General features: G+C 38.8%; 2 protein-coding genes across 5 annotated transcripts in view; one reads left to right on the top strand and one right to left on the bottom strand.

The window, feature by feature from the left end:
• Nucleotides 1–4,044, bottom strand: part of TASL (TLR adaptor interacting with endolysosomal SLC15A4) — a 9,236-nt gene extending 5,192 nt beyond the window's left edge. Inside the window, exon 1 of the mRNA XM_074860924.1 lies at nucleotides 3,863–4,044. The gene's annotated coding sequence lies outside the window, so the exon portion shown is untranslated. The remainder of the gene's footprint in view (nucleotides 1–3,862) is intronic.
• Nucleotides 4,045–26,749: 22,705 nt separating this feature from the next.
• Nucleotides 26,750–65,312, top strand: GK (glycerol kinase). 4 transcript variants are annotated; one of them, XM_074858585.1, is made up of 21 exons: nucleotides 26,750–26,943; nucleotides 34,728–34,801; nucleotides 35,467–35,573; nucleotides 36,147–36,224; nucleotides 37,190–37,269; nucleotides 38,259–38,396; nucleotides 38,878–38,987; nucleotides 39,594–39,660; nucleotides 40,953–40,970; nucleotides 41,951–41,986; nucleotides 42,596–42,663; nucleotides 44,226–44,268; nucleotides 44,980–45,060; nucleotides 46,986–47,064; nucleotides 48,933–49,029; nucleotides 50,726–50,810; nucleotides 53,999–54,119; nucleotides 55,903–56,046; nucleotides 57,028–57,108; nucleotides 58,657–58,743; nucleotides 62,871–65,312. In XM_074858585.1, exons 1-21 carry the CDS (start codon nucleotides 26,866–26,868, stop codon nucleotides 62,882–62,884), a joined length of 1,686 nt encoding a protein of 561 aa, XP_074714686.1. In that variant the 5' UTR covers nucleotides 26,750–26,865; the 3' UTR covers nucleotides 62,885–65,312. The 4 variants fall into 4 exon arrangements, with proteins under 4 accessions (XP_074714686.1, XP_074714687.1, XP_074714689.1 ...); XM_074858586.1 differs by lacking the exon at nucleotides 40,953–40,970; XM_074858588.1 differs by lacking the exon at nucleotides 58,657–58,743.
• The last annotated feature ends 6,777 nt before the right edge of the window (nucleotides 65,313–72,089 follow it).

Genomic DNA, 72,089 nt, shown 5'->3' with positions numbered 1-72,089 from the left:
TGTCTGACGTAGTCTTTATTACTGTCAGATGATCTTAAAAACTCATATATCTTGCCTGAGGTTTTTGTTCAGTTCATCATCAGCAGAAAGGCCTAAAGGCAGGATGAATGTTTAAAGCCATATGGAGAATCCAGTGGTATTCCAAATATTTTCTGAGTGCCAGCAAATTTGCTGGGTTATAATGCTTGGAGACAGTGCCAATGTTTGCATAAAGACCTCAGATTAGAGTCTGGGAGCAGGCAAACGGAATGGAAGTTCTTGGCTCAGGATAAGGAAAACGCTTAAGAAAAGCCTGAGAAGTGTACACAAAGAGATATGATAAATTGTGTCCTATATAAAAACCTGAGCAAGATGAAAAGTTGCTAGGGAGAACGAAAAGAATGTGGTGCCAGCTGGGATCACAGCTCAGTGGGGAGAGGGACATTCTTTTGCACTGCAAAAGGAGGAGATGGAAACTCATAGAAGAGACAAGCTTTTTTGACTATGTCTGGCTTTCAAATCCCTGAGCAAGTCTCTGAAAGGCACTAAAGTTGTGCTGCTGGTTGTTGGAGTTCAAGTTTTATCACAGCATATACCTTAAATTCTAGCTGACTTAGTAGATGGGACCCCAGATGACAGTCTCCCTGTTTCAAGGGAACTCAAATCCTGTGAATCCATCTGTAGTAATTTTTTCCCATTTTAAGAGACACTTTTCCAGGCTGTGGAGTTACAGACAGATCCCTTCAGTGAGGTCTGGGATCTACCTCAGATTGCAGGACATGCATGCAAGAGTTCACCTGGCAAGCAGGATAGGCTGGAGAGCAAGCCTGCATATGTTGCAGGACTTATATCTCACCTTCCACTGGGGCTAGTGTGAAACAGCTCCCAGGAAGCCTAAGTGCAGCCAGTGTAGGGCAATCAGGAGAGTGAAGAATATAATGAGATGTGCATATGGATGAGTATAGCCTTTCCTGAATGCCTGAAACCCACAGGTCATTGGTATCTGAACCCCAACTGATAAGGCCTATCTCCAGTGCTCAGGGCTGGCTTGGGTACTGCTGATGACACTAAACTGTGTGGTGAGGTGGACGCGTCAGAAGGGCGAGCCATCTTACAGAGAGACCTGGGCAGGCTGGAAGAGTGGGCTAGCAATAACAGTATGAAGTTTAACAAAGACAAGTGCAAGGCCCTGTACCTAGGATGACATAACCAAAGGCCCCAGTACAGGCTAGGATCTGTGTGGCTGGGTAGCAGTTTTGCTGAAAGGGACCTGGGGGTCCTGGTGGACAACAAACTGAATGTGCATCAGGGCTGCACCTGCAGGGGCACTACTAGCAGAAACAGAGATGTGATCATCCCATTCTACTTAGCACTTGTCAGGCCACACCTGGAGCATCCAGTTCTGGTCCTCACAATTCAAGAATGATGTGGACAGACAAGAGAGGGTACAGTGGAGCTCCACAAAGATGACCAAAGGGCTGGAGAACCCGCCCTGTGAGGAAAGACTGAAGGAGTTAGGACTCTTCTCCCTGGAAAAAGAAGGTTGCGGGGGGAACTCATCACAGTATTCCAACACTTAAAAGGCAGCTACAAAGAGGAGATAGGCTGTCTCTTCACAAGGAGCCACATGGAGAAGACAAGGGACAATGGGTACAAGCTGCATCAGGAGAGGTTTCATCTCAATATAAAAAAGAAATTTTTTACAGTGAGAACAAACAATGACTAGAACAGCCTCCCCAGGGACGTGGTGGAGTCCCCATCACTGGAGGTTTTCAAGATGCAACTGGACAGGGTGCTAGATAATTTCACCTAGGCTCCCTTTCCCATGAAAGGTTGAACCAGATGATCTTTCGAGGTCCCTTCCAACCTGGGCTGTTCTATGACTGTGATTCTATGATAACAGTGGCTGCTAGTTGAGGTAGGAGTTGGCCCACTTTGCCCACGGCAGAAGAGAAGAGGAATAGTAAGAGGTGTTTTTGCACAAGCATCTGAATGTTACCCACTGCATGTGTAACTTCCTCTCCCTGTTACTGCTGCTGCTCTGGAAGATCTGGGACCTGTGGGACTGCTCTGTGAGGCTGTTTCAGCAGCGCTCATGAGCAAACCCCTCTTGTCCCCTCCCTGCAGCTCTCTCCACTCTGATATTTTGGTCTTCCCACATGAAGGGAAGCTCAGCTCATCTTCTTTAGTCCATGTCAACATTTCAAGAGATGCAGGAAAGCTAGGAGTACCTCTCCCATGGGGGAATATGGGCTATCTTGAGGGGGAACAATTAGAGTAGGTTTGAGAGGATAATAATCCTGTATTTCAAGAGTATGAGGGAATCTCCTTGAAGGACAGGCTGAAGAAAGCAAGTGAGGAGAGACATCTTCCCCAAGAACACATTTTATTTTATATGTCTATTGTACTGTTGAATGTTCTTGTCATACAAGTGTCTACCCATTTTTAATCATGCTAAATGGATGGCAGTGAGCTTCAGGAGAAGCTGGTTTCTTTCATTTAGAAAAAAATACATTCTTACTGTATGTTCGAGTGCTGTTATATCTTTAAGTGGAGTTTGAGGGAACAGGCTTCCATAAAAAATACAATTAAAACTGTATGTGGGTAAATATAGCTTCTTGAGCTCTCAAATAATTTCCCATCCAAGTCTCTTTTATCAGTTCAAGTTCCTTGAAACTTTGTACAGAGCAAGTCTGGTTCACCATTTTCCACACTTTTCTTAATCATCTATACCCATACAAAGTTTTTTTTAGGACACCATCAATCTGGTTTGATAGCATTTTACATCTCATGTCCACAACTGTAAGCCACGACATGAAATGTGAGGCAGGAAAGGGTCGGACTCCACATTCATAAGGATGACTTGACTACACTCTGTTTCTACACTGTTCTTTTATGTCTTTCTGGGGTGGAAATCATTTCATGTTTCTGGATTTCTGTGCTTATTTTAATGAGTTGTTAGTTGTTGTCATGGCTGAACTATATGGACTGCAATATTTTGTATCTAATCAGTTGAAATAAAGGGAAAATAAATTCATGTGCACTCCTATAGAAGAAAATACACTTTCTAGAAGTGAAAAGAATAAATGGTAAAGCAAGAAAGACAGAAAAGGCTGAAGGGGTTTCCCAGAAAGAGTGAGGGAAATGGTGCACTAACAAGCATTGAAACATAAGTCACATCTGCTGTAGGGTATAAAAAAGAGGGAGGAAGTTGCATGTTGTGTGTGTATACCCATGTCAAACTGTGAATTTGCAGCAAACCAGGAAATTCACTGTGAATCAGGAAAATAAAATGATAAAGCTTCTTTGTTTATACTTTTTAACATCATCTTGTTTTCAGAGAAGTCTCAGCTTTTTTTCTACAAACTTTTTTTTAAAATATAATGCCTATGTTTATCTATTATGGTGTCTATTTTTATTTCTAATCTATAAATAGAGTACTTCAAAGACATTATTTAGTCAGTACACTAACATGCACAGAAAGATTAATAAAAATACCATAATTATGATTAAAGCAACATACCTCTTAAGGCTCCCTTTAAAAGTATTCTTAAAAACATTTTTAGTATGATTTTATGAAAGACTTTAGAAATATAAGAGGAATGATTTTTTTGCATTTTGAAGTTGCATTGCAATCATGGTCAGTCATGGTTGTGAAGATGGCCTTTTGAAATGTTTTCATCACTTCTTAAGGCAGCAGGAACTGCATGTGGACAGCAGCTGAGACTCTGCAAACACGCACATGCATTCAAAATAGAAAAAGTACATCTTCATTTTACCAGCTACCAGCTGTGATCCCACACAAACAGAACCACGACACTTTGATAAGCAAGAACAACATTTTCATACATTTATATAATGCATAGTATATTTTAGTTCTTACCTCCAAAGATACAGCAGCTGACCAGGTACAGAAAATTTGTTGTCTTCTAAGCAGTTTAAAGCTTCCCGTGTGTCTGTCCTACCCCAAAATGCAAAGTTCTGGTTTTCTTTCCTTTTTACATACAATTCTAAGATGACATGTATTTTATTTCTAATCCTCTATAGCACAGAAGTATAGAAAGGAAGTCCCTTAGGAGATGAGGGGGTTTTATAACTGACTGAACTGCAGCATGCTGAACTTGCTTCCTCTTTTATGTCTAAATGAAACTTCGTTGTGAAACTGCGTAGTGTTAAAATAGCGGATTGCAACACACTCAGTCCAGGCAGATGGACTTCTCTTTATTAACTGTTATACAAAAAAACCCTGGTGAACTGAACAGCTAGAACAATCTTAGAGAAACTGCTCATTTGTTGGCAACTTAGAGTGTATCCCTTTTCAACCACTATCATTCTCCTTTTAAATGAGACAGCAAGATGTCTAGACATGTCAAGATTGTCATGCCAAGTAGGTAGGAAGAGTGAGATGCCAAAGCAGAAATGCATTTCACAGCAGGCCTACTTTGCTGTCTACAGACCCTCATACATCTCAGCTTCCACCAAACAGCACAGCTCAGCTGGATTATCAGGTTTTGCTTGGTATCTATCTGCAAAACCTGTCACAAGGAAAGTTAGGCTCGAGGTACACTCAGTACCTTAGTGCCTGCCATACCCAGGCAGGCAGCTTGTCTTAGCAGGGGCAGTGTATGAAAATACCTTGGGCAAGTGGAAGTTCAGCCTCCAAGCTTGAGGTGTATGGACAATGAATATGTCTTTGAGATGGAGTATTCCTTAAAGAACAGAGGACAAGTACTGCTTGAAGGATGTAACTTGACTGTTTGAATTGCTCCCAGTAGGATGTACAGAATTTGCTTAAAAAGGCATCATCAGGCATCCATACACTGCAATAACAAGATAAATTTATTTTCATTCTGAGTGTATTTTAACTTCCTTATTGAGGACCTATTTTTTAGTTTTTTCTTTTCAGAAGCCTCCAACTCTGCCAGCCAGAAAATATGTTGTGGCACAATGCTTCTATTAACATAATTTTGCTAAATATTTGCTGTGATATGATACATGATCGGGACTAGTAGCCAAAGTCTTCTTAGCCATAGTCATGGAAAAAGTACATATGTCAGTCTCGCCCTACCTACACATCCCTAGCTAATTCATACAACAGTTTAATCAAATAATATTGTACCAAATCATATGCTATACTAGGATCAACGACATCTAAAAAGCACAAAAACTGGACAAAATTGGCAGTTTAATGTAAATCTCAACAGATATCTTTGCTGTAAAAGTGCTCCCTGTGGAAACAAAGCTACTGTAGTGACAACTCTTTTATGCTTAACATAACATTAATATTAAATTTATTGTATTTTTTTTCTTTGATCTTTCGTCGGTACTGTGGACCAATCTCAGGCCTTGTCCAATTTATACTGGTCCAACACTTTTTTTGGTATTTCCGTATCTGGTTGAAATAGTATTGAGGGGAACAAGAGATAAATCACTAGGAGGTTTTGCCTCTTCTGTAGATCCAGAGAGCTCTATATACACAGGAGCTCAATATTTCTAGTTAGACTATTGGGATATTATTACTTTGGTACTATAAAAAAGCATTTTGGTAAAGGTCCTCAGAGAGTTTTCAAAATATATTTTAAATCATCTAAATCCATGTAAGAACAGCAAGATATAAATGGACAGATTTTTGAAAGTAAAAAGTGCTTCCACAGCCAGAAAAGCACAGCTATCCAGAACCACTGAAAAATCAATCTACTTTCATAGAGATATCTGAATAAGTATTTCAGACTTACCTTCAGGCACCTACATTTGAAAAAAATAAGTGGCCTTTTTTTTCCCAGTCATGCACATGTAGTGTTTTTAGTGCTCTAGAGGAAGGCAAACACTGTCTGTATTTCTGCACAGTAGCTATAGGTCCCTATGGAAGGGAGATGTAGAACTGTCTTTTTGTATCATATAAATTTCACATTAACATCCTGACAGTGTAGGCTTTGGGGACACTCATTTATTCTAATGACCTTCTCCATGTTCACTCATGACCTTGGAAGGGTCATCCTCAGCTAAGAGGCATTGTCCTATATGAAATTCTATGTTGTGACTTATCAACTGCTCTGAGTGTAGCACTCTGAGGGCCAGATTCAGAGCTGAATGAATTGGGAGACTATACAACATAGTGGCACCTGACCCCTTTCGCAAAGATGCCCGCATGTGTTGCATCCTCCCACGCCCAGTGGAATAAGTGTGAGAGGAGAGGGAAAGCCTCAGCACCTCAGGGAGTCATTCATGCAGTCTCTTCATCTGTAAATGTAGCTCAGCTTGTCTGAGGCCACAACAACTTATTTTTGTCAGTGTGCCTCTCTACAGCAAGTCCAATGCATCAAGAATGTGTTACCCTCACCCTCAAAAAAGAAAAACATTTCAGGTAAGTTGCATAGCTCCCTGTTTCCTTCTCTACCACATTTCTTCTACTCCCAGGGAGTTTCATCTAGGAAACTGGTTTAATTTTGATCCTAAGTACATCTATCTTAGCTTTTTATTTCAGTTTATTTTCAAAACAAATCTGTCAGTTGCATGCCCTCACTGTGCTTTGGTTTGCCTCTTGAAGCATGTGAAGCAGATTCCTTTTGGATGAAACTCAGCAGGAGGACACACACCAGGACCATACTTGAAATTTGCCATGGGCAAGTTTCATCATGGGCTTTCAAGGGACCACAGCGGAGTTAGTCCAAAATAACCTCCCCAGACCACACATCCCATGGAGATAAGGTTTCAGCACCAGATGTTTCGCTGTTCACATCTGCTCCAAAAGTGATGCACTGTTGGCTGATGTAAACAGAACAGAAGAATGCTGCCAAGCATTCTCATCCTCATCTATAGGATAGTACTAGACAGTTTCTCATTTCTTCAACGAGTAACCTTGCCCACAGATGCCATTCAGCTAGCGTGTCTCAATATGTTGTAACTGATTACACTACACTGCCACGAACACAAGAGAAGGCTGAAGTTCCTTCTGTATAGCTACAGGCTCTACCACAGAGGTTCAGTATAAATAAATCTCTGCTTAGCCTGGGCCTGTTTTGTCAAAGAGTGCAAAGGCAGCTGACTGTCACTTGCAGGTGAAATGTTTGTATTCTAGAAATTATAAATTGGGAGCCTTTGAGAGGACCAATATTCCATAGCTATTTGTTAAAATTAATAGTAGAAATAAGTGCAGAAAATAAATCTATTTTCCTGTACATATATTCAAGCAGATATGTACACAGTAAGCTCTATCAGGTTATCAAATAATTTTAGCTCTATCCCCATTTAGTATGTCTATACCATTAACTAGAAATTTTGAAATTAAGAAGGTTAAAGATAACACCTTAAAATTATCACCTGGTTTATAATTACTTTGTGCAATATGACAAAGGGTATATTTTGAATCCTTTTGGTCTTTGGAAGGGAAGAGGTTATGGGAAGGAGATAAGCACATTATCCAATACTTCATCATAAAGAACAATCATGAATGATTTATGTTCCTTATGCAGCAAAAGCAGTTATATTTCAAGCTTCCCAGTATGCCACACTTGATTAGAGCTTGAAATTCAGTTTCCAATGTATTAATTACACCAGTATAATCAATTATTTGTGTAAAGCATCAGTCTTTAAACAGGGAAGAAGCCTCCATTCTACACAGTTTTTTCCTCTTTCTTCATTGTTGGTAGCGGAAAATAGATGAATATAATTTTCTAGGTAAAATGTAAGGATTCCTATCTTCCAAATGAGTGCCATGCAAATCTGGTTTTGAGATATCTCAGGCTTAAGGGAACATCCTGGATTAATTACTCCAGCCCTCTGCCTGTTACATGGAAGAAAGGTGGTTGTGGCATCATTATCATCTTGGCCACGCACTTCCAAGGAGAAAAAAAAAAACCTTGCTGCTCTGGAAAAGGTGGGGGAGTTTTGGTACCCACCTGTATTTACTGTTTCCAGCTGCCCATGGCCAGCCACTGCCCACACAGAACTGAGAAGTCTGGCTGGGCTTGGGGCCCACAGCTTTACCTACAGGAACCCGCGTGAGGGAGCACAGCACCTTCCACATGGCTAAATCAATCAAGTTTTGCACCCGGAGTCTGATACTTCAAAATAAAATAGTAATTTCATCATACAAATGACCACTAAAACTTTTAGTTATCTACAGAGGCAAGGGCCATGAATTTCCTGATTCCTTGTTGCATTATAATATGCTTTTTGTACTTCAAGTGACAATGTAATGGGGAATATTTGCTGCCTTAAATGCTCCTTCCAATCAATAAAATATACAATTTATTCTTTATGTGGCTCACATAAATATTTTAGTTATATCCAGTCATCTCTACAGGTTCAATCTGTGTGAAAATCAAGAAAAAAAAAGCAAGGCTTTTTGAGAAATATGATAAAATTATACACAAAATGATAAAATCTCCAAGGCCAAAGGGAGTTTTCTATGAGAAAAGACAGCAGTATTGGACAAAGCATGTTGAAGCTGTTCTACATTACATTCCCAGCATTAGTCTTTTCTAGTATTGAATAGCCAGTTAATGAAGTCTTTTCAGTTCATGTTTTTTTCTCCTTTCACTAATTTACGTGAACTAGGAGACTGGTCTTGTCACAGTTCAGAAATCTTTCTCTTCAATCTCAACCTCTCTTCATTCATAATCCTTTATTTACCTTTAGTGGTCACTGTTCAACCCATATTTTTTTAATGAAGGTCATAAATAATGCTGCACCAATATATTCTGAATAAAGTATCTTACTGTACAAGTGATCCCATTGATTGCACAGAATATATTGTGGTTTCTGTGCATAACCACATATGGGCACATAAGCATATAAGCATTGTTATTTAGTCTGCAGTGCATGAATCACAAGTGGCCTGTAAAGCATCAGAAGGTAGTGTGCTGGGCGGGATGCCCTCTTTCCATTGTCAATATCTAGCCAAAAGCCAAGAAACTTTTTTTTTTTCCTTTTTTTTCCTTTTTTTTTTTTTACTTATATCGATAACTTAGAAATGGATTGTTTTAAACAAACAAACAAAAACCCTAAATGCCACCTACTTTTTAACACCCCTCTAGCCTCAAATAATAATGAGGATAAAAGGTGTTCCACAATGTGTAGATACATAAATATATATATTATACTGATGTACACCATAAATACTGTGTACAGCTTGCTCTCTGCTGCTGACTGAAATACCTCAGGGTATGATGCATTTCAGTCAGCAGCAGAGAGGAGCTTGAAACTGCAGTATGCTGGGTAGAGTGCAAACCACAACTACTCTTTAAGCAACGAAGCATATTCTTCCCCATCTCACCAGCCAGCTCGGCTAAAGGGTTTAACAGCAGCTATAACCCTGCTTATGTTTGCACCTTCCAGATCTTTTTAGGGAGTCTTCTGGGGTAATTTTTTAAGCTTTCAAGGATACAAAGATATCAGTTCTGCTCCTTTCATAGAATTTGTGTTGTGGTAGGCCTTGCCCATGTCTTTAAAAGCCCATTTTCAAAGAGAAAATTTAGCAGTGACTTTTTCTCTGGATTTTTCCCCAAGATGCATCATTCCTTTGTAAGTATCCAAACATTTAAAATATGTATATATAATCTGAAAGATTAGTGGTTTCTCACAGTTTTAGTTTTATTTAATGCTTTTCATATATTGAAAACTTCTTTAAATGCTTGAAATTCATATAAATCATTTCAGCAATGTGAAAAAAATTCTTATTATTTGTAAGCCTGAGTGTGTGTAGCAAAAAAGAGTGATCAAAATCAGTATTCCAGGTGGCAAACAAATAAAGCAGCCACCCCAGATCCCTGCATTTCAAAGCATCTCCTGCAGAATAAAAAAGTGCTTGAGCTCCTATCTCAGATCACTTCCTACTGCAGGAATCCCACAGGGATGTTATACTGCATCCTTTGCTTCACAAGTCTGAAATGATTATTCACATATTCTCACTTAATTAAGTAGCAGCTAATTACATCCTATGTACCAGATAGAAAGGCACATCATTGGATTAGTGATAAGACTAACTAGTAGGTCTGGGAGGAAGTATTTTTGCTGCTTGGCATGTAGTTCTACCTTTTATTAAAGGAGTCTTTTTAAAGATGCGGTGTCTAGAGCAGAGACTCCAGCAGCCCACCACACCGTCCTAGGAAGGGAGCAGCAGAGCCTGAGTTGGTTTATCAATGTTGCCAGAGCAGGGTGTAGCCTACCTTTCTCTCCTCCCCTTGGCTTTCTTCCCCCAAGAGCCTTTTTCTGCTTTTTTGCCTCTGGGTGAGCTCTGGAATCCCTTCTCAGCAGGTCTCCAGATTTAATAACCTCTAAGCCTCAGCAAATCCCAGCTGATAAGAGGAGGAGCTGCTTGTTTCACCTGTCTGCATCTTGAGGACGAGGAAGAATATTCATCTCTGCAGGACTAGTTCAGTACAATATTGGCAGTTTTCTTCCCGGCTTTCCCACAGAGACAGACTCTCTGGGATAAACCAGGATTTTCTGTGTAATTCCAAAGGAGGGACTAGTTAATTGTATTATAAAAGTTTCAAATGATATTTCCAAAGGCAATACAGGTTGGCTGGAACACTGCCTACCTGTTTGAAATCCTGCCATATGATACATATACTCTAATTCCAATGCTTGCATTGAGTCTTTGTTAAAAATAAATCATGCGTCACGCTGCTAATGTACTTCTTGGTTCAGTGGCAGCTAGCCACTAGTGGTGAGGCTTTAGGATCAGGCAAAGAGCTTTTAACTGGAAAACAGGATTGAGCAATAGATGGGGGGTTTCTTCTTTTTCAGTTTCTTACTATACCTCAGTGTAACATAATAAAATCAAAGCCAGTCAAGCTGCTAAGAAGGGATTTTTTTTTATAGTGTATCAAAATACCACAAAAATTGCAGCAACCCAAGAGGTATTGCAGAGGTCTGGTTACGTCAGGTGTATTGGCACATGTCTGTAATTTCTAGGTAGAGCCATCCAGTGATAACTGGCTGAATTTCGTGTGTCGTTTTCTCAAGTACTGGTTCTTACTTTGACTCTGATTTCCACATCCCTTGCTTCTTAATCCTTCATCTTTCCAGCAACCAACTTTTTCAGCTTTCCTAAATTCTCTGCCAGTAACATTCAATTGAAAATTGTGTTTGAATTCAGGCACTGTCTTCAGGAGGTTTAAAATGGAGATGATTGGAGAAATCTGGAAGCAGCAACAGAAAAAGCAGTCGATCCACTGAGTTCTTTTAACAAGATAATAATAGAAAACCCTTCTGCACTTTGGTCCATACAAACCAGGTGCCAGCAAACCACTGCCTGTGATTTTGTTTGAGTTAGGTATTTCTGGGCAAACATGCCATGAACAAACAATAAAAAGAGAAGCAGCAAATCTGACAGGCTGGAACAACTGCAGACAAATCGTTGGTTCTGTCTGCTAACAAACAAACGATGCTCATTACAGTTTGCTGCTGAAGCAATATTCAGGGGCATGAGACCTGGCAGAGGGGGTGGGGGGGACGAATGGGACCAGGGGTAAGTTTCTGAAAAGCAGATTGAAAGCTAAGGGTTGCTGAATTGATTTTTTGAAAAAGATGGTTGTAAGGGGCAGAAAAACATTAAATCAAGCAATTATACAGGCATAGAGAGCCAAGGAAGCTTTTTCAGATGGAGGTTGAAACTGAGATTTTGCAAGGAAAACTGACAGCAAAAGGTTATTTAGTTACACAAATGAGAAGAAAACAGTTTGAGAAAAATGGATCCAGTGTGGTTTCTTTAAAAAACAAATACGTTTTCTTTAAGGTGGAACTTAGTTAATGAAAAGTGTATGTTTGATGTGGTGCTTGGAGGATTTACTGAAGATACATACACATATTCAGGAAGACTGGGACAGAAAGAATACAACTGTTTAGGAATAAGGTAGAACATTTTAAATTAAAAAATTGAAATTCTGAGCCACCAGTGTGTCCCTGTTGAAAGAAGGCCAACATTATCTTGTGCTGCATTAGGGAGAGCATTGCCAGCAGATTGGGAGAGCTGATCCTTCCCCTCTGCTCACCCCTGGTGAGACACATCTGAAGTGCTGGGTTCAGTGCTGGGCTCCCCACTATGAGCCACGGACATACTGGAGCAAGTCCAGTGTAGGGCCACAGAGGTGATTAGGGGACTGGAGTACCTGACATATCAGGAAAGGTGGAGAGAACTGGGACTGCTCAGCCTGGAGAAGAGAAGGTTCAGGGGGATTTATCCATCTGCATAAATATCTGATGAGGGGAGTAAAGACAACAGAGACAGGCTCTTTCCAGTGACAGGACGAGAGGTAATGGACACAAACTGAAATACAAGAAATTTCATGTAAACATAAGACACTTTTTTACTGTGCAGATGGTCCAACAACACGGGAACAGATTGCTCAGAGAGGCTGTGGAGTCTCCATCCTTGATGACACTCAAAACCCAACTGGACACAGCTCTGAGCAACCTGCTCTCACTGACTCTGCTCTGAGCCTGTGTTTGGACCAGATGATCTTCACAGGTGCCTTCCTGCTTCAGTTGGTCTGTGATTCTAAATAGGAAGGAGGTAGAAAATACAGTATTCAGTACAAAAGACAACAAATATTTCTCTGCAAATATTTGTTGCTACTTCAACATAAAATAACAGTGATGTGTGAAAACAGATCGCTACAATACACAAATATGTGTGACTGTTATTACAATGACACAACAGATAAAAGCTGAATATGAAACTAGACACAGAGGTAACACAATAACCACAATGGAGAAAAATGGAGATCAAAGGTAAAGAAATATTTCTGTGCTCAAAGCAACTTTTGATAGTTGATAATTTGGGCTATATTGCCAACACTGCTGACATCGTCTATGTTTCTGAAATGACATCTGTAAATATTACATGACTCATTTTCTCAACTTGCAAAATCACTTAATAGCAAGTTTACATAACACTTTCAGGAAAACAAGACAATCTTTTGGATTGGGTTACACAAAAGGGAAACAAATTCAAGTGATTTCAGTAACCGCTAAGAAAAATTGCAGAGAGAAAGCTAACCAAGGAAGGCAGCCACAGGTCAAGTAATAATATTTCCCTAGTAAAAGATATTACTGGAACAAGTTTGAATGCTGGCATCAAGAATCCCAAAAGAGCAGAGAGATTTCTGAAAATCAACAAGAGGTAGGAGGTTCAGGACAATGTGGATGACACAGGTTTTTGTTTCTTTCTTTTTTTGTTTTAAAAAGCAGTTATGAAACCAGGAAAAGTAGCAATAACACCTACCAAACCAAAAAGTTTAACTCCTAAGTCAATACTAAGGAATGTTTGTATCTTTCTAGGCATTCTAGAAATGTTGAAAAATGTAGGCCTGTGCTGTCAGGCAAAGTTGGTTATTTCCTTTATTTTTTTCCCTTTAAATTGTTTACCTTTTGTTTTGTGTTAGGTAGTTTGCATCTTGCCTGACTTGGTAAAGATACTTATTAGGAAAGAACTAGATAAATCATCAGAAATTAGAGCTGTCTAGTATTTGCACCATTTCTAACTTTTTTTGTCTCATATCACACCAAGCTACACAAACATCATTACTTATAACACAGAAATTGTAACATAAAAATTACAGTGACCCTACAGACATCTGTATCATCATCAAACTGAGGAGCCACTCATGCTAAATCAGCCAAGGCAAAATGAAATAATAGAAGTTTGTAAAATAATTATACACACACAGATGCCATAAGATAAGGAGCACTTAGCATCAGAGCATATTTCACATTCTGCTATGGATTTACTGTTACAAGAAAGGAGGAAATATTTCACAACATCCCTGACTCACCCATGTGTGATACATAATGGGATCAATGGTCACAGAAATTTGTATCTAGCCTTGTACAAGAACACAGTACTGTGAACACTGTATTATTATACCTAGGCAAAACTCAGGATTAAGGCTGCTTGCTGCCCTTAAAGCAGGTTGGTTGCTTATTGCTCACAGACTCTGGACTGCAGAGAAAAGTGGTCATATTATAGAGAATGACCTCTCATAGCACTGAGGAGCTCTAGAGATGTCTGCTAAGGTCAACTATGTAAACAGAAGATCTGGGTTCTGATGGCTACCCTGCAGGGCTGGACTTTTTTTGTTTAACTGAAGTGTCTGAATCAGCGACATCACTCTAAAGAAAAGACTAGGAGTGGACCATATCTCCATATCTCTCATTACATGCCACAATTTCTCCACAGACCCAGCTGTATCTCCAGCATGAAGCACGAGCTCTCCTGAAGAGCAGAAGCTGCTTGGTCACTGCCTTCCTGCCTTTCAGCTGTGGCTAAGGAGAGCACAGAGAAGAGATAACTTCAGCCATCCTGTTGCTTGCTCTCCTGCCAAAGCAATGTGACCTCTGGAATGAACTGAGCAGGTCTGACCAGCTCTGCGTAGCTACTGAAGGGTACTTCCCATCCAAGATGCAGCTCTTAGAGCAGCTCACAAAAGAGGAAACACTACCAGCACTCTGATTCACAACACTGGCAGCTACAGATTGATACAATCTGTACTGGTAGGCTACCATCCTCATGAAATAACATGGGAGACGAAGAGGGAGATGGAGAGGGAGAGGGAGAGGGAGAGGGGACTTTGTCCTATCATCTAAAAAAAATGACTGTTATGAAACCATTTAGGAATTGAGAAGCTCTTTCACCTGCAGACTAGAAGAAATCATCCTTTTACATTTTTTTTTTCACTTCTCCACTCTTCAGGCCCACAACCACAGAAGAATATTGGACTTCCCTGCTGCAGGTGGCATGGCTCATGTTTAAAGGCACAAAGGTGAGAGGAACCGTTTGAGACTCTTGACATTTGTATTAGTGAGATAACACATAGATTTGCTAAGAATTGGACACTCCACCTGCACTGCTTCTTTGGCAGACCACATTCCAGTTCCTCTTTGCCTCCTGAGGTAAATGAACCGAGCATTGCTCACAAACTTGTAGAATGAACTTTCCCATGACCAGTGAAATTTGTTACAAACAAGACAGTCTCTGAACTCGAGTCAACAAAAGAGAGGCAGAGTGACTGTGTAACAAATACAGTATCCACACACCAGCCACTCTACATGCAGGACACCACACATTCAGGGAAAACAGCTTCTCACCCTTCTTCCACAACAGCCTTTTCTTCAATGATTGACTGACTGTGTATCAGATTTCTTTGGGAGACTGGCTGTTTAAAGTTTACCTGATGAGGGCTCTTTGCACGGCCAAAAGATAGTGTGCAGGGTGTTTCTTTCAGGAGATGTTTTCTGTATAACGATATAAATCTGATCTTCAAATTTTATGGGACTGACCTGGAGAAAAGCTAATATTCCAAACTAAAAATAACTTCTCTGAGTTAATCCATTTTGATGAAAAAATCTCTCATTTATTTGCCAAAATATATAGCTCTGAACTGACTTTAAAGCATCTGAAATGTTCAGTGCTTAATTCTGTTATGCAATTCTTAAATCCTTCCTCTCCTGCCCAGCAAGCTGTCATGAGAAATATGCTTTGTTAGCCGAGATCACCTGTTTCACATATGCTGTCTCAGCTGTCAAAATGATAAAAAGTAAAACCTTCTGCTGACAAGTATAAGGAAAACATAGCATTTCAGCCACAGAAGAGCTCTTTGTTTTATATCAGCCTTCTAATTATTACAAAATTTTAAAGAGGAAGAGGCAAAAAGAGAGTAAGAATCAGTCCTTGCAGGAGAAGGTATGGAAAAAAATCCTTTTATTTTGATGTTGTGTCCTCTGGGAACTTAAGGAATAGCGTAACTGAATCTCCAGGGGAAAAAAAAAGGTGTTTTTTTTTAATCTTAGAAGAGGGTAATGAGGTAACCTTCTGAGTTCCCTCCCAATCTAAATTATTCTGTGAAAATGAATGGTGTTCAACTCTTAGAAAATTGCTTACTATGTTATGCTATTTGATGTATACTGTGGTATTATTTTAATATAATACCTGGAAATATTATTATACAAAACTTTATACGTTTATATTACATATATAAGAAGAAAATTACTAAATCATATATATTATGCACATATGTAATAATTATAATTATTTAATGTTAATATAATTTATTTTCAAAGTTCATGTCATGCTTTAAAATAGTGTTGTGAATTAATTAGAACTGTACTTCCCTATATTTCAAATGCCTCTGAGATTTCTAATACTCTCTTTCCTCTTTTGTTTTAGCAGACTCACATGCTCCACCATTAATCATCTGAGAACTTTGTACAAAATACACCACGGAAGTAGGTTTTTCTGTTTATTCACTGTTTATCTTGTTTACAAAAGTACAGCAAACAAAGATAGTAAGCAAAGATATCCGAGAGAAATGCATTTTGATGTTAAAATTTTAATCTAGTTTCTTTCTAAGTAAGCAGTGACAAAGCAAGGCAAAGCAAACAAACACACATACACAAACATCAAGCACGTTTTAGGGCACCCGCAGGAGAAATGCACGTCTCCTTTCCTTCTTAAATTCACTGCAAAAGCTTCCTTTGACTGCAGGGGGAGCAAGAATTTTCCCAAAGTATTTTTAAAACACTCAGCTGTGGTTCACTCACTGTGCGGTGTCTTGGTCATTAGCCGTATAACTATTTCTGCATAGAACAGAAAGAATAAACTGCATCTATAGCATATGAAACGAAACTGAGCAGTGTGTTGCCTCCAGCTGACTCCCTGTCTCAAACAATATGATAGAAATGTATGTATAAAAGAGCCTAAAGTTAGCAATTAAAATTCTTTGTATTATTATACCGAAAATATGATCTCATACAGAATGAACAGTCAGCTATTAATTTATCTTAGAATAATAGGAACCTTATAATGTCATTAGAACTTCTGCAATAAGTAGATTAATTTTACCACTGCTACACTGATGTTCATTATCTGAACGTCTAGCCTTATTTTATCTATGCCCCTATTATCTTTTGTCCTAATAGCCTCAATAAGGAGTATATACAGACAAATAACTCTTTTGTAATCATTAGAATGTTATTAAATTTCATAGAAGAATCTTCTATGCAAGAAGAATGCAGCTTCTAGAAGTTAACGTGCTTACAGGGATGACTCACAAACAAGGCAGCTGGAGCAGTTTCCACCCTAGCTCTCAACTCTGCCCATAAAGATCTTCTGTTCCTGCAGAGGAGTGTTGTAACCTGGAGAGAACCAAATGCCTATGAGTAGGCTGTTCTGATAATGGACCATGAGCATTACTGGAATTAGACAGACGTTAATAACAAGTAGTTGCAATATGAATATGTAAGTACATTCTGTTAACAACCCAGTGCTGGGTAGACTGAAATGTCAAAGCCCCTGGAATATGAGGGAATAACATGACTACAGCGTGCTGCAGTTACCAGGAACTTACCTTGGGACACGAGCAGGAAGCTATATTTTGAGGTATATTAAAGAAAAACAGGAACCTGCTGTTGGAAAACCATTCAGCCAGTGTGTAAGATTCACATAATTTGACCATGTTCAGAACTGCATAATAACCTATTGAAATAGTCATAACTGATAGCATAGGTGAAGCCATCTTCACGTTGCATACATAAGCCTGTAACAAACATCTCCTGTTGCACAAACGTCTGTGCTTCAGGATCCAGTATGCAAATCTGACTGCTCTGGTTGCCTGCAACACTACGTATATAAGTGTGACCTTATGGTCACTCCAGGGAAAGACACCCCTTATGTTTGCCTCTGGCCTACCACCCCACCCTTCAGGCTTGGCTGTAATCCTGCTGGCTCTGACAGAGCAGGTATTAACACTAACTAGCGTTACCCTGGGTTTCCTGGACTGCAGCAGGCTGGTTCCTGTGCTGGGTCAGGACTGTGTGGTGAGCAGTTCATCCTCGCCTTGCAGGAGAGGGGCAAGAATAGCTGAACCAGTCACTCTTTCAGACAAGCGATTTTCTTCTTTTTGTGTTGTGCTCTTTCACCACTGCACCAGGAAAGTGCATTCTTTAGACTAGCTGTCCTAAGTAATGCTTAAGATATGTAGTCTCAACAGATGCTCCGAAAGCACACAATAAATTATCAAAATGTCAAATTCAGTCTTTGAAGACCAGTCCACATATCCACTTTCTCTCTGGGTGACTGGGTTTTTGCCCTAATGATATCTACTAGGTATGTTTCAACTTTCTCATGCTCTCTTCTGGATACTCTACAGGTTTTTTTACCTCAAAACCTTCACTGATAGCTTCACTGATAGCTTGGTTTGCTTCCTCCCTGCCTTTTTCTTGTAGTTTATTTTAGCCGATTCCATCTGAGTTTCTTCTCTTTGTAGAGCTGGGCTGTTGTTTTTTTCCTTTGAGGTTCTGCTTTGACAATCCCAGAAAGAAACATATGCAGTATCTTCCAAATTAATTTCAAATCCAATTCAATTCCCAATTCAAACACAGCACGTTCAAAAAGGTTGGTGTCCCCAGCTTCACAGTAAATGAGTTTTCTGACTCAGGAAGAAACTTGTGCATTATATTTGTCTGTCTCTACTCCTTTGAACCCAGAACACTCCAAACTAGAGAGCACAAGCTTCAGGAACAGCTCCTGTTGGTGCATGCCATCACATCAGTGTCAGACTTTGGCATTAGAAAGGATCTGTAACTCTGGATCAGTCCTTTTGTACCCTGGTCCCTGGAAGCATTGGTTGAACTGAGACCTCCTCATATGACATCTCCTTCCGCAACTTCTCCCAACTCTTGACTGTTGACTGAAGATGTCTAAGGAACTTTGGTTTCTTAACATCCCGTTGTCAATTCAGGAGGTTCCAGGCTAGGCTTCAAAGCCCTTTGCCAATAACGGCAAGGCCTTGAAGGAGAAGTAAAAGAAGAAAAGAAGGTTCAAGTGCTTGGATTGATTCAGCCCACAGAACTGTTTACAGATCCTGCCACATCAGCTAGTGCTGCTGAAAGAATGAAAAAAAAAAAAGAAAAAAAGTTATTAAGAAGATAAACCTTTTAGGTTTTCTGCAAGACTCAGTCTCATTTAGAATCAAGGCTAGGACTGTCCAGGGTTCTCTTCTTCCTAGAACCCAAACTCCATCAGAGCAGGGATGCTTCTTACACAAGATGTTCAGCCTCTTCTGTCCTGATAGTCCTGGATTCTGCGAAGCCCAGTATTTCTTCTGGAACTTCTGAACACTGCTTTTTATTCCTGAAAATGGCCCATTTATCCTCAAGCCAGAAAGGATTTCTCACCCTACATACAGAACCCCTAGATTCACAACATAAATTCAGGGTATTTTCTTAATCTCTTGTGAAAGGTATTCCCAAATGTTATGGTACTGCTGGAGGAGTCAGCAACACTAAACAAGGTTTACAGGACAACATCCAACAACCAATCTCTCCAGAATGTCTATACCTATAAACCAGGCTCCGCTGGACTCTTCTTACCTACTCGGTGATCTTCTGCAGAAGTAGTGAACTGTAAATATCAAGTCCTTACTGGTATTACACCCGCCCTCTTCTTTCATTTAGGGAAATAGTTAGAAAACTCAAATATATATAAAAAGATTAGAGCCATAAAAACAGGAGAAAAGTTTTAATCTGGCAGCAAATCTTAACTCTGGGTTATCCAATTACCATATCAAGCTTTGCTCCTAGGTCTTCACACCTTTATTTTGAACCATCTGTGTAGTTTACATATCTGTTTAACTATCAATCTAGTAGCAATTTCTACCCATTCCTCAGCTGTTAGCTGGGAGGAAAGGGAGAGGAAATGAAAGCGTATCTCTGATGGCTACCTACAGACTTGTCATGGAGTAAAAGGGAGCAGAGCTGGAGCATGGCTACAGGTTCTCAGTACTGAGTGCTTGTTACACTTCCTTACCCTCAAAAAAAGTCACAGAACCACAGAATCGTTTGTGCTGGAAGGAAGAACTGGTGCTACCTCCTGTTCAAAGCAGGCCCAGTTACAGCAGGCTGGTCAGGCCTTGCCCAGCTGCATTTTGAGTATCCTGAAGGATGGAGATTTTACAGCCTCTCTGTGTATCTGCTCCACTGTTTGACAACTCTGACTGTGCGGGGGAAAAGGGTTAAAAAAAGAAAAAGTTGCTTCTTTCTAGCCATCCCTTACATCTAACAGAATTACATGTCTTCCAACTGGTGTCCCTTCACTCCTGTCCTGTCACCCTCCCACTAGGTAGCTATAGGCAGCAGTAAGATGTCCCCTAAACCTTCTCTTCTTATGGCTGAGCACACATGGCTCTCTTAGACGCTCTTCGTACATTATCTACCAGTTCCCAAGTTCCCAAGAACTCCAGCTTCTGGTAACGAACATCATTGTGCCTTACGATATAACCAGAGCATAAAGCATCTCCAGAAGACCTCTGTATAGCTGAGCTCTCCCATCAGTTTCATAAGAGATATACTAGTTTTGGGATGTAAAATTGAAAACAGCAATGTATGAAAGTTATTCTCAAAAACAGACAGTACAGTTCAGTCTCCATGACAATAATGTAGCTATTAATAACTCCAGAATTTCCCAACAGATAGCTAACATTTGATTTGATGATATGGAGGCCGAAGGTCTGTGAGCAGCTGAGACAATCTAAGAGGTTGCAGTTGCTGAATATTTCATACTGTCCCTCGTCTCCTCCACATCATCTCTTACTTATTCTTAACCTTTCCCATGCTCCTAGCTTGTGGAAAGCTCTGCTTTTGCACCAGCTCTGGCACTCATTACAGTAAGTGAGTCAATTCAGCTTCTTGGCAGAAAACAATCTGCGTTTTTGTCTGGGTATGTTTTCTGCCATATTAATGAGCTCAGACAACTCAAGAAAGGACCCAACAAAAACCAGACCCATTGCACAATAAGCAGAAACTACACAGCCAGGATCAGGATGGTAGTGGCAAAAACATCATCTTTTAGGACCTATATGCAGCTAGATCAACTTACCCTGTAGAATCCTGCCTCTGCTGTTTATTATTATTGTTCAGTCATGTTCTCTCTGAGGTCAACAGGAATGCAGCTACTGATTCCTGAGAAGGGCAGTGGCTAAGGAATGCTGTGCCTTTGGACCTGAGAGAAAGCGGCCCTTTACCTCTGCTCTGCTAAGGACTTGCTGAATGACCACCAGCCAGTAATTTAGCTGCTCTGAGCCTTTCTCCATATCTGTAAAAAATGCTAGAAGCATTACACTTCTGCAAGAGGTTTTGTAGAGATCAAAAGCTTTTGAAGTTCATAGACAAAGAAACCTATGGATCCTGGAGCCATATAATTACCTAGAGTAAATGACTAGACCACCATATAACAATGAGTGCTAAACTCTCAATGCCCTGAGGATGTTGCACAGCAATTCAGCATGCAATAACCAAACTGAAACAGAAAACCGAAAGTGGGATATATTTTCTTAAGTATACTAAATATGTATTTTCCTTAATATAATTAAATATATTTCTACAAAATGAATATATATTCGATGGTATGTTTTAATAAACACTATCCTTCTGTACTCTCTGTGGACATATGGCACCTCTCAATTGAAACTTTATTTTTTCTGCTTTGCTTTAGTTCTTCTGCATGATGTAAGAGCTCAGGTTAGTGCAGGATTAACAGAATTTGTTTAAATCCAGTGTAGCAACAGTCTCAGGGCTCTCATACAATTCCACTGTTGTTTCTTGGTTTTAATACCTTCACCACATATGGAAACCGGAGCCTGGAGTGTGTATCACTGAATTTTCAATCCTGAGCTAGGATTTGGAGATAAAAGTATCAAATATCAGTATTTAGAGCAATTCACCTTTTTTCTAATCCTACTATCATACCTAGCAATTTCACTTAAGTTTACACATGTGAAAAGATGCCCTGTGTGAGCAGCAGTTGCCTTGCCTCTGCTAACTTGAAAGGTAAAGTAAAGAACAGAATGAGCCTACAAGAACTGGTTCTATCATCTGTTTAAGGAGCAGGAACTAAATTAACTCATTTGATAAAAATAAGTTAAAAAAAAAAACCCTAGCAAAATACAGCTGCTACAAAACCAGTAGAAAACTAACTCAGTTTTAATGCTTCCCTTCAATGCAGCATACATTTTCATTCAGGAGTAAATTTTGCAGTAAGTTGTCATATTTTTGTATGGAAGCTAGAAGACCAAGTATCTCAGAGTTAAGGATTTTGAAGCACAGAGTATCTAGTATACCACTAATGAATATTTATATTTCTCTGAATTATTCATTTTAACTCCCAAGAATGCTTACCTCTATCTATATAGAATTTTGTTGGGTTTTTTTCTGATTTCCCCATTTTTATTTGAATAATACTATGCATGTAAAGATTTATTGGCTTAATAACTGTTTTTCAAAGTACTTAGTATTAGTTGTCTTTAAATTGTGAATTTATTTTGTTTATTTTTGTTCACCAGAAAGACAGCAGCTGAAACAATTGCTCAGGGTTTGAACAGTGTGAGAGTGATTACAAATATAAAATGTCATTCAGGGAAAACTATTGTCTAATATCAGGTCAGAAGCAAAACACATCCTGCGAGACATTCATTGCATCACCACAGTTATGGCTTCACAATAAAACTGTTCCTGCCAAATAGTGACAGAGTACTGCATGTGGATACCTTCCAAAATAAACCTAGGAGAGAGAACGTAGAGTTGTTCGTTCTAATCTCCTTCCTCTGGATCTGTGAAAAGGTTCCCTGCATATGGGTGCTGCAGACAATCTGTAGAAATGTAAGGGCATTGGATGCCAAGGTCATGATCTGTTTGTGCTTGCTCCCTCAGCCAGTGAGGGAGACTGAACTTATCCACGTGTGCAGGCATACGCACTCTCACACATACCACTCATCTTCCCAGTAGGCAAAAGGGTGTATGTGGCAGCGTGACTCCTTATTCTGGCACACTACACTTTATATCTACACCTGTTCCAAGCAATTCAAAGTATTTGCCTTCAGCTCTTCCTGGGGGAACACAAAGATCAGACATCAGTAAGGAAATGCAGGATTTGACTGCCAAGCCCTCTCTGTCACTAAGAGGTAGAAGGGAAAGACATGCAGATCTCTGGCATCCACTCTAATTCACACTGTATCACATGCTTGGAGTAGCCTGACACAGTCACATTTTGTCCTTAACTTGAGGTCGATAAAAAAGAATCAGCCAGAAAGAGCAGAATGTAATTACCAACATCACTCCATTCTGCTGAGATGGGAAAAAAACCCCAAACCAAAAGCAAACAACTGGGTTTATTTGCTATTGAAAATAGTTCTTTAGGAACCAAATTATGTTGTCTCTGAAAAATTCATTGTAAATATATATGTGCTTAATGAATGCGTTTCAAATGTGTTCACTACCTAAAAATATCCAAAAAAACAGTGGGGCTATATTCAGAGGTGGAAAAAACTTCCATTCAGGTTCAGTCTGCAGAACAAGATGTCAAAAAGCTGCATTTGGAACAAGAGCACCATTTGCAGAAATCCACGCTGCACGGGCAGTGGAAAACAAGCATCATCTTCATAAATGTAATGTTTTGGGGAACAAAATTCAACTTTTTTGTAATTAAGTTCTCCAAAATCAATGGGAGCCTCCATTATTTCTACCAAGCTTGAGATTGTTATAGTAAGTATATCTAACTTCCAAAATCTCTCCCTCTGTCATGAATAATATATGCAAGGCTCCCAACTAGCACTTGCTAGATATGAGCTTGATTTTTTCCCCCCATTTTTTATGTTATTCAGTAGGGGAATAGAATAGCTAACAATTTAAGATCTGAGATCCAAGCCAGAAGCAGAAGACATTAGTCCTCACGGATATCCATGCTCCTTCCTTTAAAGGCAGCTAATTTCTTTAAAACTATCTCGGCAGAGTGCGGCCTCACACCATCTCACCGTAAAGGTACGGCCACAACTCCACCCTTCCTTCCCCTGCAGGCAGCTTCCCTGGTACAGTGCCCAATATCTGTACTAATAACTCTGCAAATAGTAATGCTCATGTATTGTATAACAAATACCACAGGAAAAAAAACAAACCTGTTCTCTTCAAACACTGAATAGAAATGTAAAAGAAGGGGAAGTACACTGTTGAATGAGTTAGCAAGAGTAAGATATTCTCCCTGACTCTTTATTTTCTGGTTTCGGACAAATTCTTCCCCCTTCTGTCTGTATTGCTTGTGTGTCTGTTGCAGGTTAAAGAAATGGCATCGGTTATCATTGCCACCCCTCCTGCTCCCAGTCTATGAAAATACACAGGCACTGCTAAAGAACACCCAAGAAAATGGTAGATCTGCACCTCCTCGAAAATTTCTGTAAGTCAGTGATCTTTATAAATTTTACATAGGTGCAGTAGTATTTCATGTTTTGCATAAATACCAGTCATGATATTGCTTCCTCCCTTTTTGGATCCAGAGAGACCTCAACCTTTGCTGAAAATAGTCCTGTCTTATCCTGAGTTAAAATACGTTCGAAACACCATACAACAGTTTTTAAAAGAGACAAATAATACAAACCCCATGCTCTTCCTAGCAATTATACTAATTAATTCAGACTTAACTAAGACCCCATGAGATTAATTCCTTGAATCACTAATCTACATGGAGATGCTGTAGTTTTGCATAAACTTTTCAACTCAACTGCAGATGTTGCCCATGGGTTTAGAGTAGAAGCTGCCTGCAGCATGCACTGTGACAACTGAAGGAAATAGCTGGAGGGTCTCCTGCAAACCTGGGAGGGATCGTTACGACCTTCTAGCACGACCTGCTGTGGATCCTTCTCCGTGGGTTGCAGTACGTCCCTGAGCAAATTGACTTCTGAACTACAGCTTAAGTTCTAAGACAAAATACTAGCCTTGGTTATAACATAGAATAATAGAGAATCCTTCATGTTTGGTAAGTGGTTCCAGCGTTTCATTACTCTCATTCTTGAAAATATAGGATCTTATTACTAAACTGTATTTGTATCATTTCACATTTTGTAATTATGGGCTGCAACTAAATCCCTTGCTATCTATTACACGTTAGCAGATAGTGCTGTTCACATCCCAGCCAAGGCTCCTAGATGCTAGCTGAAGTACTAACAAACAAAAAAGGGTATGTCAGAAGCATTGGGTACAATGTCACGCAAAACACTACTGTCATGCACCAGTTACAATCACTGCACTGGAGTTGGACTCAGGTGGATGTTTATTGGTGACAGTTTATTAAATAGGCCAAAGCCCACACACAAGCTCATTTTAACTATTTTGCTAAATACAGTCACATAGATAATAACTAATGCATGCATAGGGAAGGTGATATGACCTGTCAACGTTTCTTTTTCTCTGAGGGTTCACATCACGATGCATCAGGGAAGATGTCCAGCGTAGTGGGAGGGTCCCAGGCCAGCTGAGAGGGAGCTCCAAGGAGGTCCATCAATTTTCCCAACTATACATCCGTTTTACACATGGTGTTTTGTGGTAAGCAGGGAGGGTTGGCCTCAACTGGTCTCAAGCCAACAAGCATGTCTTTACAAAAAAGGGAAGCAAGACTGCCATTGTCCCTCCAGAGATTTTTCCCCTGTACATACTGGAGCCCTTTCTGGTACCTTGTTTGGATATCTTACCCGCTAGTGTTGGTTTTACTTCAGTCTCTGGTTGTTTTAACGTCCCCTTTATGAGTACTTCCAGTGGCTGCTCAGGCTCTTGACATGAGTGCTAGGCCGTGAGCGCTTTCTGGTAGATAAGGTGAGTGGAGGGGCAGAGGAGTACCTTCTGCACTGCTGGGGCCTTATCACTATCAACCACAGGCTGACCGTTGGGCCTCTGCCTGGCTCCATCCTACAGTCCAGCAAAAAAATATTCACCCATCTTCAGCGGCTGTGGGTCTGGGATTGTCTCCCACAGTCACACAAAACACTACCAAGTGGCAGCAATCAGATTTTGCTTATCAAGCAGCAGTGAGGACAGAACACCGTGAGTTTGGACAACTATCACTCATGGGGAGTTGCAACAAAGCAAATCTATTTAAAGGCGACTGTGGGGGCTGACTTACTGGCAACATGTGTCACTAGGTAACTTCTCATGTGCTTTACTCAGCGTTATTAGCTTTTGCAATTCTATTACGGGTCTTGCAACACCAGCAGTTTTTCTTGAAGCACTAGTTACCAACATGTTCTAAGGACGTAGGATCAAGACCCCATTTTTTAAAGTTAAAGACTATTTTTGCTTAACGGAAGGTAAAGCTTTGGAAGATGAAACAAGGCCCTTGGGGCTGCTAACGTTTTTCAGCCGATGTCACGGCTATGGTGACTCGGTTCTTAACGCCGCCTCGGCAGTCTTTGCTCTCGATGGAAAATTTCCATCGCGGCGCGGCGCCTCCCCGAGCGCTCACCCTCCGCGGCTGGATCCCGCCTTGGAGCGGCAGCGCCGCCGGCCGCACCGGGACAGCCGGCCGGGCCCGCGAGGGCTTTCTTTCCGATTACAAGCGAAACAGGTTTCGCCCGGAGGACCGGGGCCGCGGGGCACAAAGGCTGGGGCGCCGGGTGCTCGCCCAGCAGGCTCTCCCGGGAGCCCCGCACCGCGCTCCGAAGGCCCTCGCCTCGCCACGCCGCGCGGCGCCCCCTCACGCACCGCCTCCGCCCTCCCGCGCCCGCCCCGCGCTCCGCGGCTCCCTCGCGGTGGGCGGGCGGGCGCGGGCGCTGCGCGCGGCCCGTCCCCTGACACCACACCCCCCGCCGCCGGCCCACTTCCTGCGCGCCCCGGCCCGGCCCGGCCCCGCCCCCCGCCCCCGCCGCGCCCCGAGCGCGGGTTGGCTGCGGCGCGACAAAGCGAGCGGCAGCGCCCCCCGCCCCGCCCCCGCCCCGCCCCGCCCCGCCGGCTTCATCCCGGCCGCCACGCGCCGCTGCCCGCCAGCTGCCCGGGCGGCGTCGGCGCGCGGCCGTTCCCCGCCGGCTGCGGGATCGCTGCGGGGCCCCGGGGGGCGGCCGAGCGGGGCTCATGGCCGCGTCGGACCGGATGGTGCTGGGGCCGCTGGTGGGCTCCATCGACCAGGGCACCAGCTCCACTCGCTTCCTGGTGAGCACGTCGCGGGCTTGGGGCGGCCCCGGGCGCTGGGGCGTGCGGGGGCAGGCGGCGGCCCCGCGGCCTGAGGGAGCCGCCGCTTCCGCTCCTCCCCTCTGCCGCATCCTTGCGGGGTCCCTCCGGTCCCCGCTGCGCCCTTGGGGAAGGGCAGGGGGAGCGGGCCGCGCAGGGCCGTGCTGCTGCTGCCCCGGCTTGCGGCTCCTGCCCTGGGCCGGCACCTCTCTGCTCCCCGGCGGGCCGGGGCTGCCGCGCCGCGGGGGGAAGCGGGCGCCGGTGGGCGCGGGGGTGCCGGGGCCGCCGGCCGGCGGTGTGCCCCGGCCATCAGGACCGCCGTCGCCTTCCTGCCGCGCTGCGGGACCAGCAGCGCTGCCCGTCCCGCAGAGAACGGCGGGGAGCGGGCCGGGCCGCGGTGCCGGCAGTGCCCGCCCGGCCCTGGGGCGAGCCGGGGGCCAGCGCTGCTGGCTGCGGCTTGAGCGGGCGGCAAAATCCTGCTGCTTCGAGCTGGCTGTGTTTTAAATCTGTCGAGTATCTCGCTCTGTACGAAATCAAATGGACGTGGTGCTCATGCACTGGAGAAACAGATCCCCGTGAGTCCAGTGACTGCGGTTACCCGCTGTTCAGACAATGCAGCGCCTCTGCTGGGTTCCCCTCTAAAGACGACTTGGGCCTGTCGGGAGTGACGGCTGCGGTTCCGGATGCTACAGTGCCAGTGTCGGTGCCTCCTGTGCACTGTAGGTGTGCAGGGGACGGAACTTGTACACCATACGAAAGATGGGCCTGTTTAAACACCGTAGGAAGACAATTTATTTAAGGTTGAGATGATTAATAATCATATATAGATAAACACATAAGACTTTTAGTTTAAGGGTCTAGTTATTTCCGTATTATGCAATAAACAGTAACTAATGATGTTGTTTGTATATGAAACTTACTATATAAACTTCCTGCTTCCAAATCTCTACAAATGTCCTGGCGCCTACTTAGTAAGTCATGGCAATTTGACTTAGATCCCAGTGCTAATTTCCACCGTGGAAGTAGAATAGAGATAATGACTAGATACAGAATGCTGTCAAGCGTGCACAGTGTTGAACTGTGAAGATGAATGTTTTGACTTGCCCTTGCTTTTTTCTTTTTTTTTTTTTTTTTTAATGCTTCCCTCGTGGAATTTTCTTTCATGAAGCAGGAGACTAGAATATCTTCTTGACCTGTGTTACCATTATTACTCAATATCATGACCTTCATGGGATTGTCAAATGATCTGGGGGTGGAAAGAAACTTCAAACTGACAGATGACACCAGCAGACTATCTTGAATACCAGACAGGAGTCCTTTTTGGAAAAGAATTTGGAAAAGTTCCTTGTAACACCTGAAGATAAATTCGATCTGCTTTATGTGTATGCTGACTTAACTTTTTTCTTAGCCTAAAAGGATAACAATAGTAGAATTAAAAGAGACACTACAAGCTTTAAATTTATACTCAAGCTCTATTCGCAAGTATTTTTACAAGTTCTTTTAACAAGGAATTTCTTTGTTCATCAATGGTTTGTATACAGTTGGGGTTTTTTTCTGTCTACATGAGGTATGTTTCCTCTGAGGATTGAGGTGCTCACACAAATAAATAAGAGGCCATAATTCTTCCCTTAATGTTTTTAAAGTGTAATGTGTTTGTCACTCTTTTCAGTTCTTCTATTATCCATCTCAGTTTATCTAAATTCATTTCAAAATACAGCATTGTCTTAAACTTGGCAGTGCAATCAAGGTATTATAATAAAGTTACGTGGATCCAAGCAAAAAAGATACATTGTCACTGAATTAAATCAGAACACGGGGTAGTGGGGAAGAAGAGAGTGAAGTGTGCAGGGATGTGCTACAAGCTGCATCAGTCATGCAGATAATAACACACATATCTGGAGAATTCTGTGCTGGAAAGAGATTGCTGCAGTTAGAAGAGATGCTTTGCTTTGAAATATTTAAAGCTAAAATGTAATGTGGTGTTCTTTTTGCCTGTTTCCTTGCCTCTCTTACCTCTCGATCTTTTACTGTCATAGTAGTTTTGCCTGCATCTCTCACTGATCTGTCTATGTTCTTTTTTCCTCTGGTGCTTCCAACACTCTTCACTTTCACCAAGTCACCAGTCAAAATCAAATTAGTTTCTTTGCACATGTCTATTCGCTAGTACAGTGCAACTGTTACCTACTTTTTCAAGATGGAAGACATACAATTTTGACCAGGTTAAAGATGCCTGGGTGCAAAACTGGGTGGCCCTTTGGGGCTAAAGGGTAGTGTCAACAGTTCAGAGTCTTAAATTTACGGTTACAGGTGGCCAATTTACAAGCGGTGTTCCCCAGCAGTCAGTAGTGAGGGCTAATACCCCTTAGTATTTTCATCAGCAGCCTGGAGGATGTGTTGGAAGTCCTTTCAAGTTTGCAGATGACCACAGACCAAGGGGAGGAGTTGACTGGAATTCCAGTTGGAGAAGGGGCCTTGCAGAAGCTTCATGAAGTTCAACGAAGTTTAGTACTTGGGACAGAAGGCTAAGAAGCAGCTTGGTGAAAAAGGACCCTGATTCCTGCTGGACAGCAAGTTGAATACAAATGAGCAGTGTGTCCTTGTGGTGGTGAAGATTAACCACATTAAGCAAAGTGCAGACTACGGATCAAAGGAAGTAATTATTGCCATCTGTGTGGCACTTAGGAGGCAGCATCCAGAATACTGTGTTTGGTTTTGATCCCCCCAGAGGAAGAGAGAGTCTGAAGAACTGGATTTCATCCAGCAGAGGGTCACTGACATGATCACTGTGGTGCAGCATAGGGCACGCAGGGAGAGGTTGGGAGATCAGGGTTGGTTCATCATAAGAAAGTCTGTAAGGGGGGGCCTTCAGCTATCTAGTTTGTAAAGAAGACAAGAACCAGCTTTTCCTCAGACGTGCACGGAAAAAGACAACAGGCAGTGAAGACAAGTTGCAGCAAGGGAATTTCAAATAGATGTAAGGAAGAAATGTTTCACTGTGAGGGGCTCTGGATCAGGGGCCCAGAAAGCCTGTGGAATTTCCATCCTTACAGATACTCAGCACCTGACTAGAAAAGGCCCTGAACAACCTGCTCTAATTTTAAATTTAAGCTTACCTAGGCAGTGGGTTTTGCTAGGCAACCTCCAGGGATTCCTTCCAGAATTAGCTATTTTGCATATGGACACAAGTGTTGAGAGAGTCTCCTGCTTATGTGAATGAGGCTGTATGAGCATAGCTGATAAAGAAGCACCAGAACTTAGGTCCATTTCTGTTACTGTCACTCCTTATTTATACTTGCCTCTCACACACGATACACGTCAGTTGTAGCTTATGCTGTAGTTTTACCCTCCAGGGACACCCTAATTTGGATCTTTTCTTTGCTAGGCTGCTTGCTTTTGCAAAATAATTGTTTTTGAGATCTCAACTTTTCTGTTAAATTGGGTCGAATCTGGATAACAGATTCAGAGTTACCAGGGAGAGCACAGTGCTTTGAATACTAGTGCAATTGCTTAAGGCTTATTTTCTTAAAGATATCGAGCAGGAAAATAAAGTCAGTAGGCTAAACAAGTATACCCAGATGACTAAATTCTGTTCTAGATGTTTTGCTAAATATTTTCATGAAATACTTTCATCTCTTATGTTCCATTTTATTCAAGAATCATATAATAAAAATCAATTAACTTCTTTTGCTAAAACTCTTGGCATCACGAGCTAACAGCCAGCTGAACCACTGCCTGATCTCTCAAAAGGTGTTTGCTGGGTAAAGTCTTTCAGCACTTTATCCAGGAACAGCAAGAATAGACATTCAGTGAAGTGCAGGCACAGTGAAGTACACAAACAGTACTTCAAGTTCTAGGTTTCTCAGTCAGCCACAGACATTTTTTTTTTCCAACTCAGTGGAATATTTCTTTCTTCCTTCATTTCCAGAAGAAACAAGCAAATAAAACTATATCAGACTGTAACCATTCTTTTCAGTAAAAACCCACCTGGTTTTAGGTAGGAAAACTTAGTACCCATTGAGCTTACCCTTCAGAGGGGAATCCGTTTCACCCATCTACTGAAGTAATCACCTTTTGAGAGAAAGCAAAACTTGATTTTTATAGCTAACAAGAAGGGTTAAAAAAAATGCAAATACTTTAATTTTTCCCTAACTCTTAGCTTTTATCACTTAAAATCTGTTGTAGTTTTGCTTTTTATTCCCATAATCATAAGCACCTCCTTGAGGGGGGAGGGAGGTCTGTTCGTTGAGAGCCTTCCAAGCAAGATAATTTCTAGGAGACTTGTTAAACTGTGCTTATTCATAAATTCTGTCTGCCTGCTAATCCTAGTTAAATGCTGAAGGTGGAATTATTGTTCATCTGTCATCCTTCCCTGAGTTGGGTTGATCTCCATGCAATTTCAGAACGCCAGCTCTGAGCTTGTTTGCCTGCAAACCATAGCTCTTCCAGCTTAACAGGAACTCATGCAGATACAGCATAGGCTAGCAGAAGTAGCGCTTCTGCAGGCAGAGTTACATGAGAAAGCTTGAGAGACATGAAAAGTTACCTCTAAAATCTATGTTTTCACTGTTGTCTTTTCAGCTGTGCGGCTTCTTGCAACACTTCCATGAGCCTCATGTTTCTGTCTTATATTTCTTTTCATTGTTTGAAAATTGTTACAACTGATCAATCTGAATTCTTTTCCACTAAGATGATACTCAAGGTAATACCATGCAACTGTTTGCACCCCCTTCATATGATGTCATGTATTATATTAGAGACCCTATAAAGAACTTGAATTAAGTGATCAGCCCTTGTGCTTGTCTGCTTGCTTACATACAGCATAGCCAAGTAGGTCTTTCTTCTCTTCTTCACTCTGAGGTTCAAGGCTCAAGCTATACTTCTTTGTATGGTAATTTGTTGGGAGTAGAAGGAGAGTGTTAGTTTTTCTTTAATCTCTCACCAGAGAATTCAGCATATATCTGGTGGTTTTCACTGTCTTTCATCAAATCATCTCTATTAAAGATAGCTCTATGTGTCCAAATAGCCTAGACAATTCTTTTGTGAGTACTGCTGATACAATTAGGGCAAAACTGACTTTGACTTTTTTTTTTGCCCTCCTACAACAAGTGAGAGATCAGTCTCTTAAACTGGAACCAATTCTTATGAAAGGAAGGAAACCAGTGGCAGAAATACACTTCAAACCTGTTTCAACAGGAATGTATTGACTTATCTGAATTACTCATACTTATTCACCTATTTCTGTCTCTCACCACTATCAGAAATAAGGACAATTTTGGGATTTTTTTTGACAACAGGGTTTTTTTTTTGGGGGGGGGGGGGAGTGTGGGGGGAGGGGGGCACAGGCAGGGAAGGAGAGGAGGTCCCATTTGTAACGACTCATGTTTGGCATCCTTTCATGTATCGGAATTCTATTTATCACTGTAAAACATGGTATTGTTCTCAGGGAAACTTTTTAATCCCTTGCCCTGAGGTACAGGGAGTGTCTGCTGCTTTTGTTGAGGATGTCAGAAGCTTGTGGTTTTGTGTGTGATGGATTAAGAGAGCATGTTTACCTAGTTCTTCTCTATGGGCATGAAAAATCTATGCATTTGTAGTGTTATTGCTTCTGTTGAGAATTTATTGATGTTAGAACAGCTTGCTTAGAAGGAGACAAAAAGCCTTGCTGTGCTAGAGCTTCACTCTTTATTATCTGCGGGTCACACACTCCAGGTTCAGTGAATGACCTTGTCTAATTGAATTTGTATTTGTTTCCTGCTAACAGTAGGAATCCTTATGCACTGCTTTCTGTTTCCAGGAATACTGAATGATTAACGGCGAATGATTACCGAATTATGTTTAACATTGTTAGTAGGTCAGATACATACGAGTTCAATAAAAAGTCTTCTATCTTTCTATCTGTATTATAAAAACTTGGTAAATGTTCCTGTGATTTTGGCAGAAAGGCAATTTCGAGTAAAAAAAATCTTTCTGCATACATGCAAAACTATGCCTCCTATTAACTGTGTTGCACTGTGTTTTAAGACCCTTATCCCATTATATTAGTTCCTTCCAAACATGTAGTACTGGCAGGGCTTGCCCTTTCATTAGGATAGCTTCATGTCAAGCCTGAGCTGGTAAGTGAAACACAGATAAGTAAACATGGTAAAAAGAATACAGTGGTGCTTTTTGTATGTAATCTTTTCAACTGATAAGAGAAAAGGACAGACATGTACCTTTTTAAGACTTCTTTTCTGGGCAGTGGAAGGGAAAAATTAGCTTTTAGTGTTTTCCAGAGAAGTTGTGCTGTTTCTATCCTTGGAGGTTTTCAAGACCTGCCTACCAAAAGCCCTTGAGCAACCTGGTCTAATCTCATAGCTGACTCTGCTTTGAGCAGGGGGTTGTACTAGAGATCTCTCAAGGTCCCTTTCAGCCTGAATTTTTCTATGATTCTAATATATAACTTGAATGTTTCTAACTTCAGAGTTTCACTCTAAAGATATACTTTAAGATTTCAAAGAAACTGGAGAATCAGAAATTCATCTGCTCTTTGTCAGAATTGTTCTAATATTTTCAGAGTAAACTGTAAATGAAATCAAGAGTTTATGGATTAAAAGCTTTAAGAGAAATTCCTAAAATTTGTGGAACGAGAAGAGAGCATTACCAAGGAAGCCTAGAAAACATTCAGTTGTATCCTAGAGAGTGGATGGGTATAACTGAATTTTGTACCCTTAGCGCAAGAGTGGCTTCTAAATCTTTCCCTCCTCTGCTTGCCATGAAAAGATAGGATGGTGTCCTACTGGCATGTTCTGCAGTTCACCCAAGTTAGATTTCACTTTCTAGGTCCCTGAATGTTCTTCAGGTGAAAGATTCTGCATAGTGCTAGTGAGAATGAGCTATTTTCACAGGAACGTCATCATTGCCCAGTCAGTTACACTGGTTTACTCATTGTATAACTAAATTGGATGTTTTACTGGGTGTCGTCTTAGCTTGGCCACAGTAGATTACTTTTGGAAACAGACCACTGATGGTTGATGAAGATTGTTGTGTATTCTAGCTGAGCTTCTACTACTGCAAGGCAGAGCCTCTTAACTTGTGATTCCTTAAGAATAACCATTAGTATAGGATTCTCTGGTCTGCTGGTTTTTGTTGTAGTATATCCAAATCTAAGTCACTTTTATGCACGTTCTTCTTTTTTTTAATGTATTGTGTTGCTGCAGTGACATTCTTTCCTTGTCAGATTGTTCATGAGCTCTGTATTTGTAGTTTGTTTTGAAACAAACTGGGTTCTGCCTAGGTGCTTTTACATTCTTCACAGTTTGGTCCCTTCTGTGATTTCTAAACTACATGTGATTGTCTGTCTCTTAAAATCACTCTTCCTAAAGGTGAGCTAACCCAAGAAAAAACATAGTTCTGGTACTAGAGTTATCAGAGCAGGAACTAAAGAAATGGTATTATGACTAGCAGTGGGTATTTTGCTGAGAGATACATTCTAAAATGCATCATTAGTTTAATTTCTACAACATCCATGAGAAAAAATGTGGATCTTTCCCAATCCATCAAGGAAAAAAAGCAGCTATAATGAGAGTAAAGCTTACCAATATATTATTTGCTTACCTTAATTACAAAAATTCATATATCTGAACCCAGATTACATGGATATTTGGGTTGATGCTAAAAAATTACTATCAGTTATCACGGCACTGTATTTGTTCAAAAGAATAAATGTTAATTTATTGTTGTTTAACTTCTGCGTTCATGGAAGATTCCACTGTGTAATTTATTTGCAGGTTTTTAATGCGAAAACAGCAGAGCTCCTGAGTCACCATCAAGTTGAGATACAGCAGAAATTCCCTAAAGAAGGGTATGAATTTTCTGTGGTTTTTTATTTGTGTACATTTTGATAGAGCTTACGTATTTTTATTTATGAACAGTGAAAACTGAAGTTGATTCATATTTATTAAGAACATAGTATCTGCTATAACAGACTGTGTGGCGGGAAAAATGGCATCAAAAACCTGACATTGGGTGTCCAGTATGTGCTCTGAGTTACGTAATCTGAAAATACTTAGTGTTTTACTTTGACCACTCATTAACATATTTAAAGTTTAAACTTTAAAATAAAAAGTTTGAACAAAACTTCAAGTCTTATTTAAAGTGGTAAAGCTGGTCATTTTTATAATTTAAGCATAGTCTTCAGCTTAGTCCATAGAAATTGCTTAGTTTGTTCTCTAAGGTGTTTTTTTTTGTGTGTTCTTAACTGACCTACCATTTGCTGCCAAAGCCCTCTGTGTAGAATAAAACAAAACAAAAAAATCTTTGTTTTCTGCAGTTGGTTTTGTTGTGAAAATACAGTTTACTGTTTAAAAAGGTTTTGAAATTCCTTACACTTTTTCTAGATATGTAAAACACACTTTGTAGTTATGATTGTGTCAAAATGTTCAGCTGTTTTTTCAGACTAGAATTTCTTTTATTCCCTAAATGCAATTTTTTGCCTTTTTATTAACTGGTGTTTACTGTTTGTTAAAGATGGGTGGAACAAGATCCAAAGGAAATATTAAAGTCTGTCCATGAATGTGTGGAAAGGACCTGTGAGAAACTGCAACAGCTGAACATAGACATCACTAACATAAAAGGTATTCCTAGTACTTAAGGGTAACTGAGGGCCTTAACATACTCATGGTTGAGCAAGTCAGATTCTCTAGTTTTAAAGTCAGTAAATAGAAAGGTGGCAGCATGTGCTCAAAGAAAATGTTAAATTGGAATTGAGAGCAGTTTGTTTGGGAGGAATAATAAGAAAATAAGTCTGTCGTGTATATTAGCAATGCAGAATCTACAAGGTATACTTAACTTAATCTTGCAAAATCAGAGAGACAAGTGATGAATGAAGAAATTCCGAAATTTAAATTAGGACTTACTGGGAAAAGCTAGTTTCCCTGTCTGTTGTTGGCTGTCTCGGTTTGTGGCCGAAAAAAAATAAGAGAGTTCTAGAGCACATAGGTTAAGCAACAAAAGCTGAATGATGAGTGTTTAAAGTAATATTTCTAGATTATAACATGAAATATTTGGAAGCTTTTTATTTCCCATTTACTTTCCTTTTCTCCTTACCTGTTCCTCCCTCCTCTCTACCTCTCCCCTCCATCCCTCCCCCTCAAAAAGGGGAAAACAAACCTTCTGAAAAGGATACTTCTTTCTATTTTGTCCTGAAGCCATTGGAGTCAGCAATCAGAGAGAAACAACAGTGGTTTGGGACAAGACAACTGGAGAACCTCTTTATAATGCTATTGGTAACTACTATACTTTCTGAATATGTAATATTATAAAATGAGCCTGTTATAGAAAAATGCTTTACTAGTTTCCTGTGCAGATCTTATTGTGGCCTAGCCTACTAACTTCGTTGATTTTTTGATATCTGTGTCATAAGCTGTGTGTTTGTATACACCAGTGCAATTAAAAAACCCTATTACATAAAAATTATTACTTAATAGTTAATAAATCACTTTATGGGCTTTTAACAAAAAACACCGTTCCTGAGGGGTTTTGTATATCCCTGGCATGTAATGAAGCTCTGATTTACGCCCAATCACTTCCTTATAAATGAAGGAGCTCACTCAGTTTTCAGGATGCTTTTGATTTAACTTTAAAGGAAAATCGTGTTAAGTAGGTTTAATGCATACTTACTGATTTGGAGTTTTATTTTTAATTTATGTTAGCTTTCCACATTGTGTCATCTGAGAAATGGTAATTGTCTAGATTTGCTCTCTTAGGCCATGTCAAGTGCCAGATTTAGTTCACCATAGTATCACTGAAAAAACAGCTTTATCTTAAGCCTAGCTGTACTTTGATAACTCTGACATAGCACTTTAGTTGAAAGTTTTCATCGGAATAGTAAATAATCAACTTGTGATTTGTTCTAACCCCTTAGTTTAATGAGTCATCTGCTATAAACAAAGTAGTATTAGTCATTTGCTTATGCTCTGATAGAGAAAAGTGTATAACCTATTATATGGAAAATCCTGTTTGATTTATCAAATTGTTTGTTTCTCTAAATCAAATGAGTTTAACCATTTCTAATTTTTGCAACAGTGCATTTAAAATACACCAGCAAGACAGTATTCTTTCAGCTACATGAAAAGCTGAAAATAAAGACAGGAATTTACTGGCAAGAGCTCTAGTTTTGTAGAAGAAACTTGTACATGTCACTTTTTGTGTATTAAATCAGTTGATCCGTTAATTTTATTCATGTTTTTAGTGTGGCTTGACCTGAGAACCCAGTCAACGGTTGAACGGCTTCTTAAAAGAATTCCAGGAAAAAACAAATCCTTTTTTAAGGTAAGAGATATTCCAGAACATTTAAATAGTTATTGCTACTGTATATAATGTTTTAGAGATGTGTGCTTAAAATTCACTAAAACAAAGTAAGTCAGCTGTAGCTTCTAGTCCTTTCTTAGCTTGTCATAAAAAATGTGCATAATACTATACACTGATCTGAGACTGGAAAATGTTTATTTTCCTGAAAATAAGTGTTTAACACTCTTCATATATCTCACTAGAGAAGTTAAATGAGTAGCCGTTAGTGAGACTTAAATCACGTGCTACCTATCCAGTGATAAGTAAACATCACACACAAAAATTAAGAGCAAGTAGAGAAAAACTCTTTGGAAAATAATTTATTGATGTGAAGTATATTATCCTTTCTCATCTTATTCCTTAATACTGAAATTGATTGCAACCAATCTGAGACTGGGAAGATAGTTTACAAAGAGCAAATTAATTCTTTTTTTTAATATGAGTATATATATAACAATTTGGAAAATAAATGCTTGCAAAAACGTTTCATCATTCTTTGATTTGTATTTTCCTTGATTGATTGTATAAATATTATATATTTTACATATTATATGTTTTCCTATAGGCAGAAAACAGATGTCAAAAAGCATATAAACTTATTTGATTTTTAAGTTTTAGTAGAATACAAATTCCATCTTTTCTGTGTTGTGCGGCTCATTTTTGTTGTCATTACTTACTGTCTAGTCATATGGAGATGTCCTAGATAAGACAGGACTTCTGCAAACAACTATGTCCACATATATGGTCTTTGAACTGCATTTAGATCTGCTTTGATGTTTGTCCATTAATGCACTGGTCATTTGTTCTTGATGTTTTCAGACTTGTGTATTGCATGCTTAGTACTTATTTAAATAACAAGTTTGTGTAATTTCTTTATGTTTTCAGTCTTCAGTTTTTCAGTTACCATCACCATTTTTATATATAACTACAGTATTCATGGAAAAGATTCTTGCATGATTTTTTTTTTACAGTTTAGGACTGGTCTTCCACTTAGCACTTACTTTAGTGCAGTGAAACTTCGATGGCTTTTGGATAACGTGGAAGAGATTAGGCAAGCAGTTGATGATGGAAGAGCTATGTTTGGGACTATTGATTCATGGCTTATATGGGTATGTATTTGTGAGTTTATTATTACTCTTTTTAAAATGAATTTCCATATCATGCAAATTCCTGTGCAAAGTACTGGGACACATGATGCCCACTGATCACACAGTGATGTTAATATAAGCCACTAAAGAAATTCCTTTAAAGTTCCTTACGAAATGAACTTCTACTGTCCCTGTATCACTGTGGGTTTTTTGTAGATGCTTATATGTTGCTGTCAAATTTTGAAAAATTTTGGAAAAACCTTGGGCTTTAGAATGGTGTATTAGCCACGTTTGCGATATAAGAATCCAGGAGGTACTGCTGTACCCTTATTACCTCTCTCATGCCTTTGTTCCACTATAACAGGTCTGTCTCTTTTAGTTGTTGCAGAAATATCAGAGTTCCCAGTCCCAAGATGAAAGCTTTGTGAATTTAGACAATTTTTTGTGATTCATTGAAGTAAACCTTTTCTTGGTGAATACTGTTGATATTTTTTTTATTCAGAGTTTGACAGGGGGAAAGAATGGAGGCGTTCACTGTACAGATGTAACCAATGCCAGTAGGACAATGTTGTTCAACATTCATTCCTTGGAATGGGATCCTGAGCTCTGCCAGTAAGCTCAGTTTTTCAGTAATACTGTTATTTAGATAGATTCTGTAAGTGATGTGTGAATAAACTCATTTAATAGTAAGAATCTCTTATCGAGACTAAGATCAGTAGTTACTGTTGTATTTACTGTTAACATTCGTAATTAAAATTCATTTTCTCCAGATGTCCAAATTGCAAGTAACTGGATTAATTAAATGTAGTAGATTTTTTCTGTAGGTGTAAGACTAGTTCATGGAAACAATGATATTTGATAGTTTCTTTATTCCTTAATCAAATTTGTAAGGCAGTTACAATGATAGAGTGTCTATTTTAAATTTAAATTTATTAACAAGAACATTATAAAGATATTGTTGGAAGAGGAATGACTTCCCACATGAAAGAGTTGGATATGTCTTCAAAATATTCAAATATATGCTATTTTACTCCATAATTGAGTGTCACATACTGTAACAAGTGGAAAAGCACATAGTGATGGATTAAACCCTAGAAATCAAAGTTCGTTTTGTAATTTTTTTTTCTTTTACAGCTTAAACTTAATTAAGAAATAAATGTGAAATGCTCTCTGATTTATCACTGACCATATATATAAATTATTCTCTATTGTGTTCAGGTTCTTTGATATTCCTGTGGAAATACTCCCAAAAGTACGAAGCTCCTCTGAGATTTATGGCTTGATGGTATGTTTTCTTGTGTGTGTGTGAAGTTGATCTTGTAAAAATATAACTATATCACTATACATTTGACAGGATGTCGATAGATTAAGACTAATGGCTTTTTCTACACCAATATTGTTTGATTTATTAGTATGTCATTATCTACTGCTGTATAATATTATATGAAGTTGAATATTTGTTGTTTTCTCTTTTAAGTGTCAAATAGCCAAAACAAGATGGGAGAAGTTTTTGATAAGGATAAATATTTGATTTTTTTATTACAGTTACTTACTGATTTAGAAACTACCCATCAGAATGCAAGGTATAATGAGGAGATTAAAAAATTAGATTGCTGTTATTAGAGCACAATATTTTTACAGCTTGTACAATTAAAAAGAAGAGATGAAAGTTGCTATGGAAGTCTTCATGATCTAAGAAGCCTGGACAAGACATGTAATGTCTTATTTCCAAAACTGAAGGCCAGATTAGTCAGTTTCTCTGAACTGGAAAATCACAAGTGACACCTTAGATTGCCTTCGTTTTGAAAAATAAACTTCTCTTGCTGTGTATATTTACATAGCACTTAGTAAAAAATATTTTGGAATACTGTGATGTCTTTTTAATCACACTGTTTCCAGTACAGCTGTGAATATTACTTAGAAGTAAATATAAAGTAAATATAAAATAAAACATATAAAATCAATATAAATATAAATATAAATATAAATATATAAAAATATAAATCTATATAAATATTATTTACTGTATATAATGTAAATATAAATGTAATATAAAGTAAATATAAAATATAAATATATCTAGAAATGAAACAAAATAAAAGTAAAAATTACTTAGGAGTAAAAAAAAATTGTTATCATGGGGCTGAGGTTTCAAGTTTACTTGGTGCAGCACCAACTCTTCTGATACAGTGGCATCTAATTTATTAGTTTCAGAATCAAATAAACTGGATGTTGTGATTTTGCATTCTTTTCCCTGGTAGTTTGCCCTAAGAACATACAGGCATTTAGTAATTAAGACAAGTTATGAGATTTTTATTTAAAATGTAACTCTGACTTGCCTGAAATGTAAGTATTTTTGCTAATCTGGTAATGGAGATTCCACTAGAAGACATTGCTGACTTTTATTAATGCAGAGGTTGGATGAGAGTGAGTTGTATTGAGCTGAATGAGTGAGGTAAATGGAAAAGATACTACCTGGCAACTGAAACAGAATAGCTGGTCACTTTAAATGTGAACCTTTGTTTCTCTTCCCCTTTCCTTCCATTTTTTTCTTTTTCTTCCTTTTGCTGACTGTAGAAAATCTGTCCTAGCCTGGTGAGTAGAGGCTTCTATTAGGCTGACCACCTATATCTTATCCATTCTGTTCAGATGCTGTGCATTTCCATTTGTTTAAGATGAGTAAAAGCACACTTTCTAGACCAATAAATTTGGCAGGTATCTCTGAATTTGAGATATTACAATTAGAGTTCATGCCAAAGTTATTTCTAAAATGTAATCTTAACATATGCATTTGCCTTAATTTGCAGGCTGTTGAGTATTTGTTTTTATAGCAAAGTAGAAAATACAGCTACTGGCTAGTAAATGTTGGCTGTCTCATTTTATAAATGAGAAAAGCGGGGCTGTTCTGTCTACAAATACTCATTCTATTAAACATCATTTCATGCCTTTTTTTTTAGTGGATTTATTAAATCAAATTAATTAAAATGAGAATTAAAGAAAAAAGATTCAGATTGGAAATGCACTTGCATGGCTTCACTGAAAATGCATTTTCTCAATTGCACAAAGAAACAGTTTAAAGAAAGAAGTAAAAATTATCAGGGTGTGTATTTCTTATGATACCTGTTGCAAGAATGCAACTGAAAAACTACATGGTAGTGTTTGGAAGAAATTCTATATGAGACTTAAAATGCTGTATCTTAAAGTGAGGCATCTGTCCTTACTTAGTGTGTCATCACACTCACATTTTTTTTCTAGTCACTTTACCATTTTACACTTCACACTGACTTCACAGATTACACTGAACCTAATTTTCTGTACACTATGATTTCAACAAAATTAAGAACTGTTGAAGCGACATAAAGTATACTGTAAATTTTCTGCTCTCTATTTTTTAGTGGTTTAGGCATGAGCTGCATTGAGCTGAAGTCCAATGTACACCTGAACTGAACCATGTTGCTTATGTGACCCTTCTTGGTTTTCCTTTGAGCATTACAAGTTTAGCTTCTTTTTCATTGCCTTGAATTGCAGTCATGGAAAACTAATTTGGAGCTTTTCTTCCTCTTTTTGCGAATCAGAAATCTGGAGCTTTGACAGGTGTACCAATTTCTGGGGTAAGTCCTACTTCAACTCAGATTCTGGCATGAGAACCTGATACTGCATGAACGTATCTTCACTGGAAAAAAATTTAAGATGGGTGAATCCTGCTGCAAATTAAGTTGATGGTTTTTTACTTCATGTTAAACATGAAGTAAACTTTTGAAGTTGAAGTTTTGAAGTTGGATTCTTCATTATTAAGTTAAGATGTGGCTGTGGAAATACAGCTGACAGCTTTAATGCATATGTGTAGTGCTGTTGGAAACTTAGGATCTCCAAGTAAGTGAGTAACATTACAAAAGGGAAGCAAGCTCTGCTTTATGTATAAAAGGAGTTCAGTATATACATAATCCAGAAATGTTGGGCAGATTCTCAGCTTTTTCCAGTATAACATACATAAAGATAGTAAATTTTCATTTTTATTTCTTTTAATTGTTCACCGTAAGTAGAGCAACACATTTCATTTGCACTTGGTACAAAGGGAAGAGTAGTAAAAGCACACATTGTCTCTACAGACAACTACAGATTTTTCCTCATTTTGAATTGCCTGCATGTTCCTAATAGATTATAGTTAAATATGTGATTCATGTGCAGACATTTGCTAAAAAAAAAGTCTCTCTTTTCAGTGCTTGGGTGACCAGTCTGCTGCTCTTGTTGGGCAAATGTGTTTTCAAGATGGACAGGCAAAAAATACGTAAGTTATCATGAAAGTTCTATGATAGACACACTGTTTTGAATTTAGTGTTATGTTCTCTTTCAAGCTAACGGCCAAATGCTTTTGTAGTTACCACATAACTCCAACTCTACCTTTTGACTGTGTTGACCTACAAAGTAAAGAGCGTCCTGACTTCTATATAAAATAGTGAAGATAATTAAGTTACATGGTTTGTGAGGTATATTTTGGAACAAAGTCACTGTGAGGAAATATCTCGGTGTGACAGGAGGTTTTTTATTTTAAAATTCTTCAAAACACAGATTAAAACAATTGCAGTATCATTTAAATTGTGACCTAAAGTTAAACAAATACAGGCCGTGTGAGTTCGAGTGCATAGATTTGAATGGCAAAAAAGCCACAGCATTGCTAGATGAGAAAGGTTCATTTCAGTTACAGTGCTTAGTTTTGCTTCTGTGTCTAGCTCAGTGTGGAGAATTTTACATTTGTTTTTTTTCTATTTCTCAGCCTCTTAGTGTCCCTTGTTTAAAATAGCTGATCAGTTAAATCAGGCAACTGGTGTAATCAAACATTCATTTGAGGAAAAGCTCTTTGCTTAAATGACTTACTGTTCCATTTACAGCCGTGTGCTTAAGTGAGCATGTAGGTACATACTCAGTATGAGACTCTCACAGATTTAGTCACACATTAATCTATACTTGTTGCTAATTAACCTTCACTTTATCTTTTATATTTATACACAAATTTAATGGTTAGTGGCCTTGTATTTTAGTAAAACAAACATGGTTCTAAGTAATATTGTCACAAGGTATTTTTATAACAAATACTTTTATGACACAAGAGACCTTTGGAAAAAAACCCAGCTAAACCAAAAAGCAAAAGTGAGATTCTTTAAACCTATTTGTGTTATTGCTTCACCCTTTTTCTCTCCAAACATAACTGAAGACTATCTCCATACTATTTTAAGCTATTAATTTTCAGGGTATGCAAAAGGTAAGGAACTCATTGTGTCTTAGAATAAGTTAGGGTGGATTATAAATATTTTGTACTCCTTTTATTAAGCTGTGTCCTTATATATGTGTGTATGCACACATATATGTGATATGGTCTTCAAATGAGAAACAGGCCATTTTTAGAAATTTTTGAACTGAGTATGTTTAAAGAAAACCCTCTTCTTTGTGACAGGAACAAAGTTTCCTAAATTTTCCCCCTTAAAAGCTTGAATTTAATATTGTGAAATACTTATTTTATAAAGTAGCTTTCATAATCAGCTTAAATTGAAGTAGGTAAACACTGCCACCAAAGAGCAATTCACACTTAGTTTTTAGCCATATCTGCTACTTGATCAAGTATTATACAAGAAATAGCCAGAGAGAGAGGTGTGGGACTAGATTTTTCAGCTGCAGGCTGCATTTAAATCAACTTTTTGAGCATAGTTTTATCATCAGTTAATGGTAACATAACTTTCAAGGGGCAAAAAGTGGTGTCTTGATTCTCCACAGGGGAATCATGGATTCATGAACTGCAGTAACAGATTATCCTTTAAACACCCTGGTTTTAACTTTACTTTGCTTTCATGCTAGGTATGGAACAGGATGTTTCTTGCTGTGCAATACAGGTCAGAAGGTCAGTTGCATTTTTCAGTTGTTCACTTTTTTTTTTACAATCTTTATAAGTTTTTGAGTACAACTATATATTAGCCTTTCTTAAACTTATTATGAATAATAATATTTATATAATAATATAAACTTAAAACAATTATTGTGCTAGAGATAAGGAAAACCACATACTGAAATCTGAAAGAACAGAAAGTAATAATTTGTTCAAGGTGTTTCAGTAAGACTCCATTTCCTAGCTCCTTAAGTTTCCAAAAAGAACTTTTCATAGCAAGTTTCTTGCTCTTTCCTTGTATGTTTCTTAACCTCACCCAGAAGTGCTGAGTGTTATCACTTAACCACATGCTTTTTTTCTTGTTTGGGCTATTTTATTTCTTCCCTTTGTTTTGTCCCATTGTTTCATTGTAGTTGTAGTTGAATAAATAATGCAAACCTTTGGCTTCCTTCTTATTCACATCTTCTTCTAAAGAACCCCAATTCTTTGCTATAAGAAGGCTGGAAAGATCTGAGGCAGCTTGTGGAAATAAGATTTAACACTGGTGATCTAAGGGTTCTATCTTAGGTATTTATTTAGAGTGACTGATAATTTACTTTGTTTAAACTTTACATATTTTTTTTTTAATGAAGGTTTTGTCTCTTATTTATTATCACTTGAATATTTTTAGTTAAATATTTTCTGCCTGTGTTCATGCTTTACCTTTTCTTTCCTTTCCCCATTTAGTCTGTGTTTTCTCAGCATGGCCTTCTAACCACTATAGCTTACAAACTGGGCAGAGACAAACCTGTTTGTTATGCACTAGAGGTGAGTCCAGTAATTCCTTCTTCTTTGTAGTGATATGTGTTCTTGTTTGTTTGTTTTCTGGTATCCTTATGTTATCTTCAGTTGCATGGAAATCAAAATAGCTTTGTGTTATACCTTGTGTGCCTCAAGGTTCATGTGTGGTTTTCGTTATCCCTATCTCCAATCTATATCATGTAAGTTTATAAAAATATGTCTACGTTGCATCATTTGTATTTTCAGGGCATGATGGCTAAAACATTTTTTCTGGTACATAGTCTTTCAAATCTTAAATAAATGTTATAAATAAACAAACAAAAAAATTTTATACTAAAATTGGGTTTTAAAAAGAGAGAAAAAAGTGCTAGTGTTTCAGTTATCCTCTCATAATAAAATGTCTTTTTTATTTCATTCTAATGGATTTTACTTCTAACTTTTAAAAATCTGAATCAACTTTCTGGGACAAGAATTCTCTAACAACTGAGCTTTTTTACCTACTGAGACTTAGGTGCCTACTTCCAGAATTTGGTTCCTCAGTTCTCACACAACTCTGAGGGCATCCAGATTCTGAGGAAAACTGAATTTTACTTCAACTTCAGGGTTCATTGTTCTAAAGCTCTGTTTCTGAAGCACAGATCAGCTGAGCACCTATTTGGCACCAAAGCTTCATCGGGAATAATAGAATGATTCCATCTATGTTGCTTAGTGGGCTTGATCTAGTAGTTATTCTCAAAACATGTATATTGAATTCTCTGCTGCTATTGAGCTTTTGTACAGAGCCTATGTTTTCCATGTGAAACAGACAAAGACAACACACAAGGTTTTCTTCACTGGGAGAATAGTTTGTGGCTTACAGTACTCTATTAGAATGTGGGAGGCTGTGTTCATTTCCTTGTTCCTAAGGGAAGTTGATCTTGTATTTGCCATGTTCTGGCAAACTTCGGGATTTTTGTTTTGTGTGAGTGTGTGAAAGGTTTGTTTTATTTTTAACCCGTGTTCTTAAAGCAAGAACTGGAACTGTGTTGAGAGTGATTTATACTTCTGCATGCTGAAACACATGCATGTGTATTTTGCTTCTTCCTCATCTCCAAGTCTTTAATGATATTGTCTAAAGGAATGGCTTCAACAGAAGATATTAAGTGTCCTTTCTCCTGTATCCATGCTAGAATTATCTACAATCTGCTGGTTAAGACACTTTCCAGAGAGGCAAAAAATGTGGATTCAGCTTTTTCTTTTAATCAAACCCCTATCTTCTAACTGTAGTAGCTAGCTGGTTGGAAAACACTCCTGCTGCTTCTAGCAATGGCTTTGAATGAAAATACAATGCTGCTCCCATTTTACTTGAAGCTTAGTCTAGTAGGCTTGAGACTGTCTTCTAGAGAAGTCCATTTGGACTTTGGAGTGAGATGGGAGCCATGCCATTCATCTATGATATGATGGGGCCATTCCAGGTTGTTTGCTGAGGCAGCAGAGCAATTTTGCTGGCAAATGCAAGTGCCTAAATTTTCTGTCTGTCTGGGCATTTGTATTTAGACTCTAGACATCATCAGTCTTGGTTTTTTAAACCAAAGCATAAAAATCTTTATTTGTCAGAAAAAGAAGGCTGAGGCTACTGGACCTCATAACTATATATTCAGGAGAAGACCTGAATTCGAGTGACAAGAAGACTGCTTAGGAAATGTCATGGTAACTCCCCTCCATGGCAAAAATCACGCAATATGCACCTTTTCTACATGGAGCCTATGTAACAGGCTGCCATTTTTACATGGCAGTCTCCAGCTTGCAAGAAACTTGTGGTTTGGTTGTGAGCATTCTTGGGAGTGCTTTATGCTGTGACCGTAAGCTTGCAGTTGGAGATCGCAGCTACCCCTCCTCTCCAGCCTTGTAAAAAGGAACACAAAGCTACCAATTGTTGTCTCCTAATGTTGCAGTGGTTTTGTTTCCTTCAGGGATCTGTTGCAATAGCTGGTGCTGTTGTCCGTTGGCTGAGGGACAATCTTGGTATCGTTAAGACTGCACAGGAAGTTGGTGAGTATTCACAATTTGGAGCTGTTTAGTTTTTTAAGTTTTCTTTTCCAATGTCTTAATGTTGCTAATGTTGAATGAAGGCTAAAATATTCAAGTAAAGAAAAGCTGGAAGATGCATATATTTTGCTGTGTTTGAACAATTTGTTTTGCATCCATGAAAGCACTGTTTATTGATACATGTATTTTATACAGCATATCAATACAGTCTTTGAAACCGTTTGTCAGCTTTGTTCTATTGCAACTTGTACTTTTTAATAGTTTCCCTAGCAAGCAGATGTTCAGGAAGATACTATACTAACAGTGTAATTCCCCATTTCATACAATATTGAATTTTCCAGAGCCAAGAGTATTTTAAGTCTCTGTTACAGAAGCCAGAGCATATTTGATCCTAAACCTACATATTCATTCCTGTCATAAACATGAGAACCTGAGGCCCAAGATAGGCAACAGTTTATGTAGAAGGCTTCATTGAGTTAGGGGCCTCAGTTTGCAAAGCTGCCTCTTAAAGGAATTGTGAGCGATGGTAATTTGTTTTGGCTAAGAATAAGGTAGTCCTTTAGCATTTGGGTAGCTGATGTTTTCTGCTTGAGCTGAACTGAAGCAAGCTGGTTTGTGACATTATAGAAACTAGGAATATATCAAACTTTGCAAAAGGAGAAAATGTAGGAAGCACGCAAGTGTAACAGTTTGAAAGTGACTGATTTACTGAGATTTAGGATTAAAAAACAATTCATTACATATTTTTAATAATTTGATATCTTATTCAAGGGTGGGAAAATTTAGAATTCAAATTTTACATAAAACTTCAAAGATTAAGCAAAAACTTGAAATGTCAGTCTGTTTTTCTGTAAGAAAGCTTCGCAGATCATGCAGAAGAATATAAACTTCTGTCACGTGAATTAGCCAGCTGTTGAAACACTACAGTACCTCTTGGCTTCACAAGTTCGACTAGACCTTTGGAGGGTCTGAGTTTCAAGAAGTTTAATCTTGTCAGTGTTGTTAAAGTCATGTAGGACTTCATCATCTCTTCCTGTTTCCCTGAACATGCCCACCCTTCTCCCTTCACTCCTTTTTTAAGTGGAGTCTGTATGAAAGTACCATTTTAAAAAGACTTTTTGAATAAGTTTTCCTACTTCTTTTCTCTATTGATAGCTGTTCTGATCAATGCAAACAGAAGAAATTTAGAAAAGCAGAAAAAAAATACTTTCTTGTTAGAGGAAGGAGCTGCAAATTAGCATTACTTCTTTTGCAGTTCTAGATATTTTAATGTAATTTTTTAAATTACTAATATTTTAATATTTGGGAGTTCGGATATCCAAAGATATTACTTGGATATTAAGAAACTTCAGATTTCCTTGTAGCTGGCCTTGTGATTATATACGTAAGCTGAGAATTTAGACTCTAAATCCATTTGAATTAATGGGAATTTAGTTCTTAGCTCCCTTTGGTCTTGATCCAGTTTCACTTGCTTGCCTTGACTTAAATGCAAGTAAAGTGTGACTTTTTGGACTGCTTTGAAGGTTGTATTCTTTACCCACAGGACATCCTTTGAAAACTTCACAGAATCTAGGTCAGAATATTGAGTACACAATTTGGGGTTTTGGTTTTGATTTTTCATTTTACATTTCCTGCAACTCCCTATGCCCCATCTTCCATTCATGCTGTTGCAAATGGACAACTAGTTAACGAGGAGCAGAGTGCCAGAGTTAGTTGTATTTTCTAACTGTATGTGGATTGATTATTTTTGTAGCTACCTAACATATTCTGAATATTTTCCCTGTTTAGGTAATAACACCTTTAAGTGTCATATTTAAGTGTTGGTACAGTTGTGAAAAGCTAAGTGAAGTCTGTTTGTGTGTGTGCATTAGAAAAACTGGCCGCGGAAGCGGGGACTTCTTATGGCTGCTACTTTGTGCCAGCATTTTCAGGACTGTATGCACCATACTGGGAACCCAGTGCAAGGGGGTAAGGATCTGACTAAACACTGCATTTGCAGGGAGATTTAATGATTTTACAGATACTATCACTAGTCCTTCCAGGTATGTGAAATTGTTCTTTTTGTTCCTTTAATATGTCTGGATACATCATTCTCTGTGGTATCTTCAAGCAACTACTGTGTTTCTCTTTTATATTTAACCTGTTCAAAACAACAACTGCTAGTGGGAGAAGAAAGATTAGCTAGCTCTGCTACTCACCCTCCTCCCCTGCCACCCCTCCAAAAAAAGGGGGGCAGGGGGACAGGGGAATCATTTGGGCTAGGTTGTGCATTTTAGATGACAAGTACAAGATAGTGCTATCATCCTTGCCACTACGGGGCCCAGCTTTTTTTCTTCACTCATTTCTGGTTTTGAAAGGATTTTCATCTCACTAAAGAGAAAGAGGAGGTCTGCATACCTGTGAACTGTCGGGCAACAGAAGCAGAAAGTGGAAAATTTACTGCTTTGTTTTTTTGAGCTCAGTTTCTCATGGCTGCTGCATTCACTATCTCAAATGATACAGGCTACTTAATTATTCCTCCCTAGTTCTCCTCCCTCTCCTTCCCCTTGTGTCCAGCTTTCTTTCAAGTCTATTGAACACTCTTTTCTCCTCTCTTTCCTGGTTGTTAAGACTTAACTAGCTGGTACTAGTTAGAACTACTAGTTCAAACAATAACCTTCTATTTGTCTTTTCTGCTATTGTGAGCTTGTCTGCTGTTGCTGGAATCACAACATGCTATGGGAGTCATAGAAACTAACAAATTTAAATATAAAATAACTTTCCTAAAGTGAGAAAGGAAATCGTAAATAATATCTAGCTCCCAAGGTTTTGAGTATTTGCATCTTTAGAATTTAGATGCTTTTTGTACTTAAGGAAGGAAAAAAGTCTTTGAGTTAGATGATTTTGCACTTTTTCAGATCATAGTACTTAACTGTTTAACTGTTAAAAGCTGATCTTTGGAATGGCAACAGCTAAAAACGTCCTTTAATATCTTTTAACTTCCATGTATCCAGCACCAAATACAGCAGCATTTCTGTGTAGTATGCTACTATTCCTTAGATGTTGAAATAGAATAAAATTATGGTTATTTGCTCTGCAGTTCAGAGTACATTGACAGAATTCATCTTACTCATGGTTAGATGTAGCAGAATTTTCATATCCAAAAATCTCTGTGAAGGTGCAGATGCAACTAATGATCGGAAAGAGCTGAAAACAACTTCAAGCATTTAGAGCACAGCACTGACCCAGCTGGACTTTTCCTTAAGAACTGAAAGCACTAGAGAATCTATTAAGATTTTAGTGATAGGTGATATAATTTTTAAAAGAGAAATCAGCTTCAGCCATACATTGCCTTTTCTTAAAGGCATTTTCTTAAGGGAAGACTGGAATTTGTGTGTGTGTGTTCGTGTGTGCATGGGTGAATACACACCCATCTGCATGCAGACAAGCAATAAAATTTTAATATATGGCAGTTGTATTGACTGGACACTGAAAGCATGTTTGTCAGGAAAACAGGGATGAGAGAGTTTAGATGAACTAGAAAGAAGCCTTTCAATATTAAAAAGCAGTCCTCATACAATGGAACTGCATGAGCTTTGAGTTAGATGGCCTCGCTCTGAAGTAACGGTGTATGTCTGGTAAAAAGAAGTGTGTCCTAACTGGGTTTTCTTTTTCTCTTCAACAGTATTATCTGTGGCCTTACTCAGTTTACAAATAAAAAACACATTGCCTTTGCTGCACTAGAAGCTGTCTGCTTTCAAACACGAGAGGTAAAGGCAAATCGGGTCCTAAATTCATTGTAAATTAGTATGATAACAGGGACTGTAGCTCTTCAGGAAGAGAGAGGATTGGAAAGATTTAATGAAGATTAATCATATGGTTTATATTGTACTTGGGCTGCTGTTCTCTTTACGTGGCACTAATGTTGAAAAATGGTTCCTGTGGGTTTAGCTACAATGATGTGGTTGGGTGGTACATTATTTTGGAATTCTAATGCTACTTTTTATCAGCACTTAAAATAAGGTGAACATATTTTGTGAATATTTTGAGGAGCAGAAAAAAGACACATTCAAATGACAAGGCCAGTGCCATAACTAAAAAGTTGCATTTGTGTAGCAGACTACATTTTATATTGTCTACTGTGAGGGAGGTGGCTTGTTTTGCTTCCAGTACACAAGAACAAAAATGAGTTAAAAGCAAGACAGCAGCAAACATACTAGGGGAAATCTGGATTCACTTCCTGCCTGTTACATCTTGTATTGCCTTAGCTGGTATTCTGCAACAGCAAACCTAAATTCTCACATAAGACATGAATCCTCCAACCAAATCAAAGGGGTTGATATCAGTATTTTCTGAGCATTACTATATGCATCACCATCTACTATCATTTTACACTCCCTGTGTTCCACACAAATGCAGGAGAAAATGAAATCCTGATTTGGTTGCGTGTTTTTAAACTGCTGTTATTTAAACATATTGAGGTTTAAAATAACACCCAGCTAAAACTGTGTGAGAGGAGGAAAGCAGCTTGCTGTTTCTGTAGTGACAGAGTAAAAAGTACTCATGTGGAAAAAGCCAGAAATTTCACCCAGATGTCTGCTTTTGAAGCTGTGCTAACAGCCTCTGAGTCCTCAAAGTTGTGAGGAAGCTTGGAAGTAGCATAATATCTAATTCTGGTACTAGAAGTCAAGGTAAAGTTACAGGGAACTGAACTGATAGTCTAGTTTGTTGTCTGCTCTTCTCTTTCCTTGTGCCTCCTCTCATCCATTCCCCCTCATGTGACAACTCAACGAACTTTCCAGCAGAAAATTATCCCTCTTTTTGCTGGGCTATTTTTCCACTGGATTAATGACCTCAGCTGCCTCGCAGAGTGTAGAAAATGTCAGAACAAGAGACAGGGCATGTGGCTGGGAGCAGGAGAGAGAGGAATAAAGCTCTCAGATTGAGTGAGGGTGAAGTTAACTATTTGAACTGATCTAATACTTTCTCACTGTGCTTTTATCACAATGACAGGAGTGCCTGATCCACTCTCTGGACATGCTTAAATTAACAGATTAAGTCCTGGTGACACAGATAAAATATATGTACATTTTTCAGAGATACATTGTTAGTTCTGTCTCATCAGAAACAAAGTTCTTTTGTTTTAATTCCAGTTAAAATGGAAGTCTTTCGTATCTTTCAGGAAACCTTTCAAATTTCACGTTCGTTGGAGTTTTTACTTCTTTTATTATGCCATCCAATCCTTCTAAGTCTCTGTTCCTTGTTATCCAAAGTGCTGCTTTTCTTGTGCAGCTGGCACTTGCTACGTTTTCATCTTCCAGAGACCATAATGGAAAAATAAGTAATTGTTCACTTCTAAGAGTGTACAATGCTGTCATTAGACAAACCCTACATACTTGGATACCTTGCTCTTCATCCAGCCTCAGTACAAAAGAGGGAGAAGCAGCATGATCATGATTTGCTTTGTTCCTTCACCCCTTCCAGATTTCTAGAATACTTTCCATTTTTTTACTCTCCACTTGAGTGCATAGCATGATCCAACATGCTCTTGCACAGTGGTAGACAAAGCCAGAGCCTCCAACAGTATATACATAAAGCTGAGATTGAGGTACTGTGCTGAAATTCTGAATGGTAGAAAGGGCAGGTGAAATCAGTATAGACAAATGCAGAATGATACATGTGAAGGAAATAAGTAGTGGGGGCAGTACTAGTTTAGTACTGCCAGCAAACTTTGCTGCTGTGCTATGAATCCTCTTTTCCAGGTTATTACTGTATTGAACAGTGCAGGCCCATGGACAGATGCTGCCACCATGAAAATTGGCCTTCAATACATAGTTTTTACCACCTTAGAAACCTACAATTTTTTTGTTCTTTTTTAAACAGCATGTTGACTTTTCCCAGTAAGGATTGTATAACTGGGTACTTTGTGAATGACAGAACAGCACAGAACGCTGTTTTGTACTTTTTTGTGGTCTATGTTACTTTCTCATTTAAAGCTGAGAAAAGCACACCTTTTTTTTTATTCAAATAAATTGAAAAATTGCAAAGAGGAAATCATTCTGCACTAGTTAATGCCTAACTTTTGTCAACAAAAATTATGCACTAACCTTATAAAATGTCAATGAGACATTTAATTGACTGCTTTTACAAAACCCTAGAAAAACCCACTATTCTGCATTTAGTAGGTGCTTGTAGGATAATTCTGTGGTGTTACCAGTAGCTAAGGTTTGTCTTACATTTTCAGAAAATCCTCTAAAAAGTGTATCAGTAGGTATCAGTGAATTAAGTACTCCACTCAGTTAATTATCCCTTGCAAACACTTTAACACTTTTCACTTTTTCGGCTATCCCCTGTGCCCAAAAGAAGGAAACATAGTTTTATAAAACATTACACTAACAGTTTATTTTTGCAGTCTATCTTGTGTAATGTAAAATTCTCAATTTTCAACAACTAATTCAAAATATTTCAATAGGCTGCTTTTTCAAAACAGTTCAATGTTCAGCAGTTCCTGTTGAAGAGTCTTCCAGATTGCCAGTTCAAATGTTTTAATTTTTCAATTCTTTAATGCATCAAATTAGAGAAGTTATCTAAACAAACTGTAATCAGCTAAGGGACTCTATTTAGTATTACTTCTTCCTTTGTTAGCTTTGATAAATGTAGTTGTCATCAGCTCTTCTTCAAAATTCTTCTCAGACCATATAAGCAACACATAGGCTAGCTGTAGAGCATCAAAGGAAAAACATCTCCTACACTAGGATTTCTGTAATAAATGGAATGTGTTTGCTGTATATTAAACAAAACTGTATTGTCAGTACCTCTGTTTTGCCTCCTTGATCTATAGGGGAGGGGAATTATCTACCTAACACTCTTCAGCAAATGCTGAATTATCAGTATTTTACACTCAGAGGCTATGGATTTCTCTGCAATTAAATCACAACATATGTTACTCTTACTTAAGATTTTAGATGCCATGAACAAGGACTGTGGGATACCACTAAATCAGTTACAAGTAGATGGAGGAATGACCAATAACAAAGTCCTCATGCAACTCCAATCAGACATTCTTTGTATTCCAGTAGGTAAGATGAAATGATAACTTCTATTTTCTTTTTAAAGCTGAAAACAACATTGGTTTGTAATGGCTAGTGAGGGCAAATTGGATGGCTTGCTTTGTTGTTGCTGCTGGTCTTTTCCTACTGCTTGAGAATGTTTGGGGTTTTTTTCAGAAAAAGTTTTTAGATCTTGCATCCACTTTTGAGATATGCTTTCATAGAGAATCACTAACTTATTTCTTGTGTTGAAATATTACAGGACTATGATGGTATTGAACTTTAAAGTTGTTATATCAACTTCTAAACATCTAACAATTTTAAGTTGGTTAACGCTGTCTCGCAACATGTTGTCCCTGAGAATCTTGCTCAGAGATAAATCAGAACTTTGCAATTTTAGTGCTAATGTTTTGTTCTAGCATTTCAGCAAACAGCAAATACCCTTTTTTCTGTTCCCTTTGCCTGCACAAACCTTTGATTTCATTTACAGTGTAAAAGAAGACCCACAAAACACATTGTTCATTCTGTTTCCTCCCACAGCAGCAACGAAGAAGGGAATAGATGTTACAACAAAAGTGGGAATCTTGCAGCCAGTTTTCTTGGCATGCATAACACAAAATAAAATATAAGCCCAAATGGGGTTGTTCCTCTCTGAAGCAAATGAAAGGTTACAATATCATTACTCTGATCCAACAGTATTTTAGAAATGATCATATAACACTTCTTTCACAGAAGCCCCCTAGAATAATAAAAAGGAGTTTTAGCTTTTTAAGGATGTGTTTCAATACACTAAGGCTCTTTAAATACCTCACTTGAAACCTGGAGCCTTTCAGCGTCAGTGAAAAGGGTGCATCTTTCTGAAGACATGTTTTAACACCTGTAGCAGATCCCAAGTTGCTGAGTATTGTAAGCTATACATTAGCATTGTTAAGGATGCAGTGTGTCTCTGAGTAACATCAGGTGATTATGCATCTTCATCTATACTGAAGACTAATATTTGCTGCATGAATGTAATAATCTTGCCTAATATGCTGCTTCTAGAAAATCATTTAGAAAAGCATTGTGTTGTCTCTTATTCATAAATATGAGACACTTCAGTGGAAAGTTTTTAACTCTAGAGATGTTATAGCTTACCTTTGATAATACATACTACACAAGGGTCATACAATCAGTGCAGGTACATAATTAGCGGATGAAAGGATATGATCCATAAAATCAGATTTTAAAGGATCCTCTGCCTGAAGCAGAGAAGCAGGCAGTTCTAGAGTTAATGAAACAGATTTGCCATTGACATCTTGGGGTCGGGATGGTCTTCTACAGCATCTATGGAAGGCAAACCATCTAGTAAGTACAAGTGTGTAGCCTCTTTTAAGATGCCTTTTCTAAATATAAATGTAATAATACAATATCTAGAGCATGGGAACAAGACTGATAACTTAGCCAGTGATCACTGCTTTGAGAAGGGAGGGAGAAGACAAAAAATTGGATATTATTAACAGGAGTACTCTAAGGAAATGGATGGTTAGGATCAGCAGCTCTGCACATGGTATGAAAATGGGCAATTGCATGATTCCATCCTGAAGGAAATAGTGATCGGAGGTATTTCAAAGACTTGGATGACTCAGGCGAAATTAGCCTCATAACCACGTGAATGGCAATAAAATGTGATTTGCAGTTGGTAAACTTAAAGGAAGCATATAGCAGTTGTAGAAAATATGTATCATTCTAGATATATATGTAAATATTTAGTTCTGATGTCATCAAGGTGACTTTCATTAAAAATCATCATGGTCTTCTCTGTGATTTACTTCAGTAAAGCCATCAATGCCTGAAACAACAGCTCTAGGAGCTGCTATGGCAGCAGGAGCTGCAGAAGGAGTTGGAATTTGGAGTCTGAACCCTGGAGATTTGACAGCGGTGACATGTGAACGATTTGAACCACAGATCAACCCAGAGGGTAAAACCCTTTCATATAGCTAAGAAGATGCAAAAAATATTTTGTGTCCAACAGATCAGATTTTTTCTTTGTTGCAGTCTAACACTGATATAAAATCAGCTATATATGAATATCCTCACAAACGCTGAAGGTCATCTTTGTAGTGTTTGGTTTAGAGAAAAGTGCATTTCACTTGCTGTTTTGTCCATTTATTGACTAGTAAGATTGGAAAATGGTTAAAACAGCATTAAGTCCACAGGAGAATGTGTTGGGTTTTTTTCTTTCTTTTTTAAAAGAAGCTTGGCACCAGGCATTGCAGTTAGTAGCTTTTGATTTATAGCAAGTAAAATCAAAGAATTCTTGAAAGGTTTTCACTGAGAAAGATGTCTCCTAAAGCTCCTGTGCATTTGTGAGTTTTCACAGTTGTAGAAAGGACAGACTTATGTGAGACTGACTTTGGCTTTAAAAAGTATACATTGGTCATTGGTTTTTAGCTAACTATCTTTTTCATCAGTTCTTAAGTGCTTCTAGAGATGGAAAGCATGCACTTGACATAATTAATCCATGTGCAAGACAAATGCATTTTTGTCTTTTAAATTATTAATTTTTGGTACAGATTTTTGTCTTACCATTTTGATTATAACTGTATGCTGTAATCCCTACTTCAGGGCAGTATTTTCAACCCTGAAGGGCTTCTACGTGAATAACAATTGCTTCATTTTGTCCTACTTGTAAATCTTATTGGTAAACATGCAGAAAATTGGTTTTAAGGTTTATTTCTCCTTACTGTACATAACTGTAGGGTTTGGGGTTGTTTTGTTTCAGTTTGTGGGTTGATTTTTTTGTAGTCAAAACAGCATTTTATAATACTTGTTCTGTGCAAACTATACTGGGCAAAAGAGTAGAAAGCTAATATCGTAGTCAGTCTTTGCTTCTTAAATACTTGTAGTTGTATTCATATGCATTGAGAGGCTTTTCTGTTTGCTGATTTCTCAATTTCAGAAAGTGAATTTCGCTATGCCAGATGGAAGAAAGCTGTGATGAAATCTATGGGCTGGGAGACATCTGAAGCTCCTTCAAATGGTAAAACAGAAATTAATGCAGGTCAAGTATTGCTAATTAGCCAGTTAGCCTAGGTAGTTAATCTTGAGTTTGGTGACCTTTTTTGTTCACACCATCTCTGATCTATTCCAATGATTCAAAAATTATTACTTATAACCACTGTGGAAACAAAGCAGGAAAATAGATAGGTCTTCATCTTGAAAGGAGGGCACAAGCAATATCTTGTAAGGCTCTAAAAACAGAGGACATGAAATCGAGACTAACTGCAGGTTTTGCAGAGTGGCATTGGTTTACAAAAGAAAAAAATCTTACCTAGAAGAAGAGATACAGCACAATTCTCAGACAGTGTAGGGATTTCATAAACTTTCTTACACTATAATCTCATGTTGCAAAAGAAAAAAGTTTCATCTTGTGATTTTTCTTGCTATATCTTGCCTTTATTATTTGCTGTATAGGGAGGAGCGATTGATAGCCACATCAAAATCTGTTTGACCTGTGAGGGCTAAGACCAAGAAGTTATCATGAAGTGAAGAATTGCATAGACCTATTGTTCACACAAAGAGAATATACAAACACTTTTGAGGGACTGAACAAGTTCTTTCATTTAAAGTAGAGGGCTTTTCCATCTGTCAGGTTTGAATTAAATAAAACCTGCAGTGTTCTGTGATCTGTAATTTGAATTTATATTTCAGCACTAATTCAGGATAGGTTTTTAGTCCTGAATCATCGTACAATACATCATTTATGGGGTTTATCTTCATTTCATTTTCCTTTCGTTGGAAAAACTATTAGAATGAAAAGTATTAAGTAAAGAATCCTCAAAATGTAAACTCCCCCTACAGTCCACAGTTGCAGCCCTCAAGCTGCATGAAGTCTCTTACTTTATTCTTGAAAGCTAAAGCTAAAATTTTCCTTTTACCATCCCATATGTTGGTTTAAGTATTTTATTTAACACCATGGTTATACAAAGAATTCTGTGAAGGCTATTTGGAAGGGAAATAGGAAACTTAGCATGAGTAACAAGAGTCACTTCAGTGTTGTCTATTATGATTTCGTAGTCTTACATCTAAACTCTCTGTTATGTATCCTAAAATCCCAAGTGCCTGATGTGTATCTTACTTCTATATTTCCTTTTGAAGGATAGAAAATTCTGCCTTGCAGAAAATAAAACTAGATCTTGTTCTTCAGCTCCTGTGACAACAGATACGTTTATCAAAACTTACCCTCAGTGATTATGTTTAACACTGGGGGGAGAAATGTTATTTTCCTTAGTTCTTGCTTTGAACCTTTGTTTTCTGCCTGCCAGGAGCATTTAAGATTGAAGAATACTAGAAATGGGCTCAACCTAGATAGTACTAACAGTGCAACTTGGATTTGAGCTCTTATATTGAGAGCCTGATTTGAACTGTTGTGGGGGTTATGCATAATCCTTTTTAGTTTTTCTCCAAATGTAACTACATTTGTTACTTTTTGCTGTTCGTATGATTTTTAACACATTTATTGCAATTTATATATATATTTCTCTTTTGATTTGCTTGACTGGAAACACCCTCCTCTGGATGACATCAGGTGACACTAGTATCTTCTGTAGTCTGCCTTTGGGTTTTTTTATTATGAGTAGCATGATAATGTTAATCGGAGCAAAGTACGTCTCAGGTTAGTTACTATTTGAACTAGATCACTTTAAAATCTATCTACACTAGTTTGTATGTTGGGTTTTTTTGTATTCCATCTGTTTATTTTTAGCAAAAATGACTGATGCTTTTTGTTGTTCATGCACACGAGTGTTTGAGGGTGTGAATTAGGTATATGGTACCTGAGGGAACCAAGTTAATGCCATCTCAAATTCATCCTCATGTGCCATGAAATTCATAGCTGTTAGGTGCACATGAAACCTTGAATTCTCCCTTCCCTTTGTCTAGCTATGCAGACTGTACACGGTTTATAAAATGCATATATGTTGGAACAGCCTAGCAATTTTGCATTGCCTGCATTACAATGTGCACTGCAGTTAGAATAAGGTTCCATCCTTTATCCTGTATTTCTTCTCAACATTTAAAATGATTTTGAGGATCTTGTTTAAATAAAGCAAAGACTTTTCTTGTTCCTGAAAGGCTTCATGCACCCCTTGCATTTTTCTGGTCCCCTCGGAACTATTTGTATGGTTAGAAATCTTCATCTACTAAATCTCTAGAGTATTCTTTTTGTACTTTGCTTTTGATGGATAAGTGAATTCATTTTGTGTAAAGAGAAGAGACCCTAAAAGGCCTATCTTCAAAATGGGGGAAAGGGACTGTGTGCATATGCAATGAAGATGCATCTTCAACCTATTAATATATGTTTTATTTTAAAAGAAAGTTCTTAATATGGATGACGGTGTTAGTTACTTATGCCAGAAGTAAGACATTTCATTAAGATATTCTTATGGTAAGAAAAATAAGTCTGTATGGTGATGTCATTTGTTCTTTGTTGTTGTGTTTCATAATTTCATTCCAGAGAAAATATTTTACAGTATAGCCATTGTTGCTGCTTATTAAGCTTTTTGGGAGTGGGTGTTTAGTTTTCTTTCTTTGTTTTGCTTTTGGCGGGATGGGCAGGGGGATGTTAATTAAATAGACAATTGAGGGCTCTAGCATGCTCCTGTGATGATGTGTTTGTATTTTGTTTCTGCTCATTCAGCCTGAATTAACTCAATTGTAATTTTCCTTGCATGGAAGAGACTGTCTGAGCTTGTAGGAGAGTTAAAATCAAACTAAGCAAATCCTAGGCAAAAATCAAACTGAACAAATGGATTGATAGTGATTTACTAACTCTGGAACGTATCTGTGAATAAGAACAATCTTGATTATAAAAAATAAAATAAAACCAGCTGTGAATAAGTGGGTAAATTTTTAACAAGCTGAACTAAGCAACTTAAATATTCATTCCAGGTCAGGTTCTTCACCACATGGAGGATACCTAAAATAATATGAAGATCAATGTTAAGTGGGCAGATAAGCAACTTAAATTCTGGGTTTATTTCTTTTTAAAAACAACTAATCAGTAACCTGCATATAAATATCTAAATTTGCACTGCTGGAACTCATAAAAAAAAAACGTATTTTTTTCTCCCTTCTCTAAGCTTGTCAGTCCCTTTCTGACCCACAAGTGGAAAACATACTCATCTCAACTCACTCTGGCCTTCAGAACCCATTGTCATCCTTGTTTTCAGATAACAGTAACTATTGATAAAGTTATATATATTATACATACTGTATATAGAGTTACTATATATACACATATAATTACTTGATGTACCAATATAGTGGTATATTATTTACATGGTATAAGCCTGGGGACAGGAGAAGTTGCAAGAAATTTCCAGCTCTTATTTGTTTTTAAAATGATGATGTCTAAATAGGAATAGCATCAGTGATGATATGTACAGGTTGTAGTTTTGCTCAGCTGTGTGTTAGGGTAGACCATGATGTGTAGAATTTGTGTTGCTAATTGGAGCAGGGTTGCTTCCCCCTTAGACATTTACTCTGGTAAATATCCTTTTGCTTTTAAAAGTTGCAACTAGCTGACTAGACTTTCCTTCTAATTCAGTACAGGAACTCCATTAATTCATTTGTTATATTTTATCTTTTAATGAAACACTGGAACTCCAGCACAGTCATCAGTATAGTAGGTTTGAGGATTGAATCTACTGAGGATTGAATTCATCCTTCATGTGCTGAAACAGCAGTAAGTCTTGCATGGCAACAGTGCTGTTGTTGAACATGTCTCTGTAGGGCAGGGCCGTGATTTTACAACTACTAAAATGCGAAGGAAAAATCTGCTGTGGCAGAATAGAGAACACTAACGTGGCAAAAAAAATTTACGGAACTGCTAAACTAACTGCCTTTTCATGCAGCACCTGATGACTGAAGGACAATGCTGTATTTCATCATATAATTTCAAAATTTCATCAAATCAGGTCAATTACTTGTACCTTATTCTATGATCTTCATTCTTCTCTTCCCCTAAGGGCCAATATTTTGTTCTATTTCACTACTGAAGCAAGTCGTATGTAGCAACTGGAGTCCTTATGCTAAGATTCTGTTAAGTTTTAACGGAGTTAAATCCAGTTGGAGGCCGGTCACGAGTGGTGTCCCCCAGGGCTCGGTTTTGGGGCCACTCTTGTTTAACATCTTTATTGATGATCTAGACGAAGGGATCGAATGCACCCTCAGTAAGTTTGCAGACGACACCAAGCTGGGTGGGAGTGTTGATCTGCTCGAGGGTAGGGAGGCTCTGCAGAGAGACCTGGACAGGCTGGAGCGATGGGCTAAGGCCAACTGTATGAGGTTCAATAAGGCCAAATGCTGGGTGCTGCACTTGGGCCACAACAACCCCCAGCAACGCTACAGGCTTGGGGAGGAGTGGCTGGAGAGCTGCCAGTCAGAGAGGGACATGGGGGTGTTGATTGACAGCCGGCTGAACATGAGCCAGCAGTGTGCCCAGGTGGCCAAGAAGGCCAATGGTACCCTGCTTGTATCAGCAATAGCGTGGCCAGCAGGGACAGGGAAGTGATCTTACCCCTGTACTCGGCACTGGTGAGGCCACACCTCAATTACTGTGTTCATTTTTGGGCCCCTCACTACAAAAAGGACATTGAATGACTCGAGCGTGTCCAGAGAAGGGCAACGAAGCTGGTGAAGGGCCTGGAGCACATGTCGTACGAGGAGCGGCTGAGGGAACTGGGGTTGTTTAGTCTGGAGAAGAGGAGGCTGAGGGGAGACCTCATTGCCCTCTACAGCTACCTGAAAGGAGGTTGCAGAGAGATGGGGATGAGTCTCTTTAACCAAGTAACAAGCGATAGGACAAGAGGGAATGGCCTCAAGTTGCGCCAGGGAAGGTTTAGACTAGATGTCAGGAAGTATTTCTTTACAGAACGGGTTATTAGGCAGTGGAATGGATTGCCCAGGGAGGTGGTAGAGTCCCCATCCTGGAGGTGTTTAAGGGTAGAGTTGACATAGCTCTGAGAGATATGGTGTAAATGGGAACTGGCAGTGTTAGGTCAATGGTTGGACTAGATGATCTTCAAGGTCCTTTCCAACCTAGTTGATTCTGTGATTCTGTGATTCTGTTTTTTACACGAGTTTTGGAAGTGGACATCTGAGAGATTTCAACATACGCTGTAGCTGTACTTTTTGGGGGGAGTTAACTGAAAGTGGTACTATATTTTACTAGACTCAAATTTAAAGAAATGCCTTTGCATGCTTAAATTCGCACCTCTAAGGTATAAGTGTGGATTGGCTATATACAGGATCTTATGTGACGTCTGGGGTATAAAGTTCTTTGACTTTATTCTCACAAAATAAAGTGTCAGTGCTGGTGGTAATACTATATTCTTCCTGCTTAAATACTCTTCAGGAGTTTTTTCTAAGATTCTATTTGTCCTTTTTAATTTCTTGTGATAGTTACTGCCAAATTGCATACCAGTTTACATATAGGGATCACTATGCAGTTCTGCAAGTTAGTTGCAATAATATTACCCAAATTTCTGAAAGCTGAGCTCATATTTGGAGAAAAATAAGCTTAGAGTATCTTCCTTCAATTCTTCTACTTGTTAAAAATTTACCCGTCTGAATAGTGTGGTCTCTTCTCCTACTGTACGCACATCCCACACAGTGAAGTGCTGGCTTATCTTGTGTTGCTGGTTATACTGAATTCCTCTTACAGCTCGGCTGTGTTATAGAGTGTTATTAAAGTTTTAGAGTAAATTCAATGTTGCTAATGCACGTTCTTTCTTGTTTAAGGTACTGGTAAATGAGACTACTTAGTGGACTCTCTGGATGCAGCTGATTGTTTTGTTTTGTTGCCTGAAGAGATTCCACCACCAATGTGATTATACTACTTGTGTGACTAAATCCATTCATGAATCCATCTGTTGCCAGTCTCTGAGTAACCTCCCAGTGGTACACTGAAACTTAAGTCTTCAGCCCTTCATTACTCTGCTCCCTTCCCCATCAACTCCAACTGCACTGCAGGCCTTTGCATGGAGTATCTCACATCATCCTCTAAAACTTCACAAGCCCTAGATTTGTTTGAGAAAGTTGGTATAACAAAGCTGTGCAACTTCCGAGGTAATGTCAAATGTTTAGCTATCCTTTTCAGGGTCTGGTACTTTATACAACACACTGCAGAAGGTTAATGATGCACTACAGAACTTTGTAAACATCTTACAATTCTTCCAGCTGCTGTGAATTACCTTTTGTATGTCTGTGGTTGCCAAAAATGTCTTACTGTAGGGGCCACTGGTCTGAAACACCTCCAGTGGTACAAACCTTTCAGGCACTAGCTCAAAATGTATTATCAGTAGCTCACGTTGCCAGTGTTTGGCAATAGTCCACAGAGTACTGTTGAAATGATCAGTTACAAAGTTAAAAAAGTTTGATTTGGCTTCTGGCCTATATAGTCAGTTTGCCCATTATAAGTACTTAAGACACTAAGTCCTATGGCTGTACCTTTAAAGAGATAGGAGTGAAAGAGATAGGTGTTTTGGTTAAGGCTATGTTTCATGGTTTTGTGCTTTTGTGTTAGTTTGGAAAGATAAATTTGATACAGCATGCTATTAACAGGGCAACTTCTTGCTGCTCAGCAACTGGTAACTCTTAAACTGCTCTGTACAATGCACTTTTCTTGACCAGTACTTCATATATTCTGTCATCCTGCTTAAGGATATTTTAGTGACTATTTGTTGAACTTTTGAAAGTTGAAGCTAACTTAGTTTTCCTTAAAGAGGGTCCACTTCAAGTTAAGCATCAGTGCTTTAGTTCTTGATCTCATTTAGTATATCTCAGGGACCAAAATCTCCCTTTCAGTTTCCACATCCATAGTTTTAACAGCAAGTTGTTGCAAAACATGCTGGGACAACCCAAAACCCTGGCTTGGAAGAATAACCACTTGGCACCTGAGACAGGCCACTGGAATTCACAGGCAGCATGCGTGACAACTGAGTTGCATCCACTTTGAAACCTTTTGTCCTCCACAGGTAAAGGAGCGAGGCAGCAATCTGATCAGCTTTCCTGTTTGTACCAACAGCATGACAAACACCAGCCTTATTGGTTAGGTCAGAGAAAATATGTTCTTGTATAGTGTTATTAGATCAGTATAGAATGATAGCGAGGTTAAATGTGGGAACAACATGGAGAATTTCAAAGGTGTGTTTAACTGCACTAGGAGTTAAAGGGAGCATTTTTTTTGTGTGTGTTTATTCTTAAAGATTTTTGTTTTTAGAAAAAGTCTCTAACAAAGTTTGATTTTCTTTGTTAGACTGATTTAGTTTTTAAAAAGATGTTAAATATGTGTGTCTGAAGCAACGGATTGCACAGAAGTTCAGGTCTGTATTTAATATCTTGCATATTAATTGCCTTTTTATTATCAAGTGCAATGACCTTTGAAAATGTGACTTTTAGTTAATAAGTTAGAGAAGGAATATTTTTCATTCTGTGGTTGCATGTATAAATTAAACAGAAGGGATTTTTGTGCACAGGTTAAAATATAACAGCATCATTCAAATTCCGTATCTCCTGTGTATACTGAAATGTGAGGTGTGACAACTAAAATTTCTGGGTTTTCCAGTTTGTACTGGAGGAGTGAAGAGAGAGTGAAAACTGAACACTAACCCATAGGAAAATCCTTATACTCCTTACCTTTACTTGGAGCTGTTGCTGATCCCACCTTACCCCAGGGAACAGGAGTAACAGCCGCCTTTGGAGCACACAGGGCAAGGGCAGCACACACCTCAAGCACTGGACTTCTGAGTATGATTTATTGCCAAAAACACTGAAGCACTGAACCTGGGAACGATTAATGTTGAAGTGTTGCCTTTGCCAAAGAGGGCGGGGGGGAAGGGTAGCACATAGGAAGTAGGAGAGGGAATTTTTGCTGCTTTTCTGATTTATCTTTTACTGGGAAACACAATTCCTGTTACTTTTTCACTGAGTAAAAATAATTATTTTCAATTGCTGTTGCAAATATTTTTTAAGAATTTCACACCACTGTTAACTTTCTACCAACATAGTTGAAATATATTGTAAACTGCGTGTTGGGGGGGAGGGGACAAACTGTTGAAAGTTAGCTTTTTGTGAAGCTGTGATTTATTTTTTTCTATAAATTACCAGATTTATAAATTCTTACTTGAGAAATGCATTAACTTGGTATTAAAATACCATAAATAAATTGATTTAAGCTGTCAAGTTTATTCTTGCACGTTATCTTTCAGACACATTTTCATTAATGTTTTTTACATGAGACGTTAGTATAAGCTGATGCATATTAAACAACAGAGCACCTTCTTTAAGTATCACAGACACATGCTTTAGCTTGCTCAGATGTATGGATCAAATACCTGCAGTGCTGTGTTCTGCTTTTCAGTGATGTATTCAGTTTCAAGGACTGGATTAGAAATTACATTTTCTCAAGTCCCTCCATATTCAGGAAAAAGCAGGAAGACACAAGTAAAACAACAAAAAGGAACACTGTTGTAATTCAGGTTTGATCTGAAGGTCTCAAACAACATTGCTTGGTGAGGCCAGCAGGCCAAATGGTTTTTGCTCTTATATTATGGTCTGGTAGTTGCTACAGGTTAAAAAGCCATTATGAGTTGGGGGAAGAAATGTTAATGGAATAGAAAACATTTCTGGGGGCACTAGCTGGGAGCGTAAGGTATTTCCATTATTTTAAGAAAGAAGCATGGGCAGGGGTGTATGTGGACGGTACAAGTATGGAGTGTGCCTGCCAGGTTCTTGTTTGTTCTGTCCCTGTGTAGCTCCCAGTTGTATTCTACACATCCAGCACTGCATAATTATACCAGGGATTTAACCTTTGTCTATAGTCTTTACAAAGTCTTTAGTCCTCTGTATCGAAATCAGTTGTGTGAGTTAGAAACAGTCCCACCCCACCCCCCCCCAAAAAAAGGCATTTTAATATCAGCACAGAAACCTTAGGTAACATGTTATTATTACTCAATATGAGACTTCTCCCTCTGCTCGTGAGTGTCTTCCTTTCACACAGCAAAATTACAGCCTTGCCCTTGGCTGCGCTGCACAAGAGCATATTCAAATTTCATGGTTCATCAAGCTGGAGTATTATGAGAACTTTATTAATGTAATTAGTACCACAAATTTATATGTATAAAAATTTTTGTTCAACAAAAGCTAATACAACATCTAGTCTATTACTGGAACTCTGTACAAACAAGCTTCTTAATATCCGTATCAGCACCCAAGCTATAATCTTTCCGTCTAAAGAAACTTGGATCTGTAGCTGTGGGAGTGCCGTCCCATTACAAGCTGTAGCACAGGCCCAGTATGATTTATTTTTTTATCTTGTTGTAATACTTGACTGGCATTTATGGAAGTTGTACTCATAAGTCCTGGAGATAAGGGCAGGCAAATGAGTAGCAGCCCTTTAAAGCTCGGAAATGGCACAAGAACATTGCTGGAATGACTTTCCTGTGCTGTCCAGAGGGACCTCGACAGGCTGGAGCAATGGTCTGACAGGAACATCATGAAATTTGACAAGGGAAGTGCCAAGTTCTGCCCCTGGGAGGAAGAGCCCCATGCACTGCGACATGCTGGGGGCCAACCTGCTGCGAAGCAGCTTTGCAGAAAAGGTCCTGGGGCTCCTGGTGGGCACCAAGTTGAACATGAGGCGGCAATTGCAACAAAGGTGACCAGCGGCACCCTGGGCTGCATCAGGCAGGGCAAGGGAGGTGATCCTTCCTCTCTTGTCAGCCCTGGTGAGACACGTCTGGAGAGCTGGGTCCAGCTCTGGGATCAGCAGTACGAGAGAGACACAGGCCACAAAGATGGTTAAAGGGTTGGAGCATCTGTCATAGGAGAAGCTGAGACATCTGGGACTACTCAGCTTGGAGGAAGCTCAGATACAAATACCTGATGCAGGGAGTAAAGACTGTGGAGCCAGACCCTTCTCAGTGGTGCCCAGTGACAGGATGAGGGGCAATGGGCCCAAACAAACACGACCACTTCCATTCAAACAAAAACTATTTTTTATTCTGAGGGTGGTCACACACAGGAGCAGGTTGCTCAGAAAAGTGGTGGAGTCTCCACCCTTCCAGATACTCAAAACGTGATGGGACATGGCCCTGCTCTCACTGACCCTGCTCTCAGCAGGGGGTTGGGCCAGGCAATCAGAGGTGCCCCCCTGCCTTGGCCAGTCTGTGAGCCTGTGATTAGGTCAGCCACAGCTTGTCTCCAGCACAGGCTGAAGGCTTGAGCCAGCTAATAATAATGATCAGGGAAAAAGAAATGCTAGTTTATTTGGACAAAACCAGTTCACTGTGTATGAATCAGTTTTCACCCACTGCTGTATTTCAATGTTATTCAATGGACATTATTACTGTGTTACCTTCTCTACGTATTTGCTTTGGAAGAGTCGGCCCTATTGTGCAGGGTTATTATCTTGTTTTAGTTTGGAGAGAGAATCTTTTAAGCAGTTGCAGTGGGAGTTTAAGTAGAATGACTGTTTATCAAATTCCTGATTGCTTTAGTCTAATACCCTATTTTTCATAGGGAATTACACCATCAAGTGCTTCAAAGCAGCCCAAAAGGCAAGCATGGGATGGTATCATACTTCCAGAGAGACCACGGTTAAATTGTAGTTAGCAAAACCTAAAAATGTGGGTTCCTTAAATTTTTGTAATGGGAAGACATCAGTTTGGGAGTCATTTCTTTTTGTCTGTGGTGTTTTTTCTTTAAATCCATGGGCTGCTGGTCTGGGAGTTTCTTCTCTGACTGTCCTTGAAAGCACATTCCCTTCAGTTGGAAGGATCTCCTGCATCATTACTTTTCAGTTCTGCAGGGATGGAGCACTCCGAGAACTGAAGATCCCGCAGCTCTTATCTTCCTGATCGCCTGATACGCTTCCTGGGTCTTGTGCAACCAGAAAAGAGCTTGCAGACAGGACAGCATTGGTGATCAGTTGTCACTGTCTAGAACAAGCATTTTGCCTCCCACATCTAAAACTGTTGGAGTTGTCTTCTGTTTGTTTTGGCAACAGGATGAGTTAGTCAGCGTGCTCAACAGCACCTACATTTCCTATGCTACTTCATAAACAGCTTCAGGAGTTTAGAGTATATCACTTCAGCTGCTTATATTTTTTCTAAGTTTTCTGACTACATCAGTCCTATCCATCTTTCTTCAATGTGTTGTCCTGCAGGTGAACAGATTACTGAAAACTTGCCATAGAGTGAGCCTACAACTGTTTGATACAGGGGAACTCAAGATTCATGAATTGTTTGTCGTTGGCTTTTATGAGCACAGAAATCCCTTCTGTGTTACTACTCCATGTCCAACAACAGGATTCAGCTTATAGTTGAGAGGATGCATAACACAAATATTAATGTGTGTCCCCCCCCACATGATGTTTCAGTATCAACATCACTTTCTTCCACAAATACTAAAGACGAGCGCTGCTCCACTGGAAGGAAGGTTACTTGAAAAACTGTATAAATGGCTTCAATCTCTGCTTATAACTAGAATCTAACTCCAAGTCTTTGGTGGACCGTAGTTTCTGGAAAAGAATGTGCCAGTGCTGCTTGTTAACCTTGATTTTTCAGGGAGAATTGATTCTTCAGTTGTTCAGTTCTGAAGAACTGACTCTTCAGCAGAAGAAACTGCTTTTTACAAGGAGAAAAGCTTCTAGAGCTCTCACACTACAAATGCTGCAGACATCAGATATTCTTCAAGTTTTTGTTTTTGTTTTAAGGGAGAAAGGGAAAAGGGGGTATAGTGACCTATCTGGAACATGCAAGAACCCTGTCTTCATCATGAAGCGAAATGCAAGATGATAACTTTAATATTGTTCTCTAAATAACAATTGTTGTGTCTCAGTTAAACTTCAAGATGCATATTATTAAGTCTCTTTAAGACACACACACACACCCCGGAAATAGGTTTGTATTACCAATGTAAGCTATTCTTATTTGGACTCTTCTTCAACAAGGTGAAAACCATGTCATGTGCAACATGATGCTTCTGTTCTGTGACCCTCTAATAACAAATTGTACCTTACCTTGATTTGGGTTTCAGCTCACTGATGAACTTCTGACTCAAGAGTTGTCATGGGCTGTCATACCCAGCAATAGATTTCAGATCATGTGATCATTTCTTTGATTGATACCAGTCTTCTTATTTCACTGCTGATACTAAGCCGACAAACAAGCATATACAATGCAAGGTTTGTCAAACTTCTAAACGTTAAGTAATATTAAGTAAAATTCATATTTATTAATTAATTAAGACATATTAGAATAGTGCTGAAAGATTTTATTTGCCTATAACCTACTTGAAGTAGGTTATTTGTTTATTCATGAGTACGTGAAGTACCGAATCCCTGTTGATGTGCAAATGAGGCATGTTGTATATTGGAAGATGCAAGTACGGTTTTATTATTTGGTGTGTGAGATAAGCACTTAGGAAAGGTAGAAAAAAACATACCAGAATTTTTGGTGGTTCAGAGCCCAGTGTAACGCAGTAGTAGATCAGTGTAGCAAGAAACAGGATGGTTAAAGGTCATAACAGTAGGATTATACTGGTTTACAGACTATCCTTGAACATCTGAAATTGTTGGAAGATTTTGTTATAGCTTCATTCAAAAAAAAGGAATCAGTTATTCCCACTTGCCTTTCAAAGTAGCATCTGTTGAAGCTATCACAGCAGCATTTGGCACAGTATTCTCAAAATGAAAATGTTGAAATTGTAATTTAAATATTTATGCAAAAACATGAGTCACAACTGTACTACCTTACAATAGAAGCAAAGATAACATCAGCATAAGAGCAGTTCATTGATACACTGTACATCAGTACTGCCAAACTAGTTTGCAGTAAATGTGTAGCAGTAAACACATATGAGGAAAGACAGCAAGCTCTTTCACAAGAAAATAAAAAAACAAGAGGTGTGGTAGTTCCTGTTTACAGAAATTCCCCTGAGACTGTTAATGTTACAGATTTTTCACTCAAAAGTCATGAAATTTCAGTACCAAGGTTACACACAGACCTAACAGTCCATATCCACAAAAGAGCCATTAAAGTATAATTAGGTAATTTCTTTATGTCTATGGATATTTGATCTTGGACGCTGCCTAGACTTTGAAATCAACTGATGTTCCACACTGAAGAAAATGGATGTAGGTAAGATCCATGTCTCTTGTTTTATTTTGAAGTTAGAGGTTTTGTAGTGTGTAAAACATGGGTTCTCATTGGGATGCTTGAAATTACACTGAGCTACAACCTTTGCACAGGCATCTGCAAGACACATCTCTCTCATGCTCTGGCCCTGAAAAAAATGCAAACATACCCATTCAGAAGGCTGCTAACAGTTGCTGGTTTATTATTGGGGTTTTGCTTGTCTAGTCCATTCCTTTGAGTCTGGACTCGGTGTTGGTAAAAGCATTCCCATTTCAGAACAGGAACAGAAGCTAGGGTTTCTCCATCTGTCCCCTCACTCTGCTTCTGTAGTGAGATAACGTCTGACAGTCTTAGGGCATATGTAATCATGCATCTAGATGCCAGGCAGCATCATACTTCACAGATACTCTTTTCAGAGCATATACTCCTTATTCACCTTTATAGAGCTAATCCTTCCTCTTGCAAGTTGACAGGTAGCCATGTAGCTACAGTCCAAAAGAAACACTATACAGAAGGATGATCGAAATAAGAGTTGCACTGAAGTCCACACACTGGGTGTTTGTTGGGATTCGGGGTAGTATCTTACAGGGTTTCTTATGGATCTGGCTCACATCATGACAAGAACAGAGTACTGCTTCTGGAAAACGGCATTTAGGAGAGGAAAAGAAAGTATTTGATGCACTGTATACTTGCATTTGTATAAATTCAAATACTCCCTCTCCATCTCAACTTCAGTGCTGAAGTCAGGCCCGCACTGTAACCCTTTGCCAACACAGCTGTGCCACCCGTGGGTATAAGGATACTTTGCTTGGCTGATATCTTAGCGCCCACATACATCTGAAATAGTGGAAATGCTGTGCTTTTACTTTTTTTGCAAACATAGCCTTGGCATCTTGGACTTGAACTAAACCAGGCTGTTATCAGAGCAATTTTAAATAGCTCGTTTTTCAGGCCAAGTCACATAATGATTCTAATTTAAACAAAGCAGAATAAATATAGTCTATTCAGTCGTAATCTTCAATGAAGACAAACTTTTAAAGAATATGAGAAAGGAATTAATGGTAAGAGTTTTTAAAAAGCCCTTAGGTGATGGTATCACTTCATTTGCATATGTGCGCAGGTAAGATCAATTGATTCCTCCAGTCCCCTTTGTTCCTTAGATCACCTTTGCTAGCAGTCCATATAGTGGAAATTTTCCAAAGAACAAAAAGCCAAATTTGTCACCACTGTCATTTTCCTACCAGAGCAGATGTTAAGGAAATGTGGTCCTCAAATAAAACTCCTATTTGATCAGCCAAGTAACTAGACATTGCCCTATGCATGGGACTCATTATTTAAACAAGGCATGTTTTGTACTGAAAAGCCATTTGTACAGGTATTTATTATGTTGTTTATTATGTTCATTTTCAACGAGCATACATTTGTTTTGCTTCTTTGATATTTTCATCATTTACTAGTGCCACCTATGTTAGCATTAAGTTATTACCACAAGTGACTTGAGAGAAAATTGTAAATGATTATGTAGTTTATAAACAACTGCAATATAAAAAAACTTCTATATGATTATGGTAAGTTCTGCTTTAAGTCTGAAGCTTTTGATTGATTAAAAGTTTAAAGCATAAATTGTTTTTCTTAACAAAGTACCAGAGAATTGTGTTAGCTTTCTTAACCACATTTTGCCTTTGCTGAAAAGCATCAGCTGTTCATAATTTTTAAAGAGGCACTTGTTGGCTGCATTAATTTCTCAGGAAAGCTAATATAATTTATAATTAAAGGTGCTCAGTTGGCAGTATGACAAACAGAAGCCCTTTGTTTATCCACA

Source organism: Strix uralensis, chromosome 2 (genome assembly GCF_047716275.1).
Source record: "Strix uralensis isolate ZFMK-TIS-50842 chromosome 2, bStrUra1, whole genome shotgun sequence".
Classification (NCBI taxonomy): Eukaryota; Metazoa; Chordata; class Aves; order Strigiformes; family Strigidae; genus Strix; species Strix uralensis.
Note: the sequence above shows the minus strand (reverse complement) of the source record. Positions and strands in the feature narration are given on the sequence as shown.

What these genes read in the sequence shown, in the direction of transcription:
- GK (XM_074858585.1), top strand. Translation starts at nt 26,866, where the DNA reads ATGGCCGCGTCGGACCGGATGGTGCTGGGGCCGCTGGTGGGCTCCATC. An exon ending in AAAACAAATCCTTTTTTAAG is followed by an intron (nt 37,270 to 38,258) that starts GTAAGAGATATT and finishes TTTTTTTTACAG; the next exon opens with TTTAGGACTGGTCTTCCACT. An exon ending in GATGGACAGGCAAAAAATAC is followed by an intron (nt 42,664 to 44,225) that starts GTAAGTTATCAT and finishes CTTTCATGCTAG; the next exon opens with GTATGGAACAGGATGTTTCT.